This window comes from Mixophyes fleayi, chromosome 3, assembly GCF_038048845.1.
Source record: "Mixophyes fleayi isolate aMixFle1 chromosome 3, aMixFle1.hap1, whole genome shotgun sequence".
NCBI classification, from domain to species: domain Eukaryota; kingdom Metazoa; phylum Chordata; class Amphibia; order Anura; family Limnodynastidae; genus Mixophyes; species Mixophyes fleayi.
The window spans coordinates 38909708-38981796 of NC_134404.1; the positions used below are offsets into that span (position 1 = coordinate 38909708).

Below are 72089 nucleotides of genomic sequence, written 5' to 3' on the forward strand. Positions count from 1 at the left end.
ATATTCACATTTAATAAAAAGACCTAATTATCCCCAAACAGCCCTACATTCATTTATGAGCTTCCAAACCACACCAGCATTAAATTTATAGGTCCAATCACCCCATCTTAAATTGATAGACCACACTATTAAATTAAATTGCCCCACCATCACTCCACAAATAAAATAGCACCCAATAAATAATTAGCATACACCTGCAATCCACCATTAAATTAATACCCTACCTCCCACATTATATTAAGAACCCCCCTTCCCTCACACATTATATTAACATACTACCCCCACTAACTTTGTTCTATCCGCGTGCTGTATGACCTTGTTTCTCTTCTCTTCCAATAGCTGGCCACACATAGGGGAAAGGGGGGACGGATTGTAAGGATCCGTGGCCAATGATAGAAGGTGGCTGGTCTCGGAGGAGGGGCCAGCCACCAAGTAATAGAGACTTGGGCCAGTGTAGGGAGCGGCCCAAAATAGCCTTTTCCTATGCCCTCCAGCTCCCCGTCCCTGAAATTTGCATTGATCCTCTATTTTATTAATACATATTAAAGTATTTATTGAAGCATGCCCCTTCTATTAAAGGTTTAATTAGATTACACACTTATACATACATATATATATATATATAAAATCTCCAAGTGAAAGTGTGACTTACCTTACCTCGTTCAGCACAGCATCCCCCGTCTCCTTTGGTGTGGTCCATTCCTGGGAGGAGCTGCTGCAACTGCACATGCGCAGCAGCTCCTTTTCCTCCATCTCAGAATGTACAGCAGCCGCGGTGCTGCTGTACGTCACGCCGACGCCAGCTGTCATATCCTGTGAAGGGTAGGTGCGCAGCCGCACAGCAGCACAGCCGCTCAAGCAGAAATCGGATCACCAGGTGATCCGAACAGCTTGCGGCCAGCAGCGGGGGGGCCCTCGGAGAGCAGGGGGGCCCGGGGCACGTGCCCCCTGTGCCCCCCCCCCCTTAATCCGGCACTGAGTGGAACTGGTGTACAGCAACAGCAGAGTCCAGATACAAGCAGCAATGAGGCACAGCTTACCACGGAGATGTAGAACACAGCAGCAGAAGTCAGTGGTGCGGACCAGGTGGACAGTAGAAGTTGATCACAACGATTACCCGGAGATGTAGAACATAGCAGTAGTGGTCAGCGGTGCAGGCCGAGTAGGCAGTAGATGTTGATCACAGTGATTACCCCAAGTAGCGGAACAGGTACTTTGAGATCAGCAAAGTCCAGACACACAGCAGCGAAGAAGTTCAGCTTGCTACGGAGATGTGGAACACGGCAGTAGTAGTCAGTAGTGCAGGCCGAGTAGGCAGTGGATGTTAATCACAGCAATTACCACAGGTAAACAAACCGATGTGTAGATATCAGCATAGTCCAGACACCCAGCAGCATAGAAGCACAATTACCACAGAGATGTGGAACACAGAGGAGGCATCAGAATCACGTCAGGTATGACTTGAAGAACTAGCAATGAAAGGTGAAAGGAGGAACCTTATAAAGAGGGGCTGACCAATAGGAGAACTGGCCATCACACAGGTGAACTAATCATAGATACAAGGCATAGCTGACAGCCAGTACTAAGAAGAGAGATTTAAGGTGACAGTCAATGTTTAGAGGCTCGGGCAGAGACACCCGGGGAACGGAGTGTGACAGACAGGTGGTGTGCGGAGAGACCTCTGAATGTAATTAAGGATGCGACAGCGGGCCCCATTGTAAGCAGCATGTCTTCCTCCACTCCCAAGATGTCGGGGCCCCACAGCTGCCGCCATTTGCTCCAGTTCCAGCCCCCCAGGTACCTGGCTCCAGGGCAGAGCTGTGACAAGGCAAAGAGGCTCCCTGCAGCATCACTGATGTCATGTAATTAAAAACGTCACAGCGCTGTCATTGAAGAGGAGCCGAAAGGAGACAACAAGAAGACGCAGAGGGGTAAGTAAACTACTGCAGGTAATAGATGGAAGCGGGGATGGGGGTTTGACTGTAGAGAATGGGTGCGGGAGGCAAATGTTGGGTAGAGAATAATTTATAAATGAGGGTGGAGTAGGAGAAAAAAGGAGGGGGGCCCTGTCTGTTACATTTGTACTGGGCCTCGCAATTTCTGGTGGCAGCCCTGCAAGCATGCGCCAAACACTGACATGGGGGCACGCAGGAGCCAAACACTGATCTGGGGAATCCCAAAGCCAAACATTGACCTGTTACACCCAGAAGCCACACACACAGTGCAGTAATATACAGATACACACATAGTGCAATACACTGAGAACAGAGTGGGGGCCCGTGGCCCTTCCTCACATTTTGCTGTAGGGCCTAGCTATGCAGTGTTCCGCCCCTGGTTCTGTCCTCTGGTACACTTTCCCTCTATACCTGCAGAACCTCTGGAGGAAAAAGGTCCCATTCACAGAAGTCACCACTGATCGTTCTAAAAATGGTTTGAATTGATTATGTGCAAGTTTATCAAGAATTAATTCAAACCTCTTTTAAATTTTACCAAAGTGAATGGTAATAGACATACCTGTCAAAAGGATTCCTTCCCACAGTGTAATAATACTGCCTTGGCTTTTCCCAGTGTATCCACTACAGTTTTCCCATAGTAGTAAGATGGCATGATTTAATACAAAATGTGCTCAATTCAGCTCAATGTATATCAACTAGGAATGTAATGGGAAAAGCAGAATCAGATTAGTATCTGTGACTTGGAGTCAGCCTGGCAGGTATGCAACGCACTTGACTGCCAAGTGAATTAAACCACAGGTAACAATGTCACCTATTGTATTCAAATGATTTGGCCCTGTAGCAAAATAATTTGTATGAATGAACGCAAATGTGGGCAGGTGTGACTCCCAACAAACGAAATTCCAGGCACATTAAAGGATTTTTCTCTTCACAAAACTTCTTTAGAACCAACAGGGAAAACGTGCGTTACCGCGGAAAGTGCGCAGTATTGCCGGTAATACGCTACCTTAATAACGCAGATTTTCGTACGCAACCCTATGGGCTGCGAAAGAAAATCCACGTTATTGCGGTACCGTGGATTAAATTCGCGGCCCGCTCCGGCACGATCCCGCGGACCGGAATCATAATTGAATATGCCCCTTAGAGTAATGTCCCACAAACTATTAAAATGCTGGCTTTTAAGCGCATTGTTTAGTTGCTAAAGCACTGAATCGTAGTTTAGAGTCTGTGATTAGGAATTAAAGTCTAGGGGCCTGATTCATTAAGGATCTTAAATAAACAGGATCCTTATTTCAGTCTCCTGGACAAAACCATGTTACAATGCAAGGGGTGCAAATGAGTGTTCTGCTTTGCACATAAGTTAAATACTGACTGTTTTTTCATGTAGCACACAAATAGCTTATTTGTACACTGAAATTTAAAGTTGATATGTGTGTGTTACATAAAAAAGCAGTCAGTATTTAACTTATGTGCAAAGCAGAACACTCATTTGCACCCCTTGCATTGTAACATGGTTTTGTCCAGGAGACTAAAATAAGGATCCTCTTTATTTAAGATCCTTAATGAATCAGGCCCCAGGACGTTACCCCTTCCTCAATGTGTTTCTACTGATGTCAGAATTAATCAATTATCTAAACATACATTTTAAGAGCAAAGCCATTGTATTAATTGCTCTAGCATGCAGATCAGGTGTTCTCCTGGAGTGAACTTGGGGAACCACAGAATTGTGCAATCCTCTCCTCAATAATACTTAATATAATTTTAGTCATGTTGTGTTAAAATAAATATGATTGTAATTGCAAATGAGTCTTGTTATGTTTTGTATAACTTTCCATGATGCTGGCTCATACATGTTTACAGCCTGCAGATGTGTTCAGTCACTGAATGAAAGCTCTCCGCAGATGGCAACGAAACACTCGGTTTCATTCTGAGGAGCCCATTCTGAGAATTATGCCATGTTCCAAACGGAATGTGATTGGAGCAAATTGTGTGAGCATTGGAGTCATTGATCCTGATGCATCGGCTGTTTACAGACATGGCGGTATAAACTAGGGATGAGCGCACTCGGATTTATGAAATCCGAGCCCACCCGAACGTTGCGGATCCGAGTCGGATCCGAGACAGATCCGGGTATTGGCGCCAAATTCAAATGTGAAACTGAGGCTCTGACTCATAATCCCGTTGTCGGATCTCGCGATACTCGGATCCTATAAATTCCCCGCTAGTCGCCGCCATCTTCACTCGGGCATTGATCAGGGTAGAGGGAGGGTGTGTTAGGTGGTCCTCTGTGCTGTTTAGTTCTGTGCTGTGCTGTGCTGTGTTCTGCAGTATCAGTCCAGTGGTGCTGTGTGCTGTGCTCTGTCCTTCTGAGGTCAGTGGTGCTGCTGGGTCCTGTGCTGTGTCCTGTTCAGTCCAGTGGTGCTGTGTCCTGTGCTCTGTGCTTCTAAGGGCATAGTTATTTCCCCAATATTCCCCTGTGTTTAAAAAAATAAAAAAAAGTTTTTTTAAAAAATACCAAAAACTACTTTAATTTTTTTTAATTACCACAAAATTTGCACAACCAATCCTGCAGTATAAGCCCATTGGTACTGCAATATTACCAAGTTCACACATTCAGCAGTAAAAGTCCAGTGGTACTGCAATATTACAAAGTTTACACATTCTGCAGTATCAGTCCAGTGGTGCTGTGTCCTGTGCTCTGTCCTGCTGAGTTCCGTAGTGCTGCTGGGTCCTGTGCCGTGTCCTGTTCAGTCCAGTGGTGCTGTGTCCTGTGCTCTGTGCTTCTAAGGGCATAGTTATTTCCCCATTATTCCCAAGTTTTTAAAAAATAAAAAAAAAGTAAAAAAAAATAAAAAATTTAAAAAAAAAATAAATATATAATAATTATAACCAAATTTGCAAAACCAATCCAGCAGTATAAGTCCATTGGTACTGCAATATTACCAAGTTCACACATTCTGCAGTATCAGTCCAGTGGTGCTGTGTCCTGTGCTCTGTCCTGCTGAGTTCCGTAGTGCTGCTGGGTCCTGTGCCGTGTCCTGTTCAGTCCAGTGGTGCTGTGTCCTGTGCTCTGTGCTTCTAAGGGCATAGTTATTTCCCCACTATTCCCAAGTTTTTTAAAAATAAAAAGAAAGTAAAAAAAAATAAAAAATTTAAAAAAAAAAAATATATAATAATTATAACCAAATTTGCAAAACCAATCCAGCAGTATAAGTCCATTGGTACTGCAATATTACCAAGTTCACACATTCTGCAGTATCTTGTGCTACATATAATGGAGACCAAAAATTTGGAGGATAAAGTAGGGAAAGATCAAGACCCACTTCCTCCTAATGCTGAAGCTGCTGCCACTAGTCATGACATAGACGATGAAATGCCATCAACGTCGTCTTCCAAGCCCGATGCCCAATCTCGTAGTACTGGGCATGTAAAATCCAAAAAGCCCAAGTTAAGAAAAAGTAGCAAAAAGAGAAACTTAAAATCATCTGAGGAGAAACGTAAAGTTGCCAATATGCCATTTACGACACGGAGTGGCAAGGAACGGCTTAGGCCCTGGCCCGTGTTCATGACTAGTGGTTCAGCTTCACCCACGGATCTTAGCCCTCCTCCTCCTCCCCCCCCCTACAAAAAATTGAAGAGAGTTATGCTGTCAGCAACAAAACAGCAAACAACTCTGCCTTCTAAAGAGAAATTATCACAAATCCACAAGGCGAGTCCAAGGATGTTGGTGGTTGTCAAGCCTGACCTTCCCATCACTGTACGGGAAGAGGTGGCTCGGGAGGAGGCTATTGATGATGTAGCTGGCGCTGTGGAGGAACTTGATGATGAGGATGGTGATGTGGTTATTGTAAATGAGGCACCAGGGGGGGAAACAGCTGATGTCCATGGGATGAAAAAGCCCATCGTCATGCCTGGTCAGAAGACCAAAAAATGCACCTCTTCGGTCTGGAGTTATTTTTATCCAAATCCAGACAACCAATGTATGGCCATATGTAGCTTATGTAAAGCTCAAATAAGCAGGGGTAAGGATCTTGCCCACCTAGGAACATCCTCCCTTATACGTCACCTGAATAACCTTCATAGTTCAGTGGTTAGTTCAGGAACTGGGGCTAGGACCCTCATCGGTACAGGGACACCTAAATCCCGTGGTCCAGTTGGATACACACCAGCAACACCCTCCTCGTCAACTTCCTCCACAATCTCCATCAGATTCAGTCCTGCAGCCCAAGTCAGCAGCCAGACTGAGTCCTCCTCAATACGGGATTCATCCGAGGAATCCTGCAGCGGTACGCCTACTACTGCCACTGCTGCTGTTGCTGCTGTTAGTCGGTCATCTTCCCAGAGGGGAAGTCGTAAGACCGCTAAGTCTTTCACAAAACAATTGACAGTCGTTTGCCATGACCACAAAATACGATAGTAGTCACCCTATTGCAAAGCGTATAACTGCGGCTGTAACTGCAATGTTGGTGTTAGACGTGCGCCCGGTGTCCGCCATCAGTGGAGTGGGATTTAGAGGGTTGATGGAGGTATTGTGTCCCCGGTACCAAATTTACTACCGGGGCCACTCCACTGTGCAGTCCATATTTAGGTGTATCAGATATTAAACAACGGTGACAGTTGATGCCCAATTTTTTAATTATATTGTGGCCTCGGTACCAAATTGTGTACCGGGGCCACCACACTACGCAGTCCAGATACTTGTTTGGTGGAATTCAGACCAGTTGAGGGTTTTATTATTATATTGTGTGGACCACTCTATCTATACCACACTACAACTCTATACCACTCTATTTCATACTTTAATTCTATTTCATACTTTAATTCTATTTCATACTTTAATTCTATGACTAATTACCATAAAGAGGAACAAAATAAACCAATTTTACCAAAAGTATAATATGACTTAGACTTACAAACACTACACTTGAAAGATCGTGCCTTTAAATGAAAAAGTCAGTCTTCATTGCACGACTATGTGCAACAGGGACAGTTTTTTGGGTTTACAAAGTCAACGAATAACACTTCGACCCTGTCTGTCTTTAACATACTTGATGGGATCTCAATGACGAATTGTCTGTACCATGTTTGGAGGAGGTATTGTGGCCCCGGTACCAAATTGGGTACCGGGGCCACTCCACTATGCAGTCCAGATAGAGGTGTATCAGATATTAAACAACGTTGACTGTTGATGCCCAATTTTTTAATTATATTGTGGCCTCGGTACCAAATTGTGTACCGGGGCCACCACACTACGCAGTCCATACCCTTTTTTGGTGGAATTCTGACACGTGGAGGGTTTTTTAATTATATTGTGGCCTCGGTACCAAATTGTGTACCGGGGCCACCACACTACGCAGTCAAGATAGATAGATGCGTATCATAGATAAAGTTCATTCAGTGGTGTGGGGCAAATTGAAAAATATTCAAAATGCACTGACATTATCAAAAACAAGAGGTTGTCACACGCTAAAACTCCAACATGTATATGATGGAGAGGATGGAGGAGCAGCCGTATGTGTGGTGTAATGCAGACCTGTTGAAGGTTTTTTATATATTTTATTGTGGTGCCCAGTGCCCACTCCTCTAGGCAGTCCAGGTACATTTATTGGTGCGAATCATAAAAGTTCAGGGTTTTTAATATATCTTGTGGTGACCCACTCCTATACGCAGTCCAGGTACATTTATTGGTGCGATTCATAAAAGTTCAGGGTTTTTAATAGATATTGTGGTGACCCACTCCTCTACGCAGTCCAGGTACATTTATTGGTGCGAATCATAAAAGTTCAGGGTTTTTAATATATCTTGTGGTGACCCACTCCTATACGCAGTCCAGGTACATTTATTGGTGCGATTCATAAAAGTTCAGGGTTTTTAATAGATATTGTGGTGACCCACTCCTCTACGCAGTCCAGGTACATTTATTGGTGCGAATCATAAAAGTTCAGGGTTTTTAATATATCTTGTGGTGACCCACTCCTCTACGCAGTCCAGGTACATTTATTGGTGCGAATCATAAAAGTTCAGGGTTTTTAATATATATTGTGGTGACCCACTCCTCTAGGCAGTCCAGGTACATTTATTGGTGCGATTCATAAAAGTTCAGGGTTTTTAATATATTGTGGTGACCCACTCCTCTACGCAGTCCAGGTACATTTATTGGTGCGATTCATAAAAGTTCAGGGTTTTTAAGATATATTGTGGTGACCCACTCCTCTACGCAGTCCAGGTACATTTATTGGTGCGATTCATAAAAGTTCAGGGTTTTTAATATATCTTGTGGTGACCCACTCCTCTACGCAGTCCAGGTACATTTATTGGTGCGATTCATAAAAGTTCAGGGTTTTTAAGATATATTGTGGTGACCCACTCCTCTACGCAGTCCAGGTACATTTATTGGTGCGATTCATAAAAGTTCAGGGTTTTTAATATATCTTGTGGTGACCCACTCCTCTACGCAGTCCAGGTACATTTATTGGTGCGAATCATAAAAGTTCAGGGTTTTTAATATATCTTGTGGTGACCCACTCCTATACGCAGTCCAGGTACATTTATTGGTGCGATTCATAAAAGTTCAGGGTTTTTAATAGATATTGTGGTGACCCACTCCTCTACGCAGTCCAGGTACATTTATTGGTGCGAATCATAAAAGTTCAGGGTTTTTAATATATCTTGTGGTGACCCACTCCTATACGCAGTCCAGGTACATTTATTGGTGCGATTCATAAAAGTTCAGGGTTTTTAATAGATATTGTGGTGACCCACTCCTCTACGCAGTCCAGGTACATTTATTGGTGCGAATCATAAAAGTTCAGGGTTTTTAATATATCTTGTGGTGACCCACTCCTCTACGCAGTCCAGGTACATTTATTGGTGCGAATCATAAAAGTTCAGGGTTTTTAATATATCTTGTGGTGACCCACTCCTCTACGCAGTCCAGGTACATTTATTGGTGCGAATCATAAAAGTTCAGGGTTTTTAATATATATTGTGGTGACCCACTCCTCTACGCAGTCCAGAAAGATACCTTGTTGCAACGTTTTGGACTAATAACTATATTGTGAGGTGTTCAGAATACACTGTAAATTAGTGGAAATGCTTGTTATTGAATGTTATTGAGGTTAATAATAGCCTAGGAGTGAAAATAAGCCCAAAAACTTGATTTTTAAACTTTTTATGTTTTTTTCCAAAAAAATCCGAATCCAAAACCTTAAATCCGAACCGAGACCTTTCGTCAAGTGTTTTGCGAGACAAATCCGAACCCCAAAAATAACGAAAATCCGGATCCAAAACACAAAACACGAGACCTCAAAAGTCGCCGGTGCACATCCCTAGTATAAACCATGGTGTCAGTCTGAAACACTGACAAATTGTTGTTCTGACCCACAATTTACACTTTATCTGATGTGAGCAGCTGAAACCCAGACTAATAATCCTGATAAATGCAAAATTCTAAGAGCAGTTTGGAATGCAACGCGATCTAAATATTGCAATACGTTATCCTAAATGAGCCCTAAGTTTGTATCCAGATAAGTTTCTTACACTGTGTAGTATAAGGTGATCTGTGTGTAATACAATGTGTTGCCATCTGTGGAGAGACAAGGAAATAACATTTATTGCAAGCATTGGGATATACAATCACAGGTCTGAGTTGAAACTTAAAAGCCAGAAAATAGTGTATTATGCAATGATCCCAGTGACTGCAGTGTTTTCAGTTCTGGTTTCCACGGGTTTCATTCTGTTTGGTAACAGACCAAAAGACCTGTTTATCAAAGGACGAAGAGACCTACTGCTGGCGAAAACTGGAGATTTCGCTAGTAAACGGGCTAGTTATGAAATCACCCTATGGAGCATATTTATTATCAACTGCATTTTAAGCCCGATTAATTCCAATCCTTATCGCAAAGATAAGGATTGAAATATTGTGACTAGTTATTAAAATTCTTCACTAGGAAATACAGTCACGAAAAAATGCTGTTCCTGCAAAGACCTGTCTCCTATGTCCTCTATGGTGACTACCTCAAAGTGGTCATCTTTGTGATAGTAACTACTGCAATGCTCTCCCCATATCATCATCATCACCATTTATTTATATAGTGCCACTGATTCTGCAGTGCAGTACAGAGAGCTTATTCACATCAGTCCAATTGGAGCTTACAGTCTAAATTCCCTAACATACACACACAGAGACTAGGGTCAATTTGATTTCAGCCAATTAACCTACTAGTATGTATTTGGAGTGTGGGAGGAAACTGGAGCACCTGGAGGAAACCCACACAAACATGGGGAGAACATACAAACTCAACACAGATAAGGCCATGGTTGGGAATTGAACTCATGACCCCAGTGCTATGAGGTAGAACTGCTAACCACTTAGCCACCATGCTGCCCCATAGGCTTCAGCTGGTGTTAGCCATCAGGCAAAAGTTCAGAAAATCTTTGATTTTCTGAACTTGTTAAATGGTGCAAAAAAATCCCCATATGGGGACTACTATTGTGTTTGAAGTGACAGGGCAAGTTGCAGATATACCTGATATGTTTCAGCAGTTTTGGGGGGATTTCAATGAAAAATGTCTTTGATAAATAGGCCCCTATACATTAAAGGCCTTACCGCCAGAGATAACCCTGTCTCCGTAAAGTTATTGCATGGGAGACCTATATCACAAATAGGTATACTGATGTATTATCTGTTCTGTTAATGGCATCATTGGATGGTGTTGACAGAGCAATGGAGTTAAAATATGCTTTATTCTTGAAATAATGTTTAAAGTGTTTAATTTTTTTGAAAAAATTCTATACTGTATTTAATTATGTTTGTTTTTTTACTTAGGTGAACTGAAAGTCCATATATGTGTTTTTAGTTCCAGTGCACATGTGCAAAAACTGGCCTCACAAAGTGATAACTTATCTTTGCCCAGATAAGTAACATTCATGTGCCTTTCGCAATATTTTCTTCATGAATGCTATGGATAATTGTTTTTTTTTTATTAATGCCACTAAAAAAATCCACAAGTAGGGGACCAATAATAAATAACCTCTCAAAGTTACCATAATGAACCCTTACAGCTACAGGCATGCAGCAAGCATGTGAACTAATTGGAGTCTAGCTGTGCAGCAATTTTCATTCACAATTGTTGTGTTTACAAGGCTGATCTACACCACCCACCATTGATTGTTATGCAAGCTGAGATAATCAGCTTTTACCTCAGATGTGCAACATGGGAAATACAATAATGTCTTAGAAAGCATTACAAAAAAACACACACATGTGTATAATACTGCTGCCATGTCTATATGATAATAATAATAATAATAATAATAATAATAATATGAGGGCATGTGGCACAATGAGACCTGGCAGCAGCAGTTTGGGGCTAGAGAGACCAGGGAGGTGATTGCTGCGCAGATTGCAGCCAGGTGCAGGGCTGTAGGTGGCGCCCTCAGGTTACATTACAGACGGGGCTGGGTGGTGACTATGTAAGTGGGATTGTTTCCCCTCCTCCCAGTGAGTTAAGGAAGAGATCCCAGTGAGCAGCAGCAGCAGTGTGGACGGAGCAGTAGTAGAGAGAGGAGGACTGGGCTGGAAGATGGACATGTTAGCAGCGCTCATCGCGGTGCTGGGGATCTGCAGCTCGCTGGCTCTGGAGGTAAGAGCAATGCCTGGGGTGTGGGGGGGTATTAGCCCTGTGTTTAGGTATTATCCCGATGTTTGTGGTACTGGGGGTGATATGGAGGGAAACTTGATTGCAGACTGATTACCTTGTACCTGCCCCCCACCCCCTATATGATCCCACTGGCCCCCCCTCCCTACTATATGATCCCACTGTGCCCCCACCTGGCATGGAGCTTTGTTAAGGGGTAGTGGTGGGGGTATCAAGGTTCTAATAATGAGGCTGTTTGGTTCTCTATATTACCACTCCTTCCATGGTCCAGGGTGGTCTGACAGCTCCTGATCCCTGGGCTCCCCCCTCCATGCATCTCTGGGGGTCTTTAACCTCTTCAGTGCTGACTTGTGGTTGAAAAAGGTCTGTTTCCTGCAGTGAGAGGGTTAATAAAGGAGTTTCCTCTCCCCCCTGTGTAACCCCTTCCCTGCTGGCTGTGAGCTACCTGCACAGGTGCTGGTTACTATACAGAGAGTGGAGACCTTTAGCCCGAAGGCAAATATTTAGCTTGTGTTCTCTATCATTTTTTTATTTTTTTTTCTTGTTTAGTTTGTTAGACTTGTATTAGAAGCTCTTGTGCCACTGGCCAGACACTTAATTGTTACCACACTTACCTGTTGCATGATAAAGCTCTTTGTTTAGGACTGGGCTTGTTTTTAGGCCAAATAAACCCCCCTCTGAGACTGCCTAAGGGGCTACTTCTTGGATATCCTTAGCTTATCACAGCCATGGGTTTCAGGTCTTATAAATGGGGATCCTCACTTTTTTTTTTTTTTGTATGTTGTGATTATTATTTCTGCCAACTTTGTCAGATTTGACCTGTTCTCAATCTGAGGGTGGTGTTTGTTCCCATACACTTCTGAAAATCCAGTTGGTGGTGGGTGTTTTTGTTTTGTGTTTTTCTTTAACAGGAAGAATTGTTCCCATTTTAAGGTTGAATACTGTTCAGTCATTGTTGGATTTTTGTGGAAGTTCAAGGAGACACGTGTCTGATCTGTATTGCCACACACTGTATGTGTCTGCTTCCTATTATACCACAGGATTGAGGACTGCTTTATCCTGTGTTCTTGATGATTTCAGAATAAGGAGGATTTCTGCCATTTGGGGCTCTGTACCTGAAATCTATCACAATTAGGCTGGGTACACACTACAGAAAACTCCTCCCAATGCGATATCGTTAACGTTTTTACCAACGACTGAAAGTCCCGATCAGCATGCCGATTCCTGTGTACACGTTTTACAAGTCTTACCTGTAGATCTGTGCTCTCCATCTGTCAACCATTGGCTAAAAAGACTGACTCTGTAAACTCTCTGGAGATCTGCCTACGCTGCTGGTCGTGAGTGCGTACACTGCAGGATTGGGATAACATCGTTTTATAGAGATTTTTAGTCTGGATATAAAATCAAACGATACGATGTGCTTTGGTACGATAAAACACAATCGTGGGACCGTACATACTAATGCAATATTGGACCCAAGTTTATTGTGTGACTGGCACAATAATTGGGTGAAAAACCTGTAGTGTGTACCCAGCTTAAAGTGACTCCTTGACTGGTATTAAACAGAGCACAGGGATGGATTGATTGCATTTCTCTTGCTTTGGATAAGATACCATGTTTGCGCTGTTTTTATATATGGGATAATGCACTCTATTGTAAACTTATAGGGCTGCTTGAAGTTGCTGTGGATTGATGAGGCTGTAGGCTCTTGTGCAAGTCCCAAATCCAAGGTGACTTCGACTATGCCTTTTTTATTTTTTATTTTTTTATTTTATTTTTTTGAACATTGCTGCTTGTTCTGTTTTTATAAAACAAAAATGTATCTTCTAACGAGTATGTAAGCAGTGGGTACTAATTTAATTATATTTCCAGCATTTTTTTTACACATGAGCATCACTTGGCTTAACAGAACATTTGTTCTGTTAATTGTACAAAAAATTATATAATATATATATATATATATTATATAATTTTTTGTACAATTAATATTTTTAAATCTCTGGCACAGGATTACTTCTCCATAATGCTTACTATCCAATCTTACATTTATTTGCACAAAGCTGTCTAGCCAGTTTAATAATGGCACACTTTTTTTTTTTTTTTCCTAAAGTCTCATATTAATTGCTGCTCGTGAATATTAAATGACAAAAGAATTCTAAATATTCTGTCTAGGAAAGTTACATGAAAAGCTGGTGTGTTATTATAGCTGCGGTAACTGTGGCCTTTCTTCATGAGCGATAACATCACATGTGGATGTAGTTCTGCCTACCCTATGTTTAGAAAGGTTTTATATAATGATAAATCATCTCTTAAAGAATGATTGTGGGCAGTGATTTTTATTTTAGACCTCTGATGGGCAGTTGGATTAGAGGTTTATTTTCCTGGAATCTCGGACCTGTCTGTGGATGAATCGAGAGGGGGCTGATTCTCTCAGCTTTCTGTATCTGGGGTATATTTCTAGTATATTGGATGCAGGCTCTTGGCTAGGACGCTGGTTACCAGACTGATTTAATAGTACTGTGATTAAGAAGCAGCTGCCATTCTCTGGATTTTTTTTTTTTTTTTTTTTTTTTTTTTTTTTCCTCTATGCATTTTAAGTATTAAATAACTTCCTACATCAGCGAAAGTTCTAGATCGCCCTTTCACACATGTAAGCTTCGTTGTGGAACAGTAATGGCTCTCTTTCCCGGATGTGGCTAATCTTATGAGAGCTTCTGCTGTCAGGCTATATACTGTACTCGAGCCCAGCTCTGAAGCCTACAGGATTGTACATAAAATACAATAAAATGCGCATGACTTCATCTGCTTCTGTAACAGAACCTCCTGGGCGCCCGCTGTAAAAACCCCATTAGTGTCGCAGTCACCTGCACATGGTGCTGGCAGCTGTTTTGTGGGTGAAGAACAAATGTTTGGCGCTGCCTAACAAATCGCTGATGTAGTGCACATAACTGAGTCATTTGATGGCTCTGTCACTACTGCGGAGGGCATGTTGGGTCAGACTCCCAAGTGGATGCTTCCCCCCCCCCCCCCCCTCTGTGCAGGTGATTACCTGTGGCCACCTGCAGACCAAGGGTTAATGCTGCCTTTGAGGGATGACCCGGTCACTGACTCAATAAGGCCCCCACCAGGTCCATTCATTGTCATAGATTGTGTCACACTCCCAATAATGTGCAACTTCCTGCACCTGTCACCATGATCCTGCAGCGTAACAGTGCCACCCTGTGACCAAATAATCATGAAATTGATTGCTCACAGTTCTGTTTATAATGCTTAAATGGCAAAAAAAAAAAAGCTTGAAGATAGTTGTGACCTTGTATATGGCAAGGTGAGAGGTATAACCACTTGTGAGCACATGCTGGGAGGTGTGTAAAGGCTGCTGCATGCACAGTATATAGTATTGTGGAATCAGCGTTTACCTCTCGCCCACTCTGACAGGATGTTTACTGTCTGTTTACAAGTGAATCCTGCAGTCTGTTTGTTTTCTGGGGAATAGCCTCTGGTGCTCCAGCCTGCAGGACTAACTGTAACTGAAATGTAAAATGCAAATCATGATTGGGATGTTGGCAGGTGTGGTTTTGTTATATCCATCTGATAGTGTCTGCATAACTTAAAAATAGTGATCCCTATTTTGATGTTGGAGGACCCTGCGCTGTCTTTAGCGTCTTGCTTGCCTCAGTACCCCCTCATCCCACCATTATTCGGCCCATGTAACCTGCAGCCCTGTCCTCACATAATGGCTGAAGTGGACAGGTCGCTTCCTCTCTCAAAGGTCAATTTAAATCCTCTGTGGACACAGATCTGGCTGCAGATTATCCCACCCACTTGGATAAACAGGAGTAATGACAAAAAAAAACTGCTATAATGTTGGTCAAATACCATAGTAATAAAAAAATGCCTTCACACCTGTCTGCAGTTGAAAGAAGATGTTATAGCAATTAGATTTTTAGTAGGAATATCTACAACAGCCATACAGTCTAATTTTCAGACACTTGAGAACCACTTAATCGTCGTATTAGAAAGTTGGATAATCTCTATATAAAGTTTATACATGAAGTGCATGCTGATTGGAATGGTGGAGGTCGGTGATTGAGACCGGTGCAGTATAAAAACAATGTTAGAACACTGCTGTCCTGTTTAGTAGCTCTTGGGTGTCAGTGTTTTAGCCTTGATTTCTCCCCCCCCCCCCCCCCCCCCCAACCTTGCAGATTGTACAGAAAGACCAACACAGGACAGCCTCTCCCCCCTAGTAATTATATACCAGAGACCTTAAATGTATTTGTGGATCTCTCCAACTAAATGTTGGTTGACCTAGGTCAGTGATTGCTAACCCATGACACTCCAGGTGTTATGAAACTACAAGCCCCAGCATGCTTTGCCAGTAGATAACTAGCTGGTGGCTGGCAGAGCAGGCTGGGACTTGTAGTTTTGCAAACACCTGGAGTGTCACAGGTTAGCCATCACTGACCTAGGTTCCTATAATGATTCTGTATTGGATACCCAGAATAAAGCAGCAAGGAGAGGATTTCTGGCTTGAGTAAACCTGTTGCACAAGTGCCCCTCTTCTCTGTTTTATAGTACATGACTTAATCATGCAAAATAAACATACTCTGGCACGGATACACTCGTGGCAGCTTGGACATGTCTCAAAGGAACACTGGTGGCGAGTGTGACTACAACAGATATGCCACTTAAATGCACATGTTGCCAATGCTTGATGGAGGCAGCCATTTTGTGTGCTGAACTAGTGACATCATTGAGAAGCTTCATGAATAACACTGGTGCTTGAATATCAGACCTTATCTAATTGTATGTGGAACTTCCTCCTAATATTGGTTTAAGTCTCTACCTTCAATGACGCTGGTAAAAAATTAAATCCTTTTCAATTAAATTCATCAAAGCTGCCTTCTGTATTGCAAACAATGGTGGTAAATATATGCGGTTCCCAATCTGTGAAAGGAGGAAAAGACGACTAATTGATAAAGTGCCTAATTGCTTCCTCTTAACACTGTTCTCTAAAATGTTTTCTCCTGCTCTTCTGGTGCGGTGGGTGACTGAATAATGGGTCTATAAAAGACTGTGCCAGGTCTTGCTGACTGGAAAATATCTTTTTCCCTCATGCTGTATATGCTGTGTAATACTAGAAGCGTTTTATAAACTGACTGGATTGATATACAAGAGCTTTGTAGCGCTTCATCGTTTATGTGCTAATACTGGAGACAATACGTTTTACAAATTACATGCAAAACGAAGGCCATGAGGAGATATATTCTTCATAGTTCCCTAGGACAGTAGAATAATTTCTTTGTGGCTCAGCACTGACAGTTGTTAATGACTATAATCTGCTGTTCACTGCAACCCTTCAGCGGGATTCTATTCTCCAAACAGGCTCTGTCTTTAACGCTATGTTTTTCAAATGGCTGCACGGCAGCAAGAGTAGTTGTCGTGCCTGCCTAAAGGATTTCTGTGTAACCCTGTCATAGTATATCGGTGCTCTTGTTCCACATCTCAGCCCTGGTATAGTTAATGCACTGCTCGAATGTTAATGTGGAAAGTGATCTGCCAGGCTGAAAGGACTTGCTGATGTCTCCAATGCACTGTCCTCCCTGGTGCTCTGTGTAAACATGTCCCAGGTTGGAATAGATTACAGTATTGTGTGCAGATCAGATAAGGTTTCAGTGGTGACTGAATACAGGTCTGCCTGCTTACAACACCTGTCTGATCTAGTAAGCTTGTACAGAACTGTGTTTTATATCTCCCTCCATCCTCCTGTGTGTGAGGCTTGCTGTATACTGTTGTATGGCTCAGTTCTTCCCCCCCCCCCCCCCCCCACAGCACTGGCGGCAGGCTGCAGGCCTCACGACTTCTACAATTTATGTAGCACACCTAAAAATGTGCATTCAGTATCCATGTATGGCTCTCCTTGCGGGGAGAAGCCTAGTTACACTAGTGGAGGATTTTATTTAAATGCAGACTGTAGAGCAGCTGACAAATGTCCCTTGCAACTTGCCCAATGAGATGCCATGCTGTCACGGGGGGGGGGCACCTAAGGCCTGCCCTGATTAAAGAGATTGTTTGCTCCCTATGTGACGGTTTGTGATGTGGAAAGACATGTCTATATGTAGCCTGGTCGTTCATGCTCTGAGACTTATTTTCCAGTTTGCTTAGTGCAAATGCTATATGCAGAAAAAATACAAGTCTAGCAGTTTTCAAATCCTTCACGGCTCTCAATTGCCTCCAAAGCCGGCCATTTCTGCTGTCTACTATGCATATAACACACTGCTTCCTATTGCCGTTGCTCCTGCTTGCCTTATTGTCGTACCTCCATGATGTCTTAACTTTGAATTTAATGTTTGGGTTGACGTGGTCCTATGTCCTGTCTGATTGGTGGGCATATTGCACTAAACACTAACCTTGCTCGTAACTGGTGCAAGCAAAGTATAGTCGCTCTGACTATAAACCAACTATTTGCAAGATTTGCTTATCCACTAATGTGGTGTTGCTTTTTTTTTTTTTTTTTTAGTAGTCTCCAGTACAATTGGGAACTTGACTTGTCTCTGTTGTGACCATTTCAAAGGATCTCTAGCTATGGTTATCTAGTCATTTTCCAAGGAGCATCAATTTAAAAAAAAATCCTTACATCGTGGTGGGGAGATCTTCACAAAGCAAAAACATTTGAGCCAAGCGTCTGAGTAGTTGGCGTGATCTGGGCACCATGACGGTACTGGCACTAAATCTGCTTGTGTTCCCTGTACATTGTTGGAGCTATTGTCCAAAGCTTTGATACTAGTTTATAAAGAAAAGTGTTGGAGCCACTTTTGTCTGTATTATACTCCGTCCCCAACCTTAATGACTACGTAGACTTGCTTTTGAGACCTTATTAATAGTACCAAGGGAAAATCTTCCATAAATCTGTATTTGTTTGCATGGTGTCTGCAGTGATGCTGAAATGACCTAATTATACCAACGAGTACCAACATGTAGATTGCATGTCAACCTGGGAGAGGAACATCGAGGATGACTGGGACAGTTCAGCTTTATCTGAGTCACATGATGACATAATGTGCTGTTTATATAGTTGTGTTGGAGTTTTCCATGGAGAAACTCGTTTATAAAATGCATTGTTGGTGAAATCGTTCTTCCTTGATGTAGAACAATCATTGATGATCATATATTGGATCAATATGTTACTTGCAACCTTGAGTCTTGCGATATTGAAGCATTCAGAGACTTATTGATGGAACAGAATATAAGGGATGGTCTATTTGTGAACAGAGCCTATGCCCTATAGAATTGTGATGGACTGTTTATTGACCACACAGAAATGGCCACAATGTCTCCACAAATATACATTATGTAGTGTTCTGCTTATTCATCTACCTCATACTTGCCAACTTTTTTCAGATGGCTTCCGGGAGCTGCGGGAGGGAGGTGGGCGTGTAGGGGGCGGGGCTCCGCAAATCGCGTCATTTTAGCCCCGCCCCCGTGACGTAATGACGCAAATCGCGTCATTTGACAGCAGGGGGCGGGGCCAAATGCCGCGATTCCCGGTGAATCGCGGCGTTTGAACAAAATTCTGCCCACTTCACTAGGAAGTGGGCAGATCAGGGAGATTGCCACACTCTCCCGGGAGTCCGGGAGACTCTCGCGAAATGCGGGAGTCTCCCGGATATTGCGGGAGAGTTGGCAAGTATGATCTACCTACCTTCACTGCTGTCTATTCTCCCACAAGCTTATAGCCACCTCCCCTTCCTAAAAATCCAGTAGCCTAATCCATCCTAAATTTTAAAGTGGTTCTGATATAGGGCAAGAAGCACATTATTTGGTGTCTAATAAAAGCTTGTGATTAGTTTTGGAAGCCGGTTACATGTCTGCTTTCAGCTTTTAAACTGCAGTACCAAAATTACAGCTGTTTGGGGTGGGTTACTGCACCCTTTCAGTGCACCAGTTTTACAGAAATTGGACTAACCCTCATTTTATAACTCTTGGATTAGCCTGGGTAGTATCCTGCATCTCTACACACCACAATGTATGCTAGGAATTTGGAAAACTTGTAACTGGATGTCTAATAATTCACCTTAAGTTATTGCCAGTTGGTCACTTTAATCTAGCCATTATTTTGCAGTTCTCTGCTATAAAGTTATACATTAACAAAAAATATGCTGAAAAGGTTGAACCAGGGCTAGTGAACTTGGTTGGTCATTTTAAATACACAAAGACAATTTTGTAAGACAAATCTAGCTAGGATACTGTCTACAGTAGGTAGATGTAGCCTTGATGAATATTTCACTAGCATTTATCTATCTTGGCAGAATAGTTGGCTGCACTGTTACTCCTTTCTGTCGCCCCTGCGCTATACCCTTTAAAAGACATCAAAGCCTAAAATACTAGTTATGTATGTTGTACTGTGTAAAAGCTGCTTCGATCTCAAAGTGTAATTCTAATTTTCATGTAAATGGATTCTATTAAATATTAAGCCCAAACTTGCATACCTTAAGGGACCATATAGCAGATGCAGACAGTGACATAGGATTGTTCTGATTTTGCTTTTTGAACTGAGTGTGCATTGATTTGAATGCCCTAGGTAACAGAAGCTGCCATGCAGCCGTGAGCTGGTCTCTTTGGTGTAAAATTCTCTGCGGGTGTTGGCTCTGAAGATTCAGGTATTAAATGTAACCAGGCCGCTTGGTGGTGTCACAGTGGAGAATGCACATGCTGATTAGTGATATTGTGACGCAAACTGTAGTTTTATCGCTACAAGAATCGCCCTACCAGGACTACATTTTGTAAAGATGTAAAGTCCTGGGATTCACAGAAGCTCCAATAGGGTCACAATAAGACGAACTTCTTGGCCAGATATTTGCCTTAATTCAGAGTGACCTAGTGGTTAGCACTTCTGCCTCACAGCCCTGGGGTCATGAGTTTGATTCCTGACCATGGCTTTATCTGTGTGGAGTTTGTATGTTTCCCCCCCGTGTTTGCGTGGGTTTCTTCCGGGTGCTCCAGTTTCCTCCCACACTCCTAAAACCTACTGGTAGGTTAATTGGCTGCTATCAAAATTGATCAGTCTCTCCCTGTCTGTCTCCCTCTCTCTGTCTCTATATTCGGGAATTTAGACTGTAAGCTCCAATGGGGCAGGGACTAATGTGAATGAGTTCTCTGTACAGCGCTGCAGAATTAGTGGCGCTATATAAATAGATGATGTGTAAATATGGCATTGCCTTCAAAACAAACCAAACCTCAACTTCCTTTATCCACCATGAATGTTATAAAACCTTGCTCAAATCTTGCTGCTTTAGGACAGTGTCCTAATGGGCCAAAAAGCTGATGGCATCGCTTCCCTCTCCAAATCCATGATACAAGCAGACCTACTCAGCATGTTGCTTTATTAAATATTCCCTCCCAATATGGCAGCCGGCTGAAAGGGCGTGCTGGGCACAGCTGGCAAACTAGAAGCTCTTACAAAATCTGCTTTACTTACTGGAGATCAAATTCCCAGGTACTAATTCAGGTGGAAACAAACATTCTGCTTAATGAGGCTTTCAAATTTGTCGTCACTTGTTGCAGTGCGTTTAACACGTGTTTCATGTCTGCTTCTGATGCATCTCTGTGCACTTAAACTTGTGTTCTTGCTCATTTTAGTTCATTGTAACCTCAAAGACCCAACTGCATGATATTCCTTTTGTTAAATGCAATTTTGTCATGGGTTGGTTTTTTTTATTACTATGTTGGGATTTATAAAGTAATACTTATTGAATATGATTATTAAAATGCAGAATTGTCATGTACTCAGTAAGTAAAGCTTGAGGATTGCAGCACACGGTACTATGCAGCAAAATGTCCCTGGAAACCATTCTAACGTGCGCTACTGTTACATTCTAACTTGAAGGGGAAACGGGGGAGTTTACACTAAAAAATGACTGCAGATTAAAGTCTCTAAATGAGCTGTGGGCAACTTAGAAGTGGCTCTTGTGGTCTGTCTAATAACCAGGAACCGCTTTCCAACACGTCGGTGATTTAGGACTTGGTGTGTTCAGACTCAATCTACATGTTTATGGATATAATTGGCTCATTTAACTCTGCCTGGGAAGGTGACTGAACTGGCGGTGCTTAGTTACAGCATCCTTTATGACCATGTCCCCTCTTGTATGATGTAAAAGGGCTGAAGATCTGATGCCCTATTAAAATAAACGAAGAAAAAAACTTGGTGTTTGGTTCCAGCTGTGTCTTGCTGCAGGAGTCTTCTACAGAGGTCATGCTCGGCCCTTTCCTCCATTTGGTTTGCTGCTTCAGTGTGCATTTAAATGCCCCTACATAATTCAGTCAGAATAAGTACTTCAAGTGTACCTGTCTCTTATGGGGGCAGCCATTTTGGAGAAAACAAATGTTAGTGTGTACAATATTTAGCACAAAATAAACACGATTGGGGAAAACTAGTGGTAATACCTACCCCTGTGTCTTCAATGTGTATTATATGCAGATTTATGGGAAACTTGGAATTTAATTGCTATGCTTCCAAAAAAATGCCGTCGACCTTGTCAATCTAATATACCTCAGTCTGTCTTCTGACCCCCAAAAGCATATTTATCAAACTGAAATCTATTCTGAACTCCCCCATGCCAACCCATCTGGCCGTCCACGCTGCTTCCTACTTCAGAGACCAGAGTGATAAGATCAACTAGGAAGTGTTTCCCCTGTCCTGCACGCTTGGTGGTCTCACAAATGAAGAGGAAGTCTCTCCTATCATAACCCCACTACTTGCCCCCTATCCCCTCAAGTCAGTCACCTGCTCTCTCCTCATATGAACCTTAACCAATCTCCACTGGTAGCTTTCCATCATTAATCAACCATGAGGTAACAACTACGCAAATTCTGATTACAACCCAAAATCCCTAAACTCCCCTGACACTTTCTGCCTCACCCAACCTATTGGGGACTCGGTTTAAGGGCAAAAGCCAGTCTGAAGAGACACTTCAGGGTAGCACTGTGGCTCAGTGGTTAGCACTTCTGCTTCACAGCACTGGGATCATGAGTTCAATTCCCAACCATGGCCTTATCTGTGTAGAGCTTGTATGTTCTCCCTGTGTTTGCGTGGGTTTCCTCCAGGTGCTCCAGTTTCCTCCCACACTCCAAAAACATACTAGAAGGTTAATTGGCTGCTATCAAAAATTGACCCTAGGCTCTCGCTCTCTCGGGGCAGGGACTGATGTGAATGGGTTCTCTGTACAGCGCTGCGGAATCAGTGGCGCTATATAAATAAATGGTGATGAGGGCTCGTGGAAGCAATTGCTTCTAAAACTTCCAGTGAGGCTCAAGCCCTGTAATTAACACAAAACAAACTTTTTTTTGGTTAGAAAATTGGCATTTTAACTTTGGGACCTCTCCCCAAACATGATACTGCATAAATATCACCTCCATAATTTAACAAATGATGAAAAGGTATCGACTAGTCACTAGACTCTAACACAAGCAGTGTTTTAGCTTATCTGGACTTCTTAGTCATCTATCTTTTAATCACTTGCCAAGCCCAGCACTGTTTCCAACAGAAAGCTCATGTACACATAACATGTTTTAACATTAACCTGGGTGTGTTTTAATGAACCCGTATCCAGTAATTTGTCTGAAGAGGCCGACTGCCAGGTGACCTAGATGTAATAGGTGCTGGTTATCTGGTAATTATGGAGCGCTCTACTCTGGTTTTGGGGAGAGGCCAAAGGCTGACACTTGATTTAGGTTTAATGCACCAGTCTCCTACATTATGGGGGCATGTATGGTGCCACAAGATTGGGGAAATTAAATGAAGACAATGACTTGATGTACACCGAACAGGTGGATTTTTAAGCTGTTTTTAGTAGCTGGTTTGGGAGTTGCAGTGAAGTCTATCCCATTGCTCAGGAGTGGCATGGGATAAGTCTTGGCGTGGTGAGTCTGCCACAGTTTGCAGTGAGGAGTGGGGTAGGAGTATCAGGGGGCTGTGCGGGTAATTAGTATTGGATTTGGTCAGAAACAGGGAGGCATTGCAGGGAGGTGGAAGCAGGGCCACCTTAACAACTTTATGGGCCCCCGGGCAATGCAGTGTACCGGGCCCCTAAAAAAAAATATATATATATGTCCCCTTAACTTACCTTAAGTCCGATCCTCTTCTTTTTTCCGTGACGCTGAGTCTCTTCTGCCCTCTTCCGTGCTGTGAATGCTGGGCGTGACATCGCGCCCAGCATTCACTGTGAGCACAGCACGTAAGAGGGGACCAGGGAGGGAGCCGGATTACAGCTGATGTGACCTCAAGGTAAGTATCTAGGATTCAGACCGGGCACCTGCCCATCGTGCCCAATGGAAGAGACGACCCTGGGTGGAAGTGGGGTGACAGGAGAAGACCCTCAATGTTGAGGGTGGAGTGAATTGGGGAAAGATGCTGGGGGTAGACAAGGAGACTGGACATGAGGGTGGATAAGAGTTGTTGGCTCACAGAACCGTGGTAGTGATACTACAGCATTCATATTCTCAACTCCCTAAAATGACCCTTGTGGGCACTTGAATACTGAAGTGGGGCAGCTCAGGAATCAACTTTTTTTTGGGGGGGGTCAGGCATTTTGATGCTGCACAAATCATGTGGGGGTGTGGCTTTTTTTTTTTTTTTTTTTTTTTTTTTTTTTAAACTACATATGCATTAAAATTATCTAATACAGTGCTGAACGCACAGAGAATAGCAGTCAGTCTGTGGCCGCTAGGATTTCCCTCAAACCTGTTTCCTACTGAATACAATGCACTGCCCTCTCCTTCTGATACTTGACCAGACTGTCTTTTTCAGACTAAAATGACCACGTAAAACGTGTCTGTAGTAGATTTTCTAATGGGGGTGATATCCCGCTGTAATACACATACAACACTCTGCCTATAGAATATTCTGCCACCAGACCAAATGATAGATTACTTTGTAGTCTCGTCCTATTTGTCCTTTTCCTCATTTAGACAAATGCAAAGCGTTCTGTATGGAATCTGTCAGACTTCTCAGGGTGTTAATGTGAAGTAACTTTGTTCCATGTGTGATTCAATCCACAAGTTTTTATAATTGAAGTGAATCATTCATGGGGTGTTACAGACGCCCCAGGTTCAGGTGCTGGGTACTTCACCTCTTGTATGAAGGTCCTGTCTTTTATGGACAGATCTCAACGGGACCTACCTGCTGCCCGGGGTAGGTGCTGCTCTCTAGAAGACAGACTTTCTGGCTGCATCAACTCCTTGCAGTTTGCTGTTACCTTGTAAATGCAGCTCTGACCTGCTCCAGACCTTGCTGATGAGGTGTTGCTGCTAATGAGTGGGGGATGTTTGAGGTGGGATGTGTTTATTTGGTGGAACCACTGAGTTTCCCTTCACCTGAGGATTTGCCACTAGCTGAGTGTGGGGATTGTTTTACAGTCTAAGGGCTAGATTTACTAAGCTGCGGGTTTGAAAAAGTGGGGATGTTGCCTATAGCAACCAATCAGATTCTAGCTTTCATTTATTTAGTACCTTCTACAAAATGAAAGCTAGAATCTGATTGGTTGCTATAGGCAACATCCCCACTTTTTCAAACCTGCAGCTTAGTAAATCTAGCACTAAGTGTTAACTTTAAGTACTTTTAGTACAGTGGAATCACTACTACATAGATCATGCAGCATATAGTGGGCCTGTACCCTACATAAAATGGTCCACACTCTGTGCAGCTTAGTCCTGATAAATGTAACCTTCAGATTGAAGTTTTGTCTTCACTTTACTGCAAAAACTTGTTTTTTTTTGTTTTTGTACATGCTAAAGTGATAACTGTGTATGATATCCTAATTTGCATCCCACCTCTTTTGTTGGAGCTGATATTTGCATGTACATACAGCATATTGACCACTGTCTGAACAAAGCACAAAAAAAAATCCTTGGAGGATCATAATCCTACACTTTCTGTATAAAATGTTTGTTTAATGTGCTGACTATAGTGTATGTACACTGCTAGCAGGGCAGCTTGCTGATCAAGGATGTCTGTCATTTAAGATGCCTTCACAGAAATATGGAAGGGCTTGTGTTCATGAGGGACACAGAACCACATTATACTATTAAGTGACTTACAGAATAGATATATGGGCAGCATGTAGCTGACTTGGGGAAATGACTACAACTTTTCTAGTGAAGCGTATGATTAAAGCTGAGTGATTCAGTGTTATGAGTGGTGCAGTTTTATTACATAAAAACAAGACCTTTTTATATAGCTCTTCCACAGAATGTTAACTGGGCAATCTCTACTACATGGTAACAAGTCTCGACATACATGTCAAAATTGTGTTTTTTGGAGTCGCACATACTTATCCTTTATCTCCAGTTCTGCGTTGTTGTTTGGATTTTAGTCCACTTTAGCTGTCTGACTAAACCCTGTAAGGGAACATTGTAATGATAGCATGCATATAGGGCATAACATTACATATCGTAAACCTTATTTTGCTCAATATTCTTTGCCTCTTCTGTACCAATTTTGGTACCTTCACCCAAAACTGAAAATCCAGAATATTCCCTGAGGTCCAGGGTTCCAGAACTTCTCCTGACGGGCATTAAACGGTATGATAAGCCGGACATGGCAGGAGCTGTGAGGGTAATCCAATGTCTGCTGTGGTCCAGCAATGCTCACTAAAGCTGGGTACGCACTACAGAAATTTCGACCAACTTTTTATGCTGATCGATTTTACATGCAATCGATGGTCCGATCGCTCGGTCCATGGACTGCATACACACTAGCCTTGTTTAGGATGATAAAGGGAAGAGCGGACGTCCCTTTAGCAACTTTTTACAGCCATGTTGTCGTGAGCAATGACTGTAATTTCGTACTCACTGTTGTGGATCGGTTGGAAGTTTATACACACTACACAGCGGAAAAGCGATTGGAACGAAAATATTTAACAGTACGACCAACCAAATGAGGCGACAATCGTCCATTTGGGCAGACTTTCGACCATCGTGTCACTGCACACACTGACCCAACTTTTGAACGAGCGGTCGTATGTCGGCTGATTGAGCCGATTATTGGACGAAAACAGTGTAGTGTAGCCAGCTTCAGGCAGTGTTTCCTGCCGGCAGGAGAGTAGAGGGACTATAGTGTGACCCAGGGTCCCAGGTAATTCTGGATTCATGTTTAATGTCACACCACTGAGGGGGGGTGTTTTTTCTTTTTCTATTCCAATTGCATGTCGTCATGTCTGAAACCAGACATTTAAGTCATTGTTTTACTAGTCGGAGCACCTTATGTACTGTTATGTTACTAGTCAGTCACTTATGGTAATACATAGGTACTATGAGCTGTTAAGTATGTAATCCTGCTACTTCTTGAATGCTGGATCTTGCCAGTTTGCATGGGGAGAGGGAGGGGGGGGGGGGGGTTACAAAACTTATTTTCACACAAGTGTTATAATCCTTGTTTGTCCTGTTGCTATAGTAATTATCACAACTTCTCTTTAGTCGCCAGAGCTAACAAGCAAAGTTCATGGTCAGGGTTAGATGCAACTGGGCACATATGTAATGGTGGTCTCATCTGTAGAAATGGGTGTCACCGTCAGTCTGTCCCTGCTACTACTCTGTTCTGAAAATAGACTGATTCCCAGAAGATTCTGCAAAAAGACTTCTGGGATTGCAATTGCAAAGGGCATAAATCTTTGACAGATATTGGCTTTATTGCTGATATTCAGGGTGAATTTCCCCCCCCCCCCCCAACCGGTCTATTCTTCTGCAGACCTTTGTACTAATAGTGGTTTGTGGCAGGTAGTGGTTTAGGTCATAGTGAAGCTGTACAGTTCAGTGGCTACAGTAGAGCTGGTACTGATACAGTAAGTGGTCTTATCATATTGTCCTGTGTCACAGGCTGTATGGTCATGTGGTACTTTTCAATATGGAGATACAGAGCTAAGGGAAGACCTTTTGGTATTCTAGACATGGTGACGTAAACCCAGGATATAACGTGCATGAAATTCTTTATATTTTTTTAAAAATGCTTTAACCTGGGGAAAATATACCCTGTTACACCAATGTTTTTTGTTTGCTCTATAAAACGATTAAGCAGTTCTGTGGTCTCCGCACCAGTTGGCTGACTATACAGGCTGTAGTTGCCCTTAAACAGATCAGTGACCTCTGACGGGTTTGCTTCTGATAGGTCGCTAAAGCATGGACTAATCCTGACGTCTGCATGTGATCGACTCTTGTGATGCATAAGAGTTTGTGGGTGTCTTTAATTGGTCCGATTTGCAAATGTATTGATATGAACCTGTATTACACCCACCCCCTTTAAAGAGCTGTACGAAGAATCTGCTGTTTCTATCCACACTTTGTCATATTAAATTCCCAAACCATCCAGTCTTAATCTCCTGGTTCCAGATGACTGAGCTTTTGAGAAGGAGACTGTCAGCGTTGAGAGCACTTAGACTAGAAAACCAGCAGCACCAAATCTGGTGCGAGGGGAAACTTCTGTTCTGTCGGTTTGTTTCTACTTGTCTGACTGCAATTTAATTACAGGCAGCTTCCGTGTAGAGAAAGTTTTGGAAGAAATGACTTAGGATGTTGCAATAGCATCTGACACCTCACCGGCTTCTCGTAATCTCTGTGCACTAGGTGTCATTAACTTGTGTAACATCAATTACAGGACACTGCCCTTTAAGTGTCTAACAAACCTTTTGGGGTGGTCTCCCTTCATAGTAGCATCGCGTCCATGTAAAGTATAGCAGTGTGGTGAAGCTGCTGGCGTTAATCATGAGCCATAAATGGGTATAGTTTGGGTGCAGCTTACAAGCCGTTGGATATTGCCACTGAAATATCTGACAAAGCCCTAATTATGCCGCAATGAAGATGTTTGTCCTTATTAGAATTCTTGTCAAGTTTTGTTACTTGTGATACTTTATCCATAGAACGTCTGACTTTCTCGCTCATGCCCCCCAGGCCTTCTCATGCTGCACCCATTCTCCGAAACTCTTCCTCATGTCACTGTCTCCAAACCTCTAAATCTCACTAAACTTCTAGCATAGCACGTCTACTTGAATAATACCGCTTTCATACTGCCGTCCGGGCAATATCCCGGTTATATGACCCTGGGATATGGCCGGGGGCAGAGGCTCCCCTGCAGTCAAAATCCCAGATAGACCACATTCATACTGGACACTGCTCTGCCCGGGGTCTGCATGACAACATCTGATTGGCTCCTCCTGTGATTTTTTTTTTTTTTTTACTTTGTCTGAGACCCAGCATTCATACAGCACCTCAGCCCGGGTCGTCTAGGCTTGCCCTGGCAAAGACGCAGGTTTTTGGTGCAGCATGAATGGGGTATAAGTAGATTTGACCTGACTTGTTTTTTGTTTAGATTCCCCCCCCCCCCCCCAGTAAACACTACAAACATACATACAATAAACAGTACTAAAGCCCACTGTTTTGACAGTGACAGCTTTGCACAGCATGGATTAATTGATTCACACAGTGGGCAGGATCAGTGATCACTCTTGTGTTAAACCTTTACTTGTTCTAATGCCCTGTACATATATACAGTCTTCTTTGTACGGCACTGTGGTAGATATGTGGATCTTCATAAATCTAGTCTAGAACCTCTTTAAAAATGACCAGTTATTGGTCTGTACATGCACTTTTGCAACTCTTACTAAATTGCTTTATTTTTCTACTAGGGATGCAGCAAATCTACTGTCTTTTAGGATTCATCCGTACAGTCTTAAAATTGGTTTGAATACCTTGAAAGGTATTCACATTTTTTTTTTTTTTTTTTGGAAGCGTGTGAAATTTAACAAGTTTTACCTACTGACAATCTCCTATCCAGCCTTCTCATGTCAAATTTCATGACCTGAGCGAGTGCTCATTGGTCCTCGATGGCACTGTGCTCTCCTCATTGAGGCCTGTGAGGACTTCCATAGGTCCTGATGACCACACCTCGGTGCTGTGATCATCGGTGTGTTAGTCTCCTTGTTGGGTTCGGCTTCTTACTTAAAGGGTTCTGCTAGATTTGGCCAGGAAACCCCCTGCTATTCATATCATGCTTTCTATGTCTCTGAAGCTATAACAAAAGCGCATTTTTGTCACATGCATGGGCCATGAAATGGGGAAAGACTACCTGGTGATATAAAGACATGGCTGAGAGGTACAGATTTACCAGCAATGTATTTCTTGACTACTCTAAGCAGAGAGGCATCTTAACACTACTTCTGGCCTCTTGTATTCAGCCTGTGGTTCACAAGTCTCATTAAATTGTCTGCACACAGCAGTGGTCTGTCTGTAAACAGATTACTATACTTACTAGGTATTTGCAGTTAAAACTCTCGCCACATACAGCAAATCCTTAAGGGAAGCTATTTCTTTTTGCTTTAATTAACCCCTTGGGGTTCAGGGGTGAAAACTAAGGGCAAAATTCCTATTTGGTCCAATCTCTGCAGTAAGAATACCAGCTGCTGCTATCACCCCCCCCCCCCCCCCCCAAATTATGTGACTACATCTGGGCTGTGCAGAGTTAAAAATCTATGAAATGTTTCACAATTTCAGGTCTGTTCATTACATTGTGCCCTGAGGTCAAAACCCTTCTTAAAAGCTCATTAACTATTATGATGGACGAGTCTGTATTTAGATCCTCCTTAAGGGATTTTTATGGCCTCCTACTACTTGTGGGAAGAGTGGAGCAAGGACAACAGTTTCCACGTGATGTGTTGGCATTAGGGAAGCTACCCTTGCTTAGAGGGATGCTGTGTAAAGCGTGATATGAATACTTGCATGGAGTGTACACTTGCACTGCGGTGGAGCATTAACGCTTAGTTACTCTGCAGCCCATGTTTTGCAAACATTCCTAACTGGTTATGGTGTCAAAACTGCATGTTCATGTTTAGAGTCTGTGATGTCACGAATTAATGCAATGCTAACTTGTTGTTCCTATCCATCTCCTCTGACATTTACAAAATAAAAAAAACCCACCTGGGTCCCAGCATTACCCTGCTAGTTATGGACTTGCAAAGCATGGCTGGGACCTAGTTCCACACAGGGCCATCATAACAACATTATGGGCCCCCGGGCAAAGCAGTGCACCGGGGCCCCTATCTATAGATATATAGATGTATACAGATAGAGATAGATGTACTTGCTCAGTGACCCTTGTGGGTTTTTTTTTGCAGGTTTTTTCTTTTGCAGGATTATTTATTCTCATAAAGAGCCGTGCCTATGGGGCCCCCTTATCCGTGGGGCCCCTGGGCAGCTGCCCATTGTGCCCAATGGAAAAGATGGCCCTGGTTCCACAACACCTGGAGAGCCACAGGTTGTCCTGGCCCTGACCTAAGCAAACTGTTTTGAATTGTATTTGTTCAGATTGGCTCACTAAAAACAAAGGGTTAATCTGGCTGCAGGCTCCGTATTGGGCAGCGTGAGCTGCTGCAAAATGAGTAACGCTCTGATTGGGTGATTTTAACATCTTGGAAGGTGGTCAGGAGATGAATGATGTATGTTAAATTTATCGTGTGCTATGTGATCAGACGTAAGAATTTTAGTCACTTTAGTGTTTCATTTTTCCATCACACTTAAAAGCTTGTTGCTTTGTGGAAGTTGTACTTTCCACCTACGTGGTATGCAAGGGTATGTTTACCCCTAAGAAGTTGTTTGTTTGGGTACAAACCTTCTTTTGTTTGTATACAAAAGAGCAGATATTTACTGTACACCAACTTTTTACTACATGTAAAGCTCCATTTATGGAGATGAAACAGCTGCTTTAAAAGCATTTAAGGGGACTACAGTACATGTCTTGGTGTGTACATGTATAGGCAGAATAAGTGGTCTTTTTAATCTGAGACCAATGCTGTGGAAAGCAGAATTTTGCCATGTCTCCTAAACTAGGTGATCAGTTCTTAGTTTCAGCTATCCATGGTGTCGCGGTCATTCTTGTGAGCAGCAAGTTTGTGCAAAGCCAATATTCATGACCATGCAGCCCAGGGGTTAGTGCTGAATATGGCTTCAGTCTGCCACATTGTTGGGGACAGGTAGCTTAAGCGTGGCTACGCTTTATATGGTTACAACAGTTTTGTACTCTTGCAGCTAAATCTAGGTGGCAATAGAACAGAACATTTGCGTGGCTTGCATTGCTGTCTCCATATAGTATATGTAAGTCACTGTGCTCCTCTATACAGAAAAGTGTTTAACTAAAATTTTCCATGTGACCTATTCTCTCCAGGGTGAACATGGAAATTCTGATCCAAAACCCCTACACCTAAAACATCATGGGTAGTACTGGAATGTATCTTTAACCTTCACTTAACAGTGGCTTATTGTTATGACTGGCGTGGTTAATGGCCTTTTATGTCTTTCATACGTGTCCTTGCTTTTATTCTGAATGGAATACTACAGGATGCTTCCCCCTGTCCTACTTAAAGCTTCTGACTAAGGAGGACTCTACCGATGCTAAATAAAAGAAACATGCACCAGTTACCGTGGCTTCTGCAGACTGAAACAATTAATGGGCTTTCTAGTCGTCCATAGAGCCTCCGATCTCGACTGGTTAAAGTCCTACCTATAAGCAAATGCTTCCATACACTGTAATAGAATAGTGCCCCCAGTGAACAAATAATGAAAAATCATTGTTTCCTTGTCTCTAACTCTTGGCACGGGGGCATAAACTAAACCCTATCACTATATAAAAATCACCTGAGGTGCTTTTAGATTGCTTAAATTGGGGTTCTACAAGATGGCAACCCTTGTGGACTTTGTTTGACTAGATTAAGGTGTTACCACCCAAGTCCATTTTTATCTCCTACTTGTCCAGAATGTCCTCTGCTTTAAAGTGGCTCCAGACTGCTCTATCTCTGCAGTCAGATGTTCACACCATAACTTCATGAGATGAGGGAGGTTAGTGAGGACAGAGCTGAATGTGATTGGACCACAGTGTCATGTGAGGGGAATGCAGGAAGCCACAGACTTGACAATAGAATGAGCAGGGTCCTCTCCCAGCACAGTTGTAGTAATGCTCCTGTGAAACTGCTGCAGGAACATTGAGTGACCATGTACCTAGTGCTGGAAGTGGGGCATGGTCACTCAATGTTCCTGCAGCACTTCTTCCCCTACTGCTTTCACCATAGAACAAATTCCATTCACTTACATAACCATATTGTTTTTATTTCATAACACCACTTCTAAATTTCCATTTTAACTGCTGCATACACCTCTGTATGAAACAGTTTGTTCATCCAACTTTGTTTCCTAAACTCTACTAGACAGACATGGGGTCAGTCTGCCAAATAAGAATCTCATGAATAACCTGTCTTTTAGCTAAATGCGCTCTGCTAGAGAACAGTGATGTGTTATAACACTTACAGCCATATATATATGCTTCCGAATAGAACTTCTTCCTCTTGAGCAGTGCAGGCTGCATTTATGTAAATGGATGCAAAACTCTTGGTTTGGAATAACTTTCCCCTATTGCATGCAGAATAGATATGGCATGTGGAATCTTACAATTGGGGTTTCTTATTTCCTTTTGTAAATAAGGCTTTGCTCTGTGTTTTACGACTTTGTATATCCAAATATTCCATCTAAGGCCTTGCTTGTCGGTCCGGTTTCTGTTTCTCTGAATCTGTATTTGTAGATCAGAGAGCCTGGTGCACTCATTGGTTAGATTTCAATACACAATCAATTGTATGACCTTCTGGCATAGGATCAGTAGCACAGGCAGACACTTGCCTACTGGAATGTGTGCATTTGGAAAGACCAAATTGTGTTTTCCCCTCACCTCTTCAAAAGCTTATTGTTCACTGAACGTGCTCACGTTGCTCATACAAGTCTGGCACGTGGTTATCGACCAAACAGGGTTAGACGTTTTGTGTGATGGACTTGGTTTTTGCCCCCTCTATGCATGTTTAGAGTTGTAATCTACTCTACAAGCAGCAGAAGTGTACTCTGATATATAGGTAACAGTTGGTCTCTATACCCTTGTCACCTGCACACTACAAAGGGACACCTAAAATGCTCTGCAATGTGTAAGACTTGCACGTAGGACATTTAAATGGATTTATATGGTGCTTAAGCTTTGGTTCTAGATGCTTGCTCATTGTGAAGGATAACAAAAGGGGAGGGCCTCTAGTTGGACAGTATTGATCTAAATCCTGTCGTAATAAAGCGGCATTAATGGTTACTGTGAATAGGTCTTCAAGGAGAATGACCAATAAAAGCCAGACTGAGCATCTGATCTGATCTTTATAGTCAATAGAGGTTTAAGAATTGCGCAACCTCAGCTACATTCACCCACATGTTGGCCCTCTTCCGGGACGGTGGTTATCCTCTAAATTCAGGAATGTCTTGAAAGGTCACTTGGAAACCCAGGGCAGGTCCTCTTAAAGCAGGCCTGTCCAACCTGCGGCCCTCCAGATGTTGTGAAACTACAAGCCCCAGCATGCCCTTCCAGCTATCAACAGGTTGTCGACTGGCAAAGCATGCTGGGGCTTGTAGTTTCACAACATCTGGAGGGCCGCAGGTTGGACAGGCCTGTTTTAAAGCAATTGTAGTTCTCAATGTGTTTTTTTTTTTTTTTTTTTTTTTTTTTTTTTGGGTTTTTTTGCGTGGTTGCCAATAAGTTGTCTGGACATCTACAACTACACTGCAATTTCAGTCTCGTGCAAACAATGCATGTCCCTGGCCTCTCGCAAGATCAGCTGTTGAATGCCTTTTGCATTTTGTGTTTAAAAATTCTAATTGGGGGGAGAGATTTGTTCATCTCTGGCCTGAAAATGGAATCACTTAAGTAACAGCTAGCACTATCGTGTGTGTATAATTAAAGCCCTTTTTTAAAAAAAAAAAAGTATTTAGAAGTTTCAAAATAGAGGTTTACAAATAGCGCATTTTAAAAATCAATGTTGTTTCTCTGGTAACCAGCACTTCCTAAGTGTACAGATGACTATTTTCTTACCGATGTGTGAAAATTTGAGAACTTTGTAGATTCCGTGTAAAATCCATACAGCCTGTTTGTATGGTCACGTATTATCCATGGATGTCTCCAATGTTGAAAGCTCTTGACCTTGGCACTTCTCATGAGGGCTGTGATGTGTTTTTCTTAAATCCACACTTGCCCCTCCAAGGTGAAAGGGTTAGCGGTGTTTGTTTTCACACTACAGGAAGAAAAGCAGAAGAGGACAAATCACCCTAGATACATAGCATAAATACAGAGTATCTGGTCTGTGGTTAGGCCACATAGCAATGAAGTCTGGAATCTGATAAATGATCTGTTTTGCTCACTGGCTGCTCCATTTACTTTACTTCTGACTTGTGTGCTGAGGCCACACAGGGAACTGGGTCAATGTCTTGTCTTTCTGCAGTAGTTGCCTTAATGTATTTAACGTTTCATGTACTTGTGCAAGCTACATGCATGTGAGTGCAATGTCTCTGTACATTTAGAGTTTTCTTTTTTGTTAATGAATGACGCATATACAGCACATACTCTGCATTCAGTTCACCTGCCATGAAATCTGCAGCCTTATTGCACTTGCCCAATCTGTCTGTGCTGAAGTTTTGCACAGCTTGTAGCATAACAATTGTTTTGAAAGTTTTCCCATATTGACATTACAACCTACATGAACCCTAAACAATCTAAAAGTAAGATTAAACCATACTAATTTCTGTCTCAGACCCTGCTGTTACAGGGTTAACCTGGCGGGAAATAAAAGTTAATTAAAAATGCATTTGCTGGTTTTAGCAGGTGACTCGACTATACAGTTGAAAGGTAGCTAGTCCAGAAAGTTGCTTAAAAGTTTGCAGTACATGGTAAGGCTTGTTATGCCGAATCCTGCCTTGAAAAACTTGTATTTTGTAACACTGGCTCTTTATTTAAAAATAAAATACATCCCCCAGATTATTGAGGAAGCTGTTTTCTGATTTAATAGCTTGATTAAGTATTCTAAATCTAAGAATGATTTGGTCTCATGACTTCTAGAATTGGTAGCGCATGAAACTGCTCTTGTGGAACTGATGTTTTTTTTTGGTTTTTTTTTCTATCTATAAAATGCTCCTACCCCGTGAATGTCTGACTACATATTTTATTTTTTTATTTTATAGAATGATATAAAATCATCTGCTCCTGTAGATCTGGATGTGGATGGCTCCGGGGATGATTGGGATTACTCTGGTTCAGGATTGGGTGGTAAGTAAACATTTTGCCATTGAATATCTAAATGCATTATTGGAATAATGGTTTTGGACATAAACTGTAATTGGCAAACCATCGCTGCTTCACCAATTCCACACTAAACTGTATGTAGACTCCTAAAATAAGCACATTAACATGTCAGAACTTCAGGGCTGCCCATGTCACAATTTGTGTATCCCTCGGTCTGGTGGACAGAGTTAGACCATGTAGTCAGTCAAGCTGTTGGAAATTGCGGTGGTCTGCAGGCAACAAAACTGTCCCCATTCATACTGGCTAGATATGTAACTAAATTTTAATGGTCAGATTTCTTTATAAATGCTGTAAGCTTTTATCTTGTAACTTTCATTTCTACCAGCTTCTATAAAGTGCTTGAAATTGCAAAATCTACACCAGAACACAAACTATTACATATTTCCAAAAGTTTTCAGACCTTATTTTTATTTATTAGGTGTGTTAGTCGACCCTGTACCTACAGATGTAAAGGACGTCTCCTCATCCGTGTCTCCTCTGGCATCCACGGTTACGCAAATGTCTACAGTCCAACAGCCAGATATTGCCGTTAAAGTGGAAACTGATGTAGAAGACACCACAGAACTTATGCAGATCACCAAACTACAAGATCCCATTGGCAATGTTTCTAGAGAACAGTCTACTGAAGGCACAACCCTAGTACCTACAACCCTCCACACAACTGCAGCTGAGGTTATTGATTTAGATGCAAAGAAGCACCATCATCACCATACAACCACACCAAGTACAACCCATCCGGATTCAGACACTCATGATGAGGCTACAGCTGTAATTCCAGGTGCGGTTTATGAGCACCACATACAGCCCAAAGAACCTACCACAAGTGCACCTGATGAAGATTCAGAAATGGAAAATGTGTTCCAGGAAGTGACCACTCCTGCTGATGAATTGATACAGCCTGGTGTTCACCATCAAGAAACCACATCTGGTTCAACCAGTACTCCTTATGCAGATAATGAAGATGTTGGTGTAGCTACTGATGAATTTCCAGTCTTGGTTAACGCAGACGTGGCGACAACCGTGGCTGACCACCGTCCTCCTCATGAACAGCCTACAAGTTCATTTGGTGGCTCAAATGTTCATGAGGGAATGACCACAAAGTCAACTGAGATTGAGCCTAATGAAGATCTTTTCCTCCAAGGAGTGCCCAACACCACACCTTCTGAAGAGAACAAGCACCATCATCATCACCACCACCACCATCACCACCATAACCATACAACTACACCCAGTGCTACCCAGTCCAATGATTTGGAGAAGTACCATATAGTCCACACCAAAGAACCAAAGGGTGGGCATGCCCATATTCCATTTGCTGAAAGTACAACTGCCATTCCAGTAATGAATCCAGCGGAACAGCTTCCTGAAGATGTGGAACTTGATGACTTGTCCTCTAGCTCGACTCGCATTTCAATAACTACAGTACAAGATGAAATTGAGGATTCCTCAGATTCTAAAGAGGAGGATGGTTCAGGAGAGGTAAGTGAATTTTGTTGAGCACTTCACTTGGTGGATGTGTATGCATGATGTAATTTTGATGGCCAGTCTGTTTTGGAACCAATTTGTGGAAAACCTCCTGAGTGTTTGGGTTCAAAAAATGCATATTGGGAGAAGTTGGATGGTGGAAGTTAACAGTGTTTCCCAAACAGTCTTCAGGGACCCCTAACAGTGCAGGTTTTCCAGGTCGCAAGAGAAATTAGACACATGTGCTAAAGCAAGGAGATGAGAAAAACCTGCACTGTTGGGGTTCTTGAGGACTGGATTTGGGAAACACTCAGTTAAAATGTGTATTCAGTCATTTCAGAATACTTTCATTTTGCTCTCTCGATTGCACACGTCTATGTATTTATGGTCCTATCTGACAGATCCTGGCCACATGGCAGCTAGATTGAATTGTGTATGACCTCTATGTTTAACTTTTTTTATTTTATTTTTTTTTCCTCACTTAAAGGATTTCTTCATTGAGGCTACAGTTCCACTTAACAGGGCAGATGTGATCCCGCCTTCTGATGATGAAAGTAGCTCAAATGCTTCTCACGGTATAATGGAGAGGAAGGAGCTTCTTGCCGGTGAGTGTTCACATTTACTACTAAACTTAAACCTAGAATAAGTGCTCGTCTGACAAACTGCTGCTATCCATCTAGGGGAACTTGGATATACGTCTGTCAAAGTGGAAACTGTCGTCTTTCATTGTGTGTAGGTGGTGGTTTAAAAAGCAGCCTATTTTAAACTCCCTCTACCCTGATGCTTGGAGAATTGTAGTGTTTGGGAGGGAATGGGGAACCTGAACTTGGTCCTTTGTGCAGACCTCTTGGAAAACCAAATTAAAGCTGTGCCATGTAGGTTACCTCAGGATCCCTTATAGATGGGAGGACCTCCTATTTCTTCCTAATGAGGCCAGATATCTGTTAAAAACCAGTCACTTAAGCTGCTGTGACATCAGTGACCATACCACTAAGATTTCACAACCAACATAGTGCATTTCTGCAGAGCTCTGAAAGCTGTCTGTCTGGACAGCATTTGGTTTTAATTCAATGAGTACTTCACATTGTGGTATTCACTGATAAATCCACATTTGCATATTGGGTAGATTTACTATGGGCACATGCCCAGTCCTAGTCTCCTGGCACTTCTCTGGGCATCAGAATGGTGGTTGGCTGACTGTGGCAACTGTAATCAAAGCCACCCTTCTCCAGTCCCATTTAATCAACATTCATGTTAATCTCTAAACAACTTCTATCTGAAAGGATACGGACGTCTGTTTCATAGTGTATGGGGTAATTGTAGACATTCATGACATGAATTCGGCTTACTAACCAGCATGCACAATACGTTTGAGTTGAGTGATGTAAGACTTCTCCAACATTCTTCGATTGCATCTAGCCGAGGTTTTGGAAGGCTCCTGTGAGCAGGTTTCTTGTGCAATGCTCAGGCTGATTATCATTACCATTTTCTCTCTGCAGGAATAATTGCCGGTGGTGTGGCAGGCTTGGTGTTTGCTGCTGCCTTGGTTGCATTCATGCTGTACAGGATGAAGAAGAAAGATGAAGGAAGCTACTCTCTGGAGGAACCAAAACAATCAAATGGGGGCTATCAGAAACCACGAGAACAGCGGGAGTTCTATGCATAGACCACAAGTTTCTAAATTCTACTTTTATTTGTCACTCTCCTCTACTGCTCCACCCAGAGCTTCTACCTTTGGGTTCAAAGGACTCCAAGTGGACATTACTCAAGGCAAAAGTCCGAAGTGCCTCTCTCTGCCACACAATGCCTGTAAAACTATAAAAGACTTTATAAAATAAAAAAAATTCCCCCATCGCTTCGTTTTCAGCAAGTGGTTAAAGACTGATTTGGTATAAGGTCAGAGGGCATGACTTACTCTAGATGGCTGAATGTACGTTCAGTGCGAATTTGTTACCATTTTTTTTTTGTTAACCTACCATAGTTTCGCCTTGCTACATTTGTGTGTGTATATATTTAGGTAGATCAAGTTGTTTTGTTTCCCCCCCCCCCCCCCCTCCAAAATGGTACATCTATAGTCTATTTTAACTCCATAACATCACTTAAAGTGTTGCACGTGGAAGATTGAACAAACCAATACATTTCCAGCAAGATGCCGTATGTAACGGTGGACAAGTGGCCCAGGAGTTGGTTCTGCAAAAAATGCACCCTCTAGTCCAGAAATAAGACTGGGAACTGAGTTTCATTTCTATCTTGATAGTGTTGTCTTGTTTTTTTTTTTTGTTTTTTTTCTCAAAGTAGAGCTTTAAATTGCTACTTATTTATACACACTTTTAAACCCTACTTGTAAACAAACATGTTGAATTTATTGTCAATGGTTGGATGTGCACCTTTTTGAATACTACATTAATAGAACAGTTTTTTGTTTTTGTCTTTGGTGTTTTCTGTGCGTTAACAAATACTCAGTTCAGCAACAAATGTTACCAAATCATTTTAAACACGTCTTGTGTTCTAAGATTGCCATCTGAGTGCAGTGCCAACGTCTAGTGTGTAATTTTTACTTTTTTATGCACATGTAATTCTTCTGTACAGTTAGTTAAATTATCGTATCTCCCTCAAACGCTGTTGGATTTATTTTGGACCAGCTCTTGTCCTGTCTTTCTAGACCTACACCAAAATTAACAGATGGTAATGTGTACAGCTAGTGCAACTATTGTGGATTTGTCTGTATAGTGTAAAATTTATCTACAATGGTTGAAACTTTTTTTTTTTTTTGTTTTTCCCAGCGAGTGCTTTAAAATGTTTGTAAATGTGCCATTAACGAATGCTGTTATGCTGCCCTTATGCAGTTGTGACTGACTGAGTGGTAAGTCTTCTAATATTGTGATAAACGTCTTTTGTATAGTCTAGGCAGTTTGAGGTTTTTGTTTTTTCTTTTACTTATGTTCTGTTTTAAAGGGAGTTTTTTTTTTTTTTTTTTTTCTTCTGTTGGGATATCGTCAAAGTTTCATTTTATAATTTAGTTTGCATCCTTCTGTGCAAAGCAATGACCTCATCACCCTCGAATGTGCAATTATGATTGGAATGTTGGGTCCTGTGCAATGCTTGTAGTCACAAGATAGACATGGTAATGTACATGCAGCACAGGAGGCAGTAAAGGGTCTAGTAAGGTACTATAACATGTAATAAACTCAGTCACAGATTGGTGGTTCTCGTCCTGAACATTTAGACAGCTCTCTAGTACATAACTTGTACTCCAAAACATTTACGGTCCATGGGAACGACCAGAGACTAACAAGCATGCTCTGTAACGGTAATCCTTAGCTTATCCCAGAAAGGACCGAACGGCCCGTTCGCCTCTTGATTTGTGTTTATAGTATGGGGTCTTGCTGTCATTGGTATAAAAGTTGTCTTCATTGCATACGTGTCGGCAAATTGTCTCCAATGTGGTTGATGTTTATCTGTAAATAAGTTTAACAAATCCTTGATGATTTGATTTGTGATCATCACTTAGTCCCTGACTAGCACTTTTGTATAATAGCTGGGGGGGCCGTGGCTCTATATAGTGTTGTGAAACTATAATTCATACAACCATCGGATAGTCGCAGTTTGCAGATGTCTTCATGTAAACTAAATGTAGTGACTACAACAAAGGGCTTATAACTCAGGGAAAAATAGGTGAGAGATGGGTTACTTTGTTTTTTTGCCTTTCAGAAACAATGTTGTATTGCTCAGTCTTCACATGCCTTTATCAGTTCGTCCATTCCAATGTTACTGCCACTTTATTCCTTGTACTAGACTGCAACACTCCTTTTTTTGTTTTTTTTAATAGTATAGCAATTTGTTTCTGCTGTAGAGAGATTTAAGAAACTGTACCACATGCCCATTTTAAGCAGTTTAATTTTTGTATTGTGTTGTAAGGATAAAATGCAATAAAAACTTTGAAAATCCCACGTAATTTATCATTCTTGCCTAAAGCCAGAAGAGTACGTTATGATCCTGGTATTGTTTTGCAGCCATGACACCACACTGCATTTCCCAGATTTAGTATCTGGACAAACTATTGGAACAAAAGTTAATGGTCTTATCGGCGAATGTGTGTACTAGAACCCATTGACATCAGATACTCGTTTAGTATATGGGTAGGTCTTATCAGCTCACACTACTTCCAGTAGATGCTGACATGTTTGAACCCATTTGAGGAAGTATCGCCATTTCACAAGCAACCTTCCGAATGGATTTGGAAACAAACGGTTGGGTATATCTCCAGTGTACGGACTGCCTCTGTGTTCTGTCTACAAAAACAGGATTCAGAAGGGACTGGTTAACTGTTTATGCAGTAATCAGCTAAAAGCTGATTATCAATTGCTGTGATTTAATAATGGTGCACTGTCTGGCCTGTTGCATCAAAGGTCACACTGAAGGTTTTTATGACCTTAATCCAATAACAAACGAGTGACTAGCTGAAGGACCCACCTGGCTGAATCCCTCTAGATTTAGAAAATACTTTCATTTTGGGATAACAGAACGAAGTAAAAATCCATTGTTTGTAACTGGACAATACGTCAGACTGACGTATTTCAATACTTTCTAAACTTTACAAATGGTCTAGATCACGGAGGAGGTAGACTCTTGTATGGAGGCTTCTGGTGAAACGATTACACCAGTTTCCAGATAGCCTGTTACTGTTCCAGCACCTCTAGCATTCATGGTTACCAGAAAAACATTCATACAAGTAGCAACCACACTAGGTTCACTCAAGCCTTTAAATTAATGTTTATTTAAAAAGGGCACTTCCAGACAGATGGGGCTTCCTGGCCTGCTCAGTATTCTTAGAAGTTTAGGCTCTGATAGTTGGCTGTAATGACTACTTGTACGGCTCCTGTCAAATGTTACCTCTGTTAATAATTGTGAGCAAAGGTCTTGGCTTAGAAGTCTGGAGGGAAATCTGCTAAAGGAACACATTGCTGTAAGGTTTATGTACAGCAAGAGTAGAGAGTACAGAGCAGCATAAGTGGTCAAGTCCTATGTAAGTGGGCATGTAGGAGGTAGCAAAATCTATACGAATACGTCAGTGCTTGTGTTCCGTGATATGGCATACTGGCTACAGTGTGCCGTGGGGGAGGGGGTGCATTTCGTTTGGGTGGCTTTGGGCTACTTATCCTCTTGCATATGTTTTTTTTTTTTTTTTTATTTATTTATTTTTTTACCTCCGTAGACCTACAGTAAAGCTGCTTCACCCTGATGACTGAAATATATCCAGATGGCTATATACTCCCAGCTACAGCTTGGGTGGTTGCAGAATGGTTGAGCATTAAAAATGGTCTGTCGTATGTCTAGCAATTTTGACTGCACTCAACCCAGATGTATACTCATGGGAATTTTTTTTTTTTTTTTTTTTTTTGGGGGGGAGAAGTGTTTGGCATGCTGCCTCCACCCGTAAAATACCCATGCCTCTAATTGTGTGCAGTATACTTCAAGAATTTATGACAAGGAGTTGAAGTAGTCTGGTGTCTATAAACAATGTACCAATCGTTGAATCTTTGTCCTCGCAGGACTTAAGACTTGGCTTAACTTTTTCCCCACATGAAACTACAATGAGTAGAAAAGCACTACATTACAATGCTGGCTTTTTTTTTTGGCAACTAGATTAGAGTAAAAACAGTCCTGTCCTTATATTTTATTTAGGCGTCACAAAGCTTGCAGTGCCATATATAGGGGCTAAGAACCTACAACAAAAGTACAAGATTACGTAACATAAAAGTAAGTAGAATACTAAATGCATGACTGCATGTAACAGAACATATCACATGGTATAGGAATCAAACTCTGCATGAGACCAGAAGGGGACTGGGTGGAAGATGGAGAGTGAGCAGGCATGAGACGTAGAGGACCCTGCCTGTGACGGCTTAACAAAAAAATACTAACTAGCTTGCTAGAAGTATTAACAAATGGTTGGTCTTTGAGGCAATTATTACAAAATGTAAGGGCAGCAAAGAAACGTGGTTCTCAAGAATTTTTTTTTTCGTAATCCAGGTATAAACCAAGACATTCAATTTCTGGAAAATGGAGTCAACTTATCAATTGGAAAATGTAGTGGCCTTTTAAAAGTGTAAAAAAAAATGAGGAGAGGAAGGTCTATTGGACTTTGTGAATAGAACAGATGTCCAAAGGTTAGAAGGATGTTTTGGGAGTTGTCATTAAAATTATTGACTTGAGTTTTACATATGGTGACTACATGCCTTTCTAAGAGTATTGTAGACAAATTCATCTTAACAAAAAGGAAATTTTTAAAACTAGGTTGCATGTATACATAGCTTTATGGCAATAAGCATTCTACTCGCTGATAACTTAATGTTCTTGGAGTACTCCATGGCAGCACTAACAAATGGGTTGGCACCTTTTTCAACTGAGTAGAGAAGGAAAACGGTGACCTTCCTAGAAGGTATAGTGACTCCTTCCTTTGTCCTCTGAGGAACGTCACCAAGTTGTCCAAAAAACTGATAACATGGGAAGGAATATTATGGGCTGCCATGGAGTACATGTGGGTATAATCTGTTTATTTCCTCTGCTTCCATGAAAGCCCTAAAGAAAGGTATGTATCCAAGGAATAACAAGGTAGGTTAAAAAAACAAAAATAAAAAACTGGTCAGTCCTTTCAAACTGAGCTTCAACTAAAGATAGACGATAAAGAGAACATGTCGGAGAAAGTATAAAGCTATGATCAGCCGGCAGCTCTGCATAGATTTCTGAAGTCTGAGTCCTGTGTTCCCAGGAGGTGGCCACCATGTTTTTGGAATATTCTGTGTGTCTACCGCCATGTCTTCCTCCTATAAGCCTGTGTAATTAGAGTATCTTTGGTCGGAGCTTGCTCTTGACATGGATCTTCAGGAACTACCAATAGATGACCAGTCTTTAGTCAGAGCAATTTCTATGCATCTCTCGGGAACAAAGGAATTCATAGTGTCATCATCTTTCAATTTCGTTAGTTTGCTTTGGACAAAGGGAATGAACTACAATTTCTTGATTTGATATGAAACATGGAAACTATCTTGGGCAAGAAGACTGGGGTTGTTTGTACCACTGCGTTATTGGTGTATAGGTTCAAAAATGGTTCCTTGCATCATAAGGCTTCAAGTTCTCACTCTTCTACCAGATATCCTTGCCACTAAGAATAGTACCTTGAGTGTGAGCCATTTATGTGAAGCTTTATATCTGGGTACTGATAGTACCTACAAAAACATTTGATGCAATGAGGAATTCCTTTGCTTGAAAATAAATTTCCCACTTGATCATCTGACACCAGCATTGATGTACCTTTAATGTTCTAAGGGCAAGACCCATCTGTAAGCCTTTAAGGAAATCCAGCACCTGAGGTATGCTAGCAGCCACTGGATTGATCAGTCTGGATTTTCACCAAACCATAAATGGATTCCATACTCTAATATACTATGGAAGAATCTCTTGCTTGTAATAATCCTTCAATTGTCTTGTTAGAGATTGTTTTACTCTTGAGCAATGACCACTCAATCTTCACATCAAGGAGAGGATCGTTGTATTTAGGTGATAATTGGGTCCTTGATGCAGATAAACTGAGGTGGTAGAGGCCAAAGTTGTTTTATGGGCATCTTCTATGCTACTGCAAACCACAGCCGGCCTCCCTTGATCACCTTCAGTGCAATAAGAAACTGAGGGAACTACCAGTCTAACATGCCAAGGTATTGCCATAGCATCTATTCCCTCTGCTCTTCAGTCTTTGACAGGAGTAGAATCGTTCTGTCTTGGTGATTTGGCTTGGCACCATGTGAGGGATCTACCAACTGCTGAAACGTGTCCATGTGTAATGCCCATTCTCCTGTATGGATCTGATACCGGAGGAGAAGCTGCCGCATTGTTGTCCTTGCCCACGACGTGAAGAGCCGAAAAATCTCTTGATTGTTTACTGCCCGTGATAGGATTGTTGAAGACTCTCTCTCATCCTGGTCTAGCTCTTGGTACCTCATTGTTGTTTTATGAACACAACTATAGTCCGGTTGTTTGATAAAGATCTTGAGATGTTTATGTTGTAACTTAGGTTGAAAATGTTGTACTGCACGCCACACTGTCCTTGCTTCTAGAATGTTTGCATGCAATTTCTTTTGTCTTTGAAAACAGATGAGCAACCCAACCTTTAGAATTTTGGTTCTAAGTGAGATGCCCTGCTTTCCTTTAATGCTGGATCCAGCTACAGGCCAGGGAACTCCCTGGCTTGTAGCTGTCTCATAGTCTGATCCAGATAGTCTGGATACAATTTCACTGCTCGAGTACCTCTAGTTGAACACTCCTCATACCATTTTGCCAATGGAAGTATGGTTGAGGACAACACCTCCAATAGTCTGAGATTCACTGAATTTCAGCAATCCGATGTTGACGTTTTGCAAGTCTTTCCTCTGCCACCAATGCTTTGTCTTTAACTGTGTTTATTTGTATTCCAAGAAACTGCAACAAGGTGACTCTTTGTTGTATTTATGATCCAATCGTGGTCTTGTAGAATATAGATTACTATGAGTGTTATAATTCAGGCACTGGTTTTATTTTTCTGCTACCAGAATATCGTCTAGATAAGGCTAAATTTCAAAATCCTGCTTCCCCGAGAGCATCCATAACAACTACTAGTGCCTTGGTAAAGGTTCAGGAACATGTCAAAATGGCAAATGGCAGACAGGTGAACTGGTGTCCTAGGCTAAAGAATCTGAGAAAATGATGGTGTTGTGGTACAATTGGGCAACCTGTAAGTGTCACAGATCTGTAAACCCACATATATGACAAAAAAAATGAAAAAGCCCATTATATACACCAGCCCCTGCCTTACACGGCTTTTTTTTTTTTTTTTTTTTTATAATTTTGAGGAGACTGGAAAAAGACAAGGAAGGAGTCACACTATAGCATTATACACTACAATATTAGTCAGACGCACAGTGCTGTTTTGTTTTGCTTTGCTTTTGTCTGTTTGGGACATTGGAAAATAGCAGTGGATATTATAGGGGTAACTGATCTAAGAAACGTATCCAATTGCCATATTTGGGTTCAGGAATTATTTCTCCTACCCCATGTGAGACTAAATTGGAAACTCGCATTGGGAGTAATGTTTTGCCTTACTCTGTATCGGCACAATTAGAATATATGTAAGGCTGAACTTGATTGGGGGGGGAAAGCGCCCTCCCCTCACTGTCACCATCCAATCACACACTAACCTGCTACATAGACTGTGTGACTGCACTGCGCTCACTGTGTGACATCACCATCCAATCACACACTAACCTGCTACATAGACTGTGACTGCACTGTGCTCACTGTGTGACATCACCATCCAATCACACATTAACCTGCTACATAGACTGTGACTGCACTGCGCTCACTGTGTGACATCACCATCCAATCACACACTAACCTGTTACATAGACTGTGCGACTGCGCTGCGCTCGCTGGTCTGTTACTCTGTGCTCGCTCTGTCTCCAGGATCACTAACAGTCAGCTTTTGCCCACCACTGTTGTAAACGGTACATTTGTTTTTGTACTACTATTTATGTATTACAGCACCACCATATAACACAGCAATGTAAAGAGAATAACTAATCATTCACATCAATCCCTGCCCCCACTGAAACGTAAGATTTAAATTGTCTATCATACATACTAGAGTCCATTTTTGTCAGCAGCCAGTTTACCTACCAGTATATTTTTGTACTGTGGGGTGGAACCTACTCAAACACGGGGAGAACATACAAACTTCAAAGATAGTGACTTGGGGCCTGATTCATTAAGGATCTTAAATTAAGAAGTTTCTTATTTAAGACTCCTGGAAAAAACCATGTTACAATGCAAGGGGTGCAAATTAGTATTCTGTTTTGCACATAAGTTAAATACTGACTGTCTTTTCATGTAGCACACAAATATCAACTTTAAATTTCTGTGTACAAATAAACTGTCAAGTATTTGTGCTACATGAAAAAAACAGTCAGTATTTAACTTATGTGCAAAACAGAATACTAATTTGCACCCCTTGCATTGTAACATGGTTTTGTCCAGGAGACTGAAATAAGAAACTTCTTAATTTAAGATCCTTAATGAATCAGGCCCCTGACGGAATCAAACCTATGACCGCATACCTGTAATACAGCAATGCTAACCACTTTGTCACCATGCTACCCATGGTAGACTGACTTTAATAGTATTTTTGTTTATCTGTAAATGGTAAATTTATTTTTCAACATTGCAGACTTTAAAACTACAACAGTCAGCATTTATACATGACCCACAAGATCAGTTTATAGGTCTCCTTTCTGCAATCTGCTGCTTGAATATGGGTTTACAACTGTCTGATTATGGCTTTATTTGCTGATAGAAAGTTCTTGATAACTGAGCAGAATGACCGTGTTGACCGAGTGTGAGCCAGGTGCTTAACATGAATAAGAAGAGTTTGCAATGTTGTAATTTATAGTGCGATGAGTAGACTCTGGCAGAGCTGTAAATGTTAGTGTAGCATTGCCATTATTTACACCAACATAACTAAAGAACGTGGTTAAACTGGTATATTTTACGAGCTTGCAGACTCTTAGAAATGTAAACTTTAATTAGTAAAATTGATAGAAAATGTGTTCTCAGTTAATAAGAAACCTCATGTAAATATACCGCTCCTATACAGTAGTATGGACTTCTGGTTATTGACAGCTTGGTAGGAGCCCTTTAATGAAATGTTTTACGGACAGGGTATTTAGAGTATAGGACACGCATGTTGTCACACAAAATATCCACCAGTAGACTTGTATTGTCCGGTGTAGGTATGAATGTTCTGGTACACTAGAACTCCCCTGTTCTCCCCTCCCCCCACCCCCTCCTCCCTGACTGCCTCTGATTTCGCCTCCTTCTTCTCCTCTAAAATCAAGGCCATCCGACTTGAAATCTCCTCCTCCACTCTCTCTTCCACCCCTCCCACTCTTCTGTCCCCCCCCCCCCAACCACCTTCCCCTCCACTCCTTCCGTCCCACCACCGGCGAGGAAGTCCACTCTCATTTTATCCTCCCCCCCCCCCCCCCCCCCCCCCCACTACCTGCCCCCTGGATCCCATCCCCTCCCACCTTCTTCGCTCCCTTTCCCCCACCACCTGCTCCCACCTTGCTCACCTCTTTAATCTCTCCCTCTCCACTGGCATCTTCCCCTCCTCCTTCAAACATGCTCTCGTATCCCCCATTCTTAAGAAACCTAATCTTGACCCCACTTCTCTCTCGAACTATCGCCCCATATCTCTTCTCCCTTTTGCCTCCAAAATTCTTAAGAGGCTCGTCTGCAGCCGTCTCACCTCCTACCTTTCTGAATATTCCCTCCTTGATCCTCTCCAGTCTGGTTTCCGCCCCCTCCACTCCACTGAAACTGCCCTGGCTAAAGTCACCAATGACCTCCTCTCTGCAAAAGCCAGGGGCCACTTCTCCCTTCTCATCCTCCTTGACCTCTCTGCAGCCTTTGACACCGTTGACCACCCCCTCCTCCTTCACACCCTCCAGTCTTTCGGCCTCTCCGGCCCAGTCCTGTCCTGGTTCACCTCTTACCTTACTCACCGTTCCTTCTCTGTCACCACCTCTGGGTCTCTCTCCCCCCCCATCCACCCTTCCAGTCGGGGTCCCTCAGGGCTCTGTTCTGGGACCCTTACTCTTCTCTCTATACACCTCCTCCCTGGGTGAACTCATCAGCTCCTTCGGCTTCAGCTACCACCTTTACGCTGACGACACTCAACTATACCTCTCCTCTCCTGATCTCTCTCCCTCCCTCCTCTCTAGGGTGTCCGCCTGCCTCTCTGCCATCTCCTCCTGGATGTCCTCTCGATTCCTCAAACTTAACCTTGCCAAAACTGAGCTCATAGTTTTTCCTCCCTCTCATACCCCATCCCCTTCTGACCTCTCCATCACTGTCGACAACACCTCTATCTCCCCTGTCCCCCAACTTCGCTGCCTTGGTGTCATCCTCGACTCCTCTCTCTCCTTTGGCCCCCACATCCTCTCTCTTGCTAAATCCTGCCGCTTCCAGCTGCGCAACATCGCTCGCATCCGGCCCTTCCTCTCCCAAGATGTCACCAAATGCCTTATCCACTCTCTGATCATCTCCCGCCTGGACTACTGCAACCTCCTCCTCACTGGCCTCCCCCACTCTCATCTCGATCCCCTTCGATCCGTCCTTAATGCTGCAGCTAGGCTTATTTTCCTCTCTCGCCGCTCCTCTTTTGTCTCCCCCCTCTACCTAGCCCTTCACTGGCTCCCATTCCCCTTCAGAATCCTCTTTAAGCTCCTCACACTCACCTACAAGGCCCTCGCCAACGCCACTGCGCCCTACATCTCCACCCTCCTCTCTATTCATGCTCCATCCCGCCCTCTCCGTTCTGCCTCTGACCGTCGCCTCTCTTCCCCCCTTATAACCTCCTCCCACGCGCGTATCCAAGACTTCGCCCGCGCTGCCCCCCTCCACTGGAACAAGCTCCCTCCATCAGAACTTCCCCTAATCTGTCCAGCTTCAAACGGGCCCTAAAAACCCACCTTTTTCTTAAAGCCTTTCTGTCTCCCACTTAACTTCCTATCTTATCTTCTGCCTCTGTCCCCCTACTCTCCCTCTCTCCCCTGCGTCTCTCTGTCTGTCCACCCCTCCCCTTAGATTGTACGCTCCTCTGAGCAGGGCCATCTCTCCTCCTGTTTCCACCACTTCTAACTCTGCTCTCCAGCTACTTAGCCCTCCTCCTCAAAGGTCCTCCACCCCACGTCCACTTTCGCTCCCTCCTCCCCCCTGGGGGTCTCCCTGTCTTCCACGCCCCCCTTCTTGGGCCCCGTCGTTTTCGGATCCTCCCTCCCCCTTCCCCGCCCTCTCTAGCTGTGCATTGAGCGTACTGAGTTGCTGTGTTTACTGTACTGTGCTGTCTCCCATTGTATTGTGATTTTGTTTGTCTCTGTACGGCGCTGCGGATGCCTTGTAGCGCCTTATAAATAAATATTAATAATAATATTAATAATACACTATCAGCAGCTATTTATATAGCGCCACTAATTCTGCAGCAATGTACAAAGAACTTACTCGCATCAGTCCCCATTGGAGCTTACAGTCTAAATTGACTGACACACACAATTTCGAGTCACAGACAGAGTGTAGACCAGGGTTTCCCAAACCCAGTCCTCAGGGCTCCCCAACAGTGCAGGTTTTCCGGATCATGTGACATAATTAGGACCACCTGTGGATCTGTTACAATGTGTCAGTCAGTAATGAATACACCTGTGCTCCAGCAAGGAGATATGGAAAACCTGCACTGTTGGGGAGCCCTGAGGACTGGGTTTGGGAAACCCTGGTGTAGACTGACAAGAACACTGCTATGCTTGTTTCTGTGACCAACAGCACTGAGACTGGAGAGTAACAAGAACACTGCCAGCCATCCTGTTTCTGTATGAGCAATGGCACAGTAAAATGTCACTGGAGACTTTTAATTACACTGTCAGCCCTATAATGTGTCTTTCAGCTGAAAACTGTCACCTCTTCTGTTTCTGTGTGAGCTATGTCACTGGTGACTGCTAAGAGCACTGCTGCCCCTCCTCTTTCTCTTTCATTAATGACATTGCCCAACTGCACTGGAGACTGCCAACAACCCTGCTACCCGAGATCCGATGATGGAACAATGACGTTTTGCCTCGTTTTCACTTCCGTGGGCGCACAAAAGTATCGAGCCACCTCGGCTCGCTACTCGGATCACCGGAGTTCGGGTGGGCTCGGTTCTCAGAGAACTGAGCCCGAGCATCTCTACTGACAATGCACCCTATCAATTCACTAGGATCCAGTGACATCACTGACATTGCAACCTATCAATCAATTCACTAGGATCCAGAGGCATTACTTAGTGACTAGTGAATTAATAGACACTGGTTTTATGAATAGAGGGAGCTGATGAAATGCTCCACTAGGTGTACGCAATCGTTGACAAGGGTGGTTTTTGGCAGCAGTATTTAATGTAGAATCTTTTTGCTGTTTTATTACTGACCCAGTATTTGTTGTTTCGTGTCACTTGATGAGAATGGTCTATCTGTTCAAGGATAGAGCTAATCCTATAGCTTTTATGAGCTGACCTGGAGTGATAGTTTCTGCTGTTATACGACCACACAAATGCTTCTTTGAAAGGATAACCCTGCATTGTTTGTTTACTCCTGACATAAAGCAGACTGGGAGATCAATGAGCCTTGCAGTCCAGATCAATGCGTGACCTGATGACCTAAATCTATTTACCTTCAGGACATAAACCTGCTTATCAGATTGTACCACCAGCCCCAGAAGTGTTGACTACACACTTCCAGATCAGGTCATCCATTGTGACTGTTACTGATCAAAATGGCCAAGGATACGCAGTACGCGGCCAGCCTTACAATCGTTCCGAATAATGAAAAAAATCAAAATTGAATAAAATATAAATTTAATTTTCATGTAACAAACTATGATTTGAACTAATTCAGTAATTTAACAATCATCGTTTACTTGTAAGACGCCACAAATCCGCAGCGCCGGACTGTCATTCAAAACACACATAGACAAATTAAACATCATAACAAATCTACAAGTAGACAATCCATACGTACAAATGAAACATAAAAATCAAACAAAAACAAGTTTAATATAAAAACATAACAAGTATCGGTGAATGGGTACTGTGCGCATGGCAATGAAGGGATTTGGAGGGGAGAAGAGAACACTGCACACCCCCATCAACCCCCCCCCCCCTCCCTCTTTAAAATGTTGGGAGGTATGTTGAAGAGCTATTCATAACAGTCATAAATATATATCATAGTTGCCTACTCTCCCGGAATGTCCGGGAGACTCCCGAAATTTCTGGACTCCCGGGAGAGCAGGACAGCCTTTCAGTTCCATAGTAATCAATAGTAAAGTGGGGGAGGCGGAGCTTAAGATGTGAATCACTCGTCATTGTAGCCCCTCCCCCTGCCATATAGATTATGGCTGTTTAAGGGCGGGGCCAATTGACACAATTTACATGGCCCCACCCACATACGCCCACCTTCCCCTAATCTCCCAGATCACTCCTTTCCAAAGTTGGAAAGTATGATATATATGTATTGCTGCCCCTTCTGCTTGCATTTTTGGCTGAGTAATGGAACCAGACTCTATTTTGATAATACACTTAACTGGCTGTCTTCCTGGCTAGTATGCTCAGACACAAGCCTAATGCTTGCATCTTCTGACTGTTTTAACCAACAAACCTGATAATAATCCAATTAATTTTGGTTGGATTATTGAGTATTAGGCTAGTTTAGGACCCCACACAACTGCGATATCAGGCCTACTGCTGCATCAGTCATCAGAACTTTCAGCAGAGTATCAGAACTAAAGATGTTTCAGAAACAGTTGTGATCATGGTAGGGAGATTATTTTCTACACACAGATTTCACTGATAGACATTGAAAATATTAATTTAGTTACCTTTTCAGGAAATGGCAGATAACATGGACCAATAACTTGCATATAGCTACATAGCAAATATAAAAACAATACCAAACACCTTAAGATCTGCCAAAGTATGGAATTGTTTACATATCTATTTGTAAATGTTATTGTAGCCCTTTCATGTATAAGGCATGTTAGAGTTTGTGGCACTTTAACTTGATTTTTTTTTTTACTTTGGAATTGGCTCAGAATTGTACATCTTTTTTTATGTTCTGTCAAGGTGACATAAGGTGCTTCCCTGTTTTACCAAAACTGCAAAGCCAACTGTTATGTGCGTATTGTCGCTAACCAATAACTATTGTCGAACCTCGATTTGTGTTTCCAAAGCACAAAGATTTATTCGCAAATAGTAGAATAAATATGCTCAAGCGAAGTAATAGTAAATACAGCCGTTACTTATCGCAGGCGCTCTGAATCCAGTGCAGTCATTCAATCCTGAAGTCTGGGGACAAGATGTCTGCACTCTGGATCACAAGCTGCTGCTTATATACACAATCACATACAGTAATACAATGAAGATGGAATAGCTTGCATCTATTGGTCCAGGTCTCAGGAAGGTCCAAGGGGTCGTCATCATTGGCCAGTTCTGACAAAGGAATCCAAAGGAGGGGGTCATCTCTGCAGGGGGTATGCTCTGCTCTTCCCGCCAAGATTCCTTCGTCTTAAGTAGTTCATAATTCCCTATCATTCATAACTTGCGTATGCACTCTGCGATTCCCTCGCAGAGTGAACCAAACAGTAGGATATGTGACAAGGTTCATTATGATACTACTCATGATGTTATTCCTTCAACCCATTCCGTGTATTTCACTAATATGCATGTAACTCTGATATAACATATAAATACTACTATATTTCGACATAACTGACTATGTGTTGCAACTACCATTAATGTGTACTATTCTATAAGTATGCGTGTTTGTGCGAATGTATGGTAAAAGACCGATTACTGTTGCTGCCACGTGTAGTGGATGCGCACGCCCTTTCACGCCGTAGCGTGCCCTTGTACGCCGTAGCGTACCGTACGCATCTTTTCGGACAAAGACAACCAAGTTTGCTAGACTTTAATTGAAATGACTTTATCCAATTTGCTGACTTCGACACAACCATAGCTTTTGGCTGAGAAGTGCTGTAAATACATTGGAGACATGGAAGAAAATCTGGTTTTCTGATGAGATAGATAACTGTAATTGTGACTAACTGCCTCTTAGTTTTCTCTATATTTAACTTTCGAGAATTAAAAAATTAAGAGAAACATGTATTTATCTATCTGTATTAACAACACGGCTCTTTGCCTTGAAGTACCATTTTCTGGGCCTGTTTAGGCTCAAAGGGCACTGACCGGCTTAGTATAATTGTGACAAAACAAGTTTGATAACATCTTAACCAGCCTGTCTCTCGTACTTTTTATTGTCCTTGCTTTTGTTCCCCAGCTCAGCAGAGTACAATTGCAGTGTCTAATTACAAGTGTATAAGGGGACATTGTTGCTCATTGTAAATATGTATATTGTTGATTTGGCAGTGAGGTTAATCTTAATTGTCCCTAAAGTGAAGCCAAGGGGTTATGGGTAGGGATCAGGTTGCAAGATACTGGTGAGGGGGAAGGCTAATTAGTATCCATTGTTCTCACAAGACTACTCCAAACGTTTGGTCTACACACTAGCAGGGGAGTTTCTGTGAAAGTACAGCTCATTTCCACTCCCCTCTCCAACTCCCTAGTCCAGGACTCACCTATGTTTGACAGGGAGAGACCCAGGGGTTTGCCCAGGGAGGGGATAGCACTGTGGAAATTTGACCCTAGATATAAGGAGCCACTGCAGGGGTGGGAGGTGATGTTTATTTTGGGAATTGATGGCTGGAAGCTGCAGGGTGGCTGGTGGCTCTACTAGTGAAATACATCAGCAGATCCATGGGTCATCAAGTCTGGACAGCCAGGTGACTGTAACTCCTTAAGCTAGTGGGGTAAGGGACAGATGATGTGGTGAACCTGCCTAGCATTTATTTACTGTGTGTACATAATATTCTGGTTTTGTTTTTATTACAATAAATGTACTGTTGTACTTTTCTAACTACATTTGCCTGAGTGACTAATAAGAACCTTAGAAGGTACTGGGTGGGCTTACCTGGCCTAGGAAGGCACCCATGGGTGGCCAGCCAGAATGAAGGGGGGTATAATTGGGCTAGAATACCCGGTATCTTCACATTTTTGGTGGCAAGCAGTGGGATTACTCAGTCCCAGGTCCTCTCTGGGTAGAGCTGCAGGGAAACTGTATTGTGATACATTCCAGGGCTCTGCAAAGCAGTTAGCACTAGAAACCAGTTACCACATTATCCTGAACTTATTCCTAAAGGCTTTAAGGTAGAAAGTGTCACAAAAAGCGTTGTGGGTTTTAGGTAGAGATGCTCACTGACCCCTGTGTTTTGGTTTTGGATCTGGATTACCGTCATGTTTTGGTTTTGGTTTTGCCAAACCGTCATTGCGTGTTTTGGTTTTGCTTTTGCTTTGCTATTTTTATTTAAAAATCAATGTTTTTGGGCCTAAAATAACCAAATTTAGTGCTCCACCTGTTTTTTGGATAAGTAATGTAATTGTAAAGCTAATAAATTATCCAAAAAACAGTTTATTTCCTGGTAGGCCTTCATTAATTCGACACACAAACCAGATTGTTTTCCTCTCCATCTATGAATATTGGCAATGCAGCCATCGTCTTTGGATTTATATTACACCCTACACTTATACTTAAATATGTAAAGAAATGGACAAAGGCAGTTTGGGTACTGTCTCTCTAGGCTCCCCTCCATTTGTAGAAAATACTCAAAAATTCAGCCATTATAGACTGTACAATATTAATAGAAATGGAGAAAGCCAGTTTGGTCTCTGTCTCTCTAGGGCCCCCTCCACTTGTATAAAATACCAAAAATTCAGCCGTTATAGACTGTACAATGTTAATTGAAATGGAGAAAGTCAGTTTGGGGTCACTCTGTCTATCACACCCTACCCTTAAGGAGAAATTGCCCAAACAGCAGCCTTTCAAGACGGTACGTGATATGGAAATGCCCCAAGTCCCTTTCCTCTTTGGGGGTAGATTGCACCCTACACCTACATGGAAAGTTTTAAAAAGATGTTATCGTCATCATCTGGAGCTTCATCCTCACCCTCATCAGTGTGTACGTCATCATCACAGACTATCAATTCATCGCCGCTTGAATCCGCCATTAGAGAACAGTCAGTGCTTGGATGTCTTGGATGCTGAAGGCCTTCCTCGTGGAAGATGTAGTTCATTTTTATAAACATCATTTTCTCCACATTTTTGGGAAGTAGCCTTCTACAGCGATCACTCACTAAGTTCCCTGCTGTGCTGAACACTCGTTCAGAGTACACACTGGAGGGTGGGCAGCTTAAGTATTGCAAAGCAAGTTTGTACATGGGTTTCCAAATGGCCTGCTTTTCTTCCCAGTAAGGGAAGGGACTGTCTGACATTTCCATATCCATTACCTCTTGAAAATAATCCTCCCCCATCCTTTGCATGTTAATACTCATATTTTATGGAGTTATGGGCAAGGTCACACATTTTTTAGAAAAATCCTTCAAACCAGCCCAGATGTTAAACTGTTCTGGTCTGCCCCCTGCATCTTCCCTGCTACTTTTTTGAAAATTCAAATTTTTACGAGCAGCAGCTGCTTAAGAAACTGAAACTGAAGGAGGACACATCGGCAAGCCAAGGCCCAGTTCAACGGTCAACTTGCTGAGCAATAGCTCCTTGCAAAAGTTCACATCTCGTTCATTTTGAAGCAAAGACTCAATGTAGGTCTTAAACCTTGGATCAAGCACAGTGGCCAAAACGTACTGATCCGAGTCCAAGATCTTAATAACTCGAGGATCATTGTGAAGCGAATTAAGTACTTGATCGACAAGGCCAACATACTTTGCGGAATTGCTTGCTTTCATCTCCTCCTTCAGTTTCTCAAGCTGCTTTTCCAATAGTATAATTAAAGGAATGACTTGGCTCAAACTAGCAGAATCTGCACTCACTTCACACGTCACAACTTCAAATGGTTTCTGCACCTTGCACTGCACTGAAAGGATTCCCCACTGTGCAAGAGTGAAATACATCCCCCCTCCTTTCCCAATGTCATGGCTTGTGCAATACGCTTGGATGGCTTTGCGCTGTTCCTCGATCCTCTGCAGCATGTACAGGGTGGAATTCCACCTAGTTACCACCTCTTGCTTAAGTTGGTGGCATGGCACGTTAAACTGCTCTTGGAGCTGCTGCAATCTCCTACATGCTGTGGCAGAATGCCTGAAATGGCCTGAAATCTTACGGGCCACCGAAAGCATCTCTTGCACCTCACGGTTATTTCGTAGAAAGCTCTGCACCACCAAGTTGATGGTGTGAGCAAAACAGGGAATGTGCTGGAAATCACCCAGCTGTAATGCTCGCACTATATTGTTGGCGTTATCAGAAATGACATATCCTGGGGAGAGTGCAAGTGGTATAAGCCATGTATCAATCACATCTCTTAGTTTGCGTAACAAATTGTCAGCTGTATGCCTGTTGGTGAAGCCGGTGATACAAAGAGTGGCCTGCCTGTGACAAATGTTACGTAGTGGTGTACATGCTGCTGCTGTTCCTGCTGGTGAAGGTGAATGACCAACCCAGTGGGCTGTCACAGTCATATAGTCTTTGGTTTGACCACTTCCACTTGTCCACATATCTGTTGTTAAGTGGACAGTGGGCAGAATGGCATTTTTCAGTGCAATATCTACATTTGTACACACTTTTTGGTATAGTTGTGGAATAGTTTTACGGGAAAAATGGTGTTGCGATGGAATTCTGTAACGTGGACACAAAACCTCAATTAACTGTGAAAAACCAGCTGCATTTATTGTGGATATTGGACTCAGTTAAGCTTCATTTTCGCTTCAACACTGTAAATTTTTTTTTGGTGTGTGTTTTTTTGACTGATTTCAAAAGACTGTGTAGTTTGACATCGCCTTTCCCAGATGACATACTGGGAACACTACCATCAGGACTGGTGACAGAACCTGGTTGCTCATTCTGCTCATATGTGGACTGCTTTGAATCCATTCTGAGCCCAAAGCACTTGTAGCGCTACAAATTGTTTTAGATACTGCTGACAAATATGACTTTTGACAGCCAGAAATATTTATGTAAAAGAATGGGGGACACCCCAAAAGCACTTGGAGTGCCAGAAACTGAACAAAAACCCTCTTTTCTTCTCCTCTTACTGCTGTAACAACTGGTATTAAGATTAGAATGGTATTGAATAGAAACAATAATGTGTACAATTACTGCTCTGTCCCTGCGCTGATATAGCCTGTGACCTAACCCTGCTTTCTCCCTCTGTCAAATGGCGATGGATTGCTGTGGAGGCTGGTATTTATGCTTTTCATATCTCGCGAGAACCGAGCTCAGAAAAACGAATACGTCACAATGACGTTTTGCCTCGATTTCGAATCCGAACGGGCGGGAGAGTACCGAGCGTGCTCGGCTTGGTACTCGGATAGGCTAAATTCGTTACTATTCGGATCTCGGGGAACCGAGCCCGCCCATCTCTAGTTTTAGACAACGAAAGATGCCGCCTAAGTGCTGATTTGATAAGGGGAGGCACACCCCACCAGTGGAGAACGGAAGATGGAACCGTGTCTCAAAGAGGGGAAATCACAGTGAGGTGATCCCTGGAAGTAAAATGGGTGTGAGCTCTGGGAAGAAGAGAGCAGATCACAGCCCAGTGTTGAAAAAGGTCCTAAAAGAAGGGATGAAACAGTTCAGTGCAACCAGGGAAAGGGATTTCTGGGATGAAGGACTGTGGCAGTGTCTGCAGGATGGGGATATGGATGGGTTGCACCACCCCACCACAATGCAGCACATTTTGGATTATTAGGAGGAGGAGTACCCAAAGATTATTATGTGGAAATGAGCCAGCCTAGAGGAGAAATTGTAGAACCTGTTGGATGTGTTCCTAATGTTGAAAGAGGAAGCAAGTACCTGGAATTTTCGGGATGAACCAGAATGGGTTGAGTTTACAAATGAAGTTATTTGTACTATGCAGAATTTGGCCAAGGGAAAATCCAGTGACAACAATAATCAACAGTACCCTTGTGAAATGTTATTCACAACCAAGATAGAGGAAAGCAAAGACAAAAATGTACTGTTACAGCACAGGGACATGCCTGATGTAGCCTCTGCAAATGTACTTATAGAATCTGTCCCATTAGCAGATTCTACAGTTCCACTTGAGAAAATGAGTATGGAGGAGCTGATAGTGGAATGCCAGATCTGGGGTGTACCGTACCTGTACTGCACGCACAGGAATATTAGCAAACGTCTTTTAAAAGCTCAAGGGAATCCCATCAATGCCTTGTCTGAGTTAGAACAAAATTGCAGAAAAGGCCAGTTATCCACCCCTGTTGTGTCTGAAAGTGTTTTGTTTAATGAAGTAACGCAGGATACCGTATGTGTGCTTTCCAATGCAAGTGATGTACAGCTGTACCCAATTGTGGCAGAAGAGAATCATAAACTTGTTCAACATAGGATCTCAGCTGAAATCATGATTACAGACTGTATGACAGAATTAATGGGAGAGGATAAAGGAATTGTCATGTCAAAGGCCACTGCCATGGGGCCCGGGGAAAACTACTCCTACACCTTTCCCTATGCAGAATTAACAGATGAGGAGATGTTAGCCCAGTGTGAGCTTTTAGAGGGCACTGGCACAGCAAGAATCACAAACCACACAACCTTTGCAGCACCCTAATCCTACTTTAAATCTGGGGACCCAGGACCCCATACCAAAGGCCTGCACTGGACCATCCACTCTGGTTTGCTGCCAGGAGGACAAGTCTGTGTCCAATGAGGAGTCACACTACCCCGATGCGCCAGAGGTGAGGGAAGTAGTGCAACAGTTGGATGTGGTAGCAGGGGAGGAGAGATGCACTCCAACATACATACATACAGGGGCACCCACAAGTGGGTTGGGAGGGGAACAGAAGATTCCCCAGCAGCAGAGAATTAATGGAGCCCCCACATTTGCTTGCCATTAGGCAGTTGTCGCATGAGTGTTTGGGGGAGGGGGGATTGGATCTTTGCCAGAAACAACTGGACAAGAAGCCCCAAAGTTGTCCTGCACCTGGGCAGTTTTCACTCGAGTACGTGGGGGAGGAGAGCATGGTCTCCAGAAACAGAGGACATGCCAAGGAACTATTTGCAGTTGGGCATTTAAGGGTAAATAAGGCACCCAACTCTAGCTGGGTGGGATGATATGCCCGCAGCCATGGGACCCTGGTGGGAGATTGAGGAACTGTATACTGCTGTCTACCTTACCATTAGACCCATGTAAAACCATAGTGGGCCATAGACTTTGGACTTGGGGGAGAAAGGTTTACTTGGGGCAAGGGAGCCACTGGGGAACAAGGATTAAAAAAGTGTGGGAAGAATGTGGTGAAACGAGGAATTAATATCACCCTAACCAGCCTGTCCCTCGTTTCTCACGAAATGTGGATTATAGCATATACTTTTTATAGCCCTTGCTTTTGTTTCCCAGCTTAACAGAGTACAACTGCAGTGACTAATTACATGTGGATTAGGGGACATCGTTTCTCATTGTAAATATGTATATTGCTTATTGTATATTGTTAATGTGGAAGTGAGGTTGTCATTCATTGTCCTTAAAGTGAAGCCAGGGGGGTTTTGGGTAGGAATTAGGTTGCAAGATACTGGTGAGGGGGAAGGCTAATTAGTATCCATTGTTCTGACAAGACTACTCCTGATGTTTGGTCTACAATCTGGAAAGGGGCGTTTCTGTGGAAGTACAGCTCATCTCCACTACCCTCTCCGACCCCCTAGTCCAGAACTCATCATTGTTTGACAGGGAGAGAAACACTAGATATAAGGAGCCACTCCAGGGGTGGGAGGTGAGGTTCATTCTAGGAATTGATGGCTGGAAGCTGCAGGGTGTCTGGTGGCTCTACCAGTGAAATTCATCGGCAGATCCATGTGTCTTCAAGTCTGGACAGCCAGGTGACTGTAACTCCTTAAGCTAGTGGGGTAAGGGACAGATGATGTTGTGAGCCTGCCTGGCATTTATTTACTGTGTGTACATAATATTCTAGTGTTGTTTTCCTTACAATAAATGTATTATTGTACTTTTCTAACTGCATTTGCCTGAGTGACTAATAAGAACCTTAGAAGGTACTGGGTGGGCTTACCTGGCCAAGGAAGGCACCAGTGGCTGATCAGCCAGAATGAAACTGGTATAATTGGGCCGGTAAACCTGGTATCTTCACATTTTTGGTAGCAAGCAGTGGGGTCACTCAGTTCCAGGTCCTCTCTGGGTAGAGCTGCAGGGGAACTGTATCGTGATACATTCCAGGGCTCTGCAAAGCAGTTAGCACTAGAAACCAGTTACCACATATTCTGAACTTACTCCTAAAGGCTTTAAGGTAGAAAGTGTAACGAAAAGCGTTGTGGGTTTTAGGCATGGGAAGATGCCGCCTAAGTACCAATTTGATAAGGAGAAGCGCACCCCACCAGTGGAGAGCGGAAGATGAAACCGTGTCTCAAGGAGGAGAAATCGCAGTGAGATGATCCCTGGAAGTAAAATGGGTGTGAGCTCTGGGAAGAAGAGAGCAGGTCACAGCCCAAGGTTGAAAAAGGTCCCAAAAGAAGGGATGAAAGAGTTCAGTGCACCCAGGGAAAGGGATTTCTGGGATGAAGGACTGTGGCAGAGTCTGTAGATTGGGATATGGATGTGTTGCACCACCCCACCACAATGCAGCACATTTTGGATTATTAGGAGGAGGAGTACCCAAAGATCATTATGTGGAAAGGAGCCAGCCTAGAGGAGAAATAGGAGAACCTAAATGTACTGTTGTACTTTTCTAACTGCATTTGCCTGAGTGACTAATACGAATCCTAGAAGATACTGGGTAGACTTCCCTGGCATAGTAAGGCACCCCTGGGTGGCCAGCCAGAGTGAAGTGGGTATAATTGGACCTGAAAACCTGGTATCTTCATAATAGTTTTCACCAGTATAGTGAATATGTATGTTACAATTTAGGCCTATATTGGTTGATACATCTAAATTAACCAGGGTGTGGACAACTGTAGTTCAGGAGCTTAATGTACAATAAAGATTATAAGCAGGTATGACAGATATATGAGCACTTGGGGCCTGATTCACGCATACTGAGCGATATGTATGTTTGCTTTGAAATGTTAAAAAATTGGCACTGTACACTGCCGAATTCAACAAGAAGCGGATCTCAAGATACATGCGCTAATAAATTTGGGTGTAGGCAGAGCCACCAAGAGGAATTTCGTGCCCCAGTACTGCAACTTATTTAGGCCCCTTCTACAGCCACAGGCAGGCCAGGTTCCCCCCCTGTTCTTGGCACCCCTGGGTGTAGTTATGGTCTACTCTACTACACATGACACTACAGGATATGTTCAATACCTATGTGGATTATAAATTTGCAAAAGAATGTTAATAATATATGCATTAATGATAAAACATAAAAAAAGTTTTTTATATTTAGTTATCTTTTTCCCATTAAATACATTTATTAAGATGTTCTTAATGTCTGCTGAACATAAAATGCATTTTTACAGTAGCTCCTGTTTGCAAACACATGTTATAGCATGCATACGAGACTGTCATCACTACTGATCAGGACTTAGACTAGCCCTATAGCTGGAGCAAGAGATTCAGCATATCTATAGAGAGGCTGATAATTTGCAAATTATTTCTGTATTCATCATCATTATTTACTTATTTATATAGCGCCACTAATTCCGCAGCGCTGCACAGAGAATTCACATCAGTCCTTGCCTCATTGGAGCTTACAGTATAAATTCCCTAATACACACACAGACTAGGGTCAATTAGATAGCAGCCAATTACCCTACTAGTATGTTTTTGGATTGTGGGTGGAAACCGGAGGAAACCCACACAAATACAGGGAGAACAAACAAACACAGAATAGGCCATGGTCGGGAATCAAACTCATGACCCCAGTGCTGCTGTGAGGCTGAATTGCTAACCACTAAGCCACCGTGCTTATTATTTCTTATTTATATAACACCACCATATTACGCAATGCTGTATACAGACTATGTAATAATTCACATCAGTTTCTACCAAAGTGAAGCTTACAGTCTAAATTTCCTACCACATGGACACACACAATAACTAACTGTATTAGAAGCCAATTAACCCACCAGTATGTATTTGTACCGGGGGGAGGAAAACGGAGCACCCGTAAGAAACCCACCCAAGCACAGGGAGAACATACAAACTCCACACAGATAGGACCCTGGTCTGAATCAAACCTATCACTCCTAATAACCAATCAAACTATAATAATCACTATCTATTATTCAACATCTGTACTGCACTGGAGGAAATAATGGCAGTTTATAAATAGGACTCCTATCAGTTACAGGGTTTTGTTTTGGAAATCCCATTGTATTTTGTTTTTTGTTGTTGTTTGTTTGCTTTTGCCTCAAAAAATATTTAATTGAAAGTCTTTTATGTATTTTCTCGACTCCTGCTGCACCACAAGTAGTAGGATTTGTGTATATTTGTTCTCTTAAAGTGTCAGAAATGATGATTTGAGAAATAGGAGCTTGTCTTGTAATCGATAAGTGTTAACTTGTTTTGGCAGTTTTCCAGCCTTAGAATTCTCACGCATTGAAACAGCTGTAATGATAAGCAGAGTTCTACCAAACAGCCTGCTGCCGCCTAGTTTCTGTGCTACAGGTCGTTCGTTACCTTTGCTCCCTTACAGGATGTTTGGTTAGCCTATGTTTAGCGTAAGGTAGGGCTGTGTAGCAGACATAGGCGTTGTTATAGCTGTGTATGGAAAGCCTTAATATTACATTTTTATATCTGGTTCTAGGAAATGATCTATCCCTTCCATAGAAAGTTGCCCATAACCACTAGGTTACTTTCGGATACACTGTACCAGGCTCCAGTAAGGAGTGGTTCTAATGTAAGAAATGCTTAACAATACCATTAGTTATACATTAATCACAGCTGTGCAAATACACCTCTTAGACTGAGCTGCTTTGTGTGTAACGCTGGTGGTTCTGATGTAGCATTTATGGTGCTGTATGTAATGCTTTGAAAATATTATGACTCAGCCGGTGTTGAATTTGAGTATGAAACACTATAGATGGAGTCAGAATTAAACAATGGTATGCACAACATGCTACAATAACCACAACTTGTGGCTCACAAGCTGTTGCTAAACTACAAGCCCCAGCATGCTTTGCCAGCAGACAGACAGCCGATTGCTGGCAGCTCATGCTGGGACTTGTAGTTTCACAACACCTGCAGAGCCACAGGTTGGCCAGGTCTGGTCTAAGGGGAATACTCTATAAAAAAGGAGGGAGGTAAATTATACTTGCCTACTCTTCTAAAATGTCCGTGAGACTCCCAACTTTCAGGGGAGTCCACCTACACTCCCAAAAGAGTAGGCCATGCTCTCTGATCCTACCGGATATGTTTGATAAGTGAGTGGGGCCGCGATTAGACGCTTTACTGCAAAATGCGTCATAGTGGCCTCAACCACACTGCGTGATGACAAGAATCACGGCTTTGGGCAGCGAGGGGGCGGGGCCGTGATGATGCAAATCACGATGCCTCACTTGCCCCTTGGGAAAAAGAAAAGTAGGTAAGTTTAAGTATAGTGTCATTTTTATAGAGCACATGTTATGTACTTATTTTTATTAAGTAGCCTTTTACGTCGGAATCTCCTTTTAACATGTAGACGTCCAACAAGCAAATTACAGTACAAGCAACGGCTAAGTGCAAAACATTCAAGAAGCATAAATGCAATAAAAACAGACAAGGTGAGAGAGGACAAAACAGGAGGAGAGGGTCCTGCTCTAATAATCCTAAGAAACCTAGCGTATTGTTTTTCTGACCCTAACTCTAGCCATAACCATAGCACTTCACCAAGTGAAATGCATAATGAGCGCAATGTACGTTTTAAACTACACTCGGCTCTGCATACTCCCGAAGTAAACCAGGAACGGATCCAAAGATACATGTGGTGATGACTACGGGTGTAGGTTTACTCTGCTCTACTAGACCAGGGACTGCTGGATACGTATAATACCTATGTGGAATATAAAATCTCAAAAGACCGCACAGAAAAAAATAAAATATATAAATGACATCACTAAGACTCAGGACTAAGACTAACCCCCCAGTTGGAGCCAGAGATACGGCAGAAAAGCAGTGTACTTCTGTGTGTGCTCGAGTCTGACATGGACGTGGACACACAGGGACGCCCTTACTGTACACAGCCTACATGCATCAGCCCCATTCCACACCTCGTTTCCTCCCCATAATCATAGGCTGCAGTAAGTGTCGTTTGCACTCGAAGATGACTTGGACGTGGCTGCGTTCTGTTTCGTAACATCCGGTGCTGAGCGCGCGCAGGGTGATTTTGTGGATGATACGCACAAGATATGTTCCTTAATGACGCAGGCCCTAGTTGAAGAAACAAAGGGGAATATTTACGGAACCTCCAATTCCCGCCGCTTTGTTGTCATTTTTTAAAACTGTACTTTTATTCAAGACAAAGCCCAATAAAATTGTCGTTTGAAGAAAATGACTTCAAAGCGCCAGGAACCGCCACATAGTAAATATACCCCAAAAAGTCAAAATGGAAATAATAATTTTCTATTCCAATAAAAGGAACAAATTATATATTTCTTCCCCTTTTTACAATGTAGCAACTAGGATGTCCCTGTCTCTCTCAAGGGCTGTGAGTGTAGAGAAGGGGGGGACGCTAAACAAACTTTCACTGTGATCATTGTGATTTGTTATTACAGGGATTACGTGACTGGAAAACATACCAATTGGTTCCCTGTGTTTGCTGTGTGACCAGAGGCTGTCAGAGACAGCTGCTGTGGAGCTCTGTGCTGTGTGTGAGGCAGCAGGGATTACAGTGCAGTCCTGCCCCTCGTATATGTACTGCAGGTGTGGAGGGATTAAGAGAAGTTGTTACTCCAGGCAGGAATGTAACTAGAACTTTGGGACTTTGGGCAGCACGGTGGCTCAGTGGTTAACACTTCTGCCTTACAGCACTGGGGTCATGAGTTTGATTCCCGACCATGGCCTTATCTGTGTGGAGTTTGTATGTTCTCCCTGTGTTTGCGTGGGTTTCCTCCGGGTGCTCCGGTTTCCTCCCACACTCCAAAAACATACTAGTAGGTTAATTGGCTGCTATTAAATTGACCCTAGTCTCTCTGTCTGTGTGTGTGTAAGGGAATTTAGACTGTAAGCTCCAATGGGGCAGGGACTGATGTGAGTGAGTTCTCTGTACAGCGCTGCGGAATCAGTGGCGCTATATAAATAAATGATGATGGGAGCCTCATCCTTTTAAAGGGATCCCCAAACTAGGAAGGGTCACCCTTCTTCTAGCCCTTGGCAGCCCCTCTTCCTCCGCTGCTCTTTACTGAGCTGTTGCAGAATTTAATTATGTTTGTAAAAGAAGAATGACCGTACATGTGAAGGAAAACCCCTGACACTGCACTCTCTCCTGCCCTCTGTTTTATTTCTATAATCTCGCTCTGCAAAATGAAATCTCATTTATGTACTGCTCCGTAATGCTGTGCCTACTGCCTACGTCACTCGCATGCTTTGACTCTTCCCAGCATCTTCCCTCTGCCTGTGCAGACCACTGCTCATCCGAAAATCTTGCGTTCCAAATCCAATGTGCCCCAACAGATAATCGAGGTGCATTTGTGAAAAGCGAGGCGCACGGTGAATCCGAAGCTGCAGTGGCGCCGCGGAGCTGCGCTTTGACCTCCGCGGTGTTTAGCAGTAAGACGTTAACATTCTTAAGACCGTAGTACTGAGACACACAAGTAGAGGTTGGGCGATTTGGCACAGGTTCCAGAGCCGCGCTAGGCCTGAGGGCAGGATTACCTATAATCAGAAAACACTTAGAGAAATAGTGATGCACAAAAATGTTACAACAGGAGAAAGCTTAAAACAATAGCTTTTAAATCGCAACCACACACTGTTCTTTATCTTGATGATTGAAAATGGATCTACTTAATCTTAATTACTCTTTGTTACCTCATTTAATCATTATTTTTGCTTAAATGTTAATGTTAATGAACTTGTTTTATTTATTTTAAATCCCTTTAGATTACGCATTTTCCAAAAAGCAACTAATTGACTGTAAAAACCCCTATAGAACAGGAAGGTTGAAATGTGCATTTTGAGTTCATGATGCTACAAATGGTCTCTGTACCTATAGCCTCTAGGGTCTGCCCAAAACCCAAAAGTTATGCTCTATAGTAATACTAGAGTGCAGGGCCGTAACTAGGGCTGTGCGACAGGGGCAAACGCCCAGGGCGCAACGCTGAAGGGGGGTGCAATTTAGGAATATTTTAGGTTAATTTGGTTAAAATTGAGGGCTAGGGGGGCGGCATTTGTCTTTCTCGACCCAGGCGCTAGAATTCAAAGTACAGCTCTGCTAGAGTGCACTTACAGTGCTATCACAACTGACGACCACTAAAATACACATAACTATCAACCATGGCCAATGTGGCTTAATGCAGAAATGATTGGCAAGGAGGGGTGGAATAGCATTCACAGACCTAGACAACAACAAAAGGCCTCATTTAGAATTCAGCACATACATACTTTCGGCATAAGTAACGGTGGCTGGATCACATAGAAGTAACTTATTGCAGAACTTTATTTCAATGAGTGGTGCAGGCATCGCTCTATATCATTGCAACTGTACTGATTTTTGATACTGTGTGTTTCGATTTCTGACACACTAGCCATTTGTTGGAGGAAATCTGTTTTGTAACTTTTGAAGGCAGGTAATCTCATGCTAATTAGACATTTTTCATCTGTGAATGACCAACACTTGTTTAGCTTGAACACACAGCAGGGAGTCGTTAAACTGTCGTCCTGTGTATGGTAGAGATAGGAAATTGCAGGTTTAGAGCACATATTGCATCCTGATACTAAATATCTGATGTAATATCTCAGCCTTTGCGGAGCCATCTAGGATCAGGGGGTGGTGTTACCCCCTGCTATCATTTGTGTCAGAATGTGTATAAAAAGAGCTCTGTTTGACCATGAAGTATTATTCCATCTGTACCTTCTGGAGACCACTAGTACCACAAACTAGTGTGTAACTGTCCTCTTAAGGACTTCCTGAGCTAATAAACATCACTGCTTAAGGAAGCTGCCTTGATGCCAGCATCCGGTACCAACGCTCTGCCCACTACTCCGCAGCTCTGGCCAGTGTGATAGGCCAGGGGTACCATCCACAGCAACCCTGATCTGAAGGCAAGAGGTTAGGGGTAACAGCCCAGGTACCCAGCGAGGGGGTACACTAGCAGCGAAAGTCAGTTCTACTGCTTTTAGAGGGGCGCAATTGGGATACAAAAAGGGAACGGTGGCAAGGTAAGCCCAGCCGCTCCCCAGCAAGCATGGACAGAGTGGCATAGGAAGTCCATCCTGTGACAGATATGCACTTCTGTTATGCGCGTGGGCACCAAAAATGTGTCTGTATCTAGATGTTTGCATATTGTAGACTTACATGCTCTTATGCCTGAAAAAGCGGAATGGGGAAGGGCAGGGGAAGGTAAGTGTTAGCTGAGTACAGTAAGAGCATGTGCACATAAGTGCACATAAAATAATTAGATGTGGACGAATCCCCTGATACGCCTATTAGGAGTCTATCTCTTGCGGGTGCTGGGGGGTGCAAACATATGCAATGATAACCATTAACAGCAGGTGTGCACGCAGGGGGGTTTCCTAGCCTCTGAAAAACCCCTGTCCTGCCTGGTGTGCCTGAGTCTTTTTTTCCTGCCCATTGGGCTTGGGTAAAGGAAGGGGATACGAGCTTGTGGGGGGAGGGGCGCAAGCGGGGGGAGGGGGGGGGGCAGGTGGTGGCGATCAAATCATTGGTGGTCAGTGGCAGCAACAGGCAGCCAATCGTGAGGCTGCCTGTTGCTGATTGGCCTCAGACAGGAAGTGCTCACTTCACTTCCTGTCTGAATAGTGAGGAGCGATGCAGCAGAAGTGCACTTAAAGGTAAGTGAGAGGTGCTGATGTCAGCACCTCTCACTGTGTGTGTTTTCAATGTTGTGTGTCTGTGTGTTGACAAGGGGGCTTGTGGCAGTGTAATGTGTGTGATGGCACGGGGCTTGTGGCAATGTAATGTGTTTGTGATAGCACAGGGGGCTTGTGGCAATGTAATGTGTGTGATGGCACGGGGCTTGTGGCAATGTAATGTGTGTGTGATGGCACGGGGCTTGTGGCAATGTAGTGTGTGTGTGGTGGCACAGGGCTTGTGCCAATGGAGTGTGTGTGATGGCACAGGAGGCTTGTGGAAATGTAGTGTGTGTGTGATGACACAAGGGGCTTGTGGCAGTGTAGTGTGTGTGTGATGGCACAAGGTGCTTGTGGCAGTGTAGTGTGTGTGTGATGGCACAAGGTGCTTGTGGCAATGTAGTGTGTGTGATGGCACAGGGGGCTTGTGGAAATGTAGTGTGTGTGTGATGGCACGGGGCTTGTGGCAATGTAATTTGTGTGTGATGGCACGGGGCTTGTGGCAATGTAGTGTGTGTGTGGTGGCACAGGGCTTGTGCCAATGGAATGTGTGTGTGTGATGGCACAGGAGGCTTATGGAAATGTAGTGTGTGTGTGATGACACAAGGGGCTTGTGGCAGTGTAGTGTGTGTGTGATGGCACAAGGTGCTTGTGGCAATGTAGTGTGTGTAATGGCACAGGGGGCTTGTGGCAATGTAGTGTGTGTGTGATGGCACGGGGCTTGTGGCAATGTAATGTGTGTGTGATGGCACGGGGCTTGTGGCAATGTAGTGTGTGTGTGGTGGCACGGGGCTTGTGCCAATGGAATGTGTGTGTGTGATGGCACAGGAGGCTTGTGGAAATGTAGTGTGTGTGTGATGACACAAGGGGCTTGTGGCAGTGTAGTGTGTGTGTGATGGCACAAGGTGCTTGTGGCAATGTAGTGTGTGTGATGGCACAGGGGGCTTGTGGCAATGTAATGTGTGAGGTAGGTGGTGTCTAATTAATGGGTGTTATTTTGTTTGTGGGGCAATTAAATTTAATAGTGGGGTTGGTGCAGACTTATTAATGTAGGGTGGGATGATTAATTTAATGTTGGGGTGGTTTGGGCACCATCAATTAAATGTGTGGCAGAGTTTTGGAAAAAGGATTGCTATTTTTTAAAAGTGAATGCAAGTTATTTAATGTATGGTAGGAAATAGGTTTATTTAATAAATGTGATTACAATTAATGTTGGGGTTGTTTGGGGGAAATAGGTCTTTTTATTAAAGGTGAATAAAATTATTTTACGGTCAGGCTCGTTACAAGAAAGGGGCACTAATAATAAAACATGAGTTGTTTTGATTTAATGTCGGACTGCATAGAGGCAGGGAGGCCTACTGTGTTTACTCATTGCTGGTATTTCTATATCTCATGTACCTATTCTATTTCCAAACAGGGACCCAACATTCCAGGATCCAGACAAGTACAACTGAGCTTAGAACACGAGCAGCAGCAACAAGTATTGAAAGCAGGAAGAACAGGTCTGCCAACTGTCCTGATTCTGGTGGGGCAGTCCTGAGTTTGGGAACTGATCCACTCAGTCAGGACTTTGTCCCGACTACAGGGACAGTTGGGAGGTATATGTCCCACTACCTAACAGTAGTGCACGCAGCATTGCTCGTGTATTTAAAGGTGGATTGGAAGAGTTGGAGAGCTACCTAGCACTGTCTAAAATTATAGCCACACCCCCATACATGCTGGTCACATCCACTGGTGGTGTGCCGTGGAAACCCCCCTTCTCAAATCCTGCGTTTGCTTGGCTAGAGTGACCTCCGTTCATTACCTTGTGGATATAATATAGAATTTCCCAGCCATCTATTCGCATTAATTATTTGTCATTTTCATTTGAAAAGAAGATTGCTATTGTATTTTTTTCAAAATCCAGTGTCACAACACTTTTATGTCTTGTGTATATGACTCTTCATTACATTATTATATTGTGTACAAATAGCAGTAAATGCTAAAGTGACATTACACTAACACTGTCAAGCCGAATCCCTACGCTATCATTAGGTGTACACACACACTTGTACATCTGACGTATGTCTAGTGCAAATACAATGTTTTGTTTTTTGTGCTTTTGCATACATACTTTAAGTACATTAGGGGCCTGATACATTAAGGCAGGCAAAAGAACCATAAACTGCATTTTTGTCAATATGCCTGTAGATCGGGCATACACACATCCGTACTCAACAAGAAGCGTCTCTTGTTGAGTACAGGTCTAGGTCCGCTCTGCACTGACAGACACAATACACTGCAGGATTCATTCAATACATATCTAGAATATAAAGTCCCAGCAGAACGCACAGAAAAAAACAAATTTAAATTAATGTCACCTGTTAATAATATAGTCATTAATGAAAAAACTTGAAGAAGAAAAAAGTTTTTTTTCCCCACCCCCTCCCCCATAAAATACATTTATTAGGATGTCATTAATGTCTACTGTACATAGAGTGCCCTTTAGTAATTGTTCCTGATTGCACACACAAGTTCTAGCTGCACACACAGCCGCCATCACTAGAGATCGGCACTTACACCCTATCTGTAGCTGGTGCACGTCATACTACAGAAAAACAAGTATCTTTGATATACCCAAAGCTTGAATCAGACGCTGCTGCGGGTGCTCAAACATGACATTCCCTTACTGTACATTGACTACATGCATATGAACTTATCCCTCTCCGTTCCGTCCCTGAAATCCTAGGCTGTATTAAGGGCCCTTTGCACTCGAAGATGATTTGGATGTTGCTGCGTTCATTCATCATCATCATCATCACCATTTATTTATATAGCGCCACTCATTTCCCAGCGCTGTACAGAGAACTCACTCACATCAGTCCCTGCCCCATTGGAGCTTACAGTCTATATTCCCTAACATACAAAGAGATACTAGGGTCAATTTGATAGCAGCCTATTAACCTACCAGTATGTTTTTGGAGTGTGGGAGGAAACCGGAGCACCCGGAGGAAACCCACGCAAACACGGAGGGAACATACAAACTCCTCACAGATAAGGCCATGGATGGGAATTGAACTCATGACCCCAGTGCTGTAAGCCAGAAGTGCTAACCACTGAGCCACCGTTCATTGACGTATGATCCGGTCCTCGGCGTGCACAGAGCAATGTTGCGCCAAATATGGCATGTATCGATGTTTGTTAATGAATCAG

At 42.8% G+C, this 72089-nt stretch overlaps 1 protein-coding gene across 1 annotated transcript; it reads left to right on the forward strand.

Moving 5' to 3' along the window:
- Positions 1 to 11458: 11458 nt before the first annotated feature.
- Positions 11459 to 41218, forward strand: SDC1 (syndecan 1). The gene is made up of 5 exons (XM_075201386.1): positions 11459 to 11599; positions 35684 to 35768; positions 36223 to 37283; positions 37756 to 37873; positions 38768 to 41218. Exons 1-5 carry the CDS (start codon positions 11540 to 11542, stop codon positions 38932 to 38934), a joined length of 1491 nt encoding a protein of 496 aa, XP_075057487.1. The 5' UTR covers positions 11459 to 11539; the 3' UTR covers positions 38935 to 41218.
- Positions 41219 to 72089: the final 30871 nt, after the last annotated feature.

What these genes read in the sequence shown, in the direction of transcription:
- SDC1 (XM_075201386.1), top strand. Translation starts at nt 11,540, where the DNA reads ATGGACATGTTAGCAGCGCTCATCGCGGTGCTGGGGATCTGCAGCTCG. An exon ending in GCAGCTCGCTGGCTCTGGAG is followed by an intron (nt 11,600 to 35,683) that starts GTAAGAGCAATG and finishes TTTATTTTATAG; the next exon opens with AATGATATAAAATCATCTGC. An exon ending in GAGGAAGGAGCTTCTTGCCG is followed by an intron (nt 37,874 to 38,767) that starts GTGAGTGTTCAC and finishes TTCTCTCTGCAG; the next exon opens with GAATAATTGCCGGTGGTGTG.